This window comes from Acinonyx jubatus, chromosome B2 (assembly GCF_027475565.1).
Source record: "Acinonyx jubatus isolate Ajub_Pintada_27869175 chromosome B2, VMU_Ajub_asm_v1.0, whole genome shotgun sequence".
NCBI classification, from domain to species: Eukaryota; Metazoa; Chordata; class Mammalia; order Carnivora; family Felidae; genus Acinonyx; species Acinonyx jubatus.
In genome coordinates, this window is record NC_069385.1 from 120,266,436 (window position 1) to 120,334,474 (window position 68,039).

The 68,039-nt window shown below is 49.5% G+C and overlaps 5 protein-coding genes across 15 annotated transcripts in view; 4 read left to right on the forward strand and 1 right to left on the reverse strand.

The window, feature by feature from the left end:
• The first annotated feature begins 16,993 nt into the window (after positions 1-16,993).
• Positions 16,994-22,560, forward strand: POU5F1 (POU class 5 homeobox 1). The gene is made up of 5 exons (XM_015062767.3): positions 16,994-17,473; positions 20,808-20,928; positions 21,248-21,378; positions 21,701-21,859; positions 22,044-22,560. The coding sequence occupies exons 1-5, from the start codon at positions 17,069-17,071 to the stop codon at positions 22,308-22,310; spliced, it is 1,083 nt and encodes a 360-aa protein (XP_014918253.2). The 5' UTR covers positions 16,994-17,068; the 3' UTR covers positions 22,311-22,560.
• A 1,127-nt stretch (positions 22,561-23,687) lies between these two features.
• On the reverse strand, positions 23,688-27,796 carry TCF19 (transcription factor 19). The gene is made up of 4 exons (XM_015062754.3): positions 27,444-27,796; positions 26,402-27,026; positions 24,737-25,295; positions 23,688-24,469 (listed from the first exon to the last, which is right to left on the reverse strand). Exons 2-4 carry the CDS (start codon positions 26,637-26,639, stop codon positions 24,229-24,231), a joined length of 1,038 nt encoding a protein of 345 aa, XP_014918240.1. The 5' UTR covers positions 26,640-27,026; positions 27,444-27,796; the 3' UTR covers positions 23,688-24,228.
• Positions 27,797-27,892: 96 nt separating this feature from the next.
• CCHCR1 (coiled-coil alpha-helical rod protein 1) lies at positions 27,893-46,592 on the forward strand. 11 transcript variants are annotated; one of them, XM_027052809.2, is made up of 19 exons: positions 27,893-28,019; positions 29,013-29,144; positions 29,227-29,437; positions 31,377-31,680; positions 34,102-34,265; positions 34,367-34,502; positions 34,718-34,828; positions 35,023-35,172; positions 35,757-35,867; positions 35,957-36,063; positions 38,838-38,950; positions 39,123-39,168; positions 39,309-39,445; positions 39,568-39,756; positions 39,857-39,958; positions 41,676-41,827; positions 41,941-42,112; positions 42,358-42,503; positions 46,455-46,592. In XM_027052809.2, exons 2-18 carry the CDS (start codon positions 29,129-29,131, stop codon positions 42,468-42,470), a joined length of 2,334 nt encoding a protein of 777 aa, XP_026908610.2. In that variant the 5' UTR covers positions 27,893-28,019; positions 29,013-29,128; the 3' UTR covers positions 42,471-42,503; positions 46,455-46,592. The 11 variants fall into 11 exon arrangements, 7 of the variants coding, with proteins under 7 accessions (XP_026908610.2, XP_026908611.2, XP_026908612.2 ...); XM_027052810.2 differs by having other exon boundaries at positions 27,936-28,019; positions 29,078-29,144; XM_027052811.2 differs by lacking the exon at positions 27,893-28,019 and adding an exon at positions 28,104-28,122 and having other exon boundaries at positions 29,078-29,144.
• Positions 45,076-47,186, forward strand: PSORS1C2 (psoriasis susceptibility 1 candidate 2). Its single transcript, XM_015062755.3, has 2 exons — positions 45,076-45,262; positions 46,455-47,186. Exons 1-2 carry the CDS (start codon positions 45,208-45,210, stop codon positions 46,808-46,810), a joined length of 411 nt encoding a protein of 136 aa, XP_014918241.1. The 5' UTR covers positions 45,076-45,207; the 3' UTR covers positions 46,811-47,186.
• Positions 47,187-61,302: 14,116 nt separating this feature from the next.
• Positions 61,303-68,039, forward strand: part of CDSN (corneodesmosin) — a 6,740-nt gene continuing 3 nt past the window's right edge. The window contains exons 1-2 of the mRNA XM_015062766.3: positions 61,303-61,460; positions 63,624-68,039. The exon at positions 63,624-68,039 is cut by the window's right edge and continues 3 nt beyond it. Coding sequence (XP_014918252.3) covers positions 61,376-61,460; positions 63,624-65,110 — 1,572 coding nt within the window. The 5' untranslated portion in view covers positions 61,303-61,375 and the 3' untranslated portion in view covers positions 65,111-68,039. The remainder of the gene's footprint in view (positions 61,461-63,623) is intronic.

A 68,039-nucleotide genomic window follows, 5' to 3' on the forward strand; every position in this document is an offset into this window, starting at 1 on the left:
TTTTTTTTTTAACATTTATTTATTTTTGAGACAGAGAGAGACAGAGCATGAACGGGGGAGGATCAGAGAGAGAGGGAGACACAGAATCCGAAACAGGCTCCAGGCTCCAAGCAGTCAGCACAGAGCCGGAGGTGGGCTCGAACTCACATACCGCGAGATCCTGACCTCAGCCGAAGTCGGACGCCTAACCGACTGAGCCACTCAGGCGCCCATGTCTTTTTATTTTTTAATGGTAATCTATTGTATAGATACACAATGCTTCTTTTTTTAATGTTTATTTATTTTGAGAGAAAGAGAGAGCTAGAAGGGCACTTGAGGTAGGAGAGGGGGAGGGACTGAGGTGGGGAGAGAGAGAGAGAGAGAGAGAGAGAGAGAGAGAGAGAGAGAGACTCTTAAGCAGGCTCCACACTGAGCCCCAGGCAAAGCTTGATCCCATGACCCTGAGATACTAACCTGGGCAGAAATCAAGAGTCAGACAGTTAACCGATCCAGGTGCCCCTGGATACACAATGCTTCTTAACCAGTCCTTACTGGTAGATATTTAGATTGTTTATAAGGTTATATATATATAATGTGTGTTTAATTTTGAAATTTTGAGAGAGAGAGAGACAGAGAGAGAGAGACAGAATGAGCAGGAAAGGGACAGAGAGAGAAAGAGACACAGAACCAAAAGCAGGCTCCAGGCTCTGAGCTGTCAGCACAGAGCCCAACATGGGGCTTGAACCCATGAACCACAAACTGTGAAATCATGACCTGAGCCAAAGCCTGATGCTCAACTGAATGAGCCACCCAGGAGGCCCAGATTTTATATTTTTTAAGTTTATTTCTTTATTTATTTTTAAGAGAGAAAGAGAGAGAGAGAGAGAGAGAGAGAGTGTGTGTGTGTGTGTGTGTGTGTGAATGGGAGAGGAACAGAGAGAGAGGGATTGAGAGAATCACAAGAAGGCTCTGCACTGTCAGCACAGAGCCCAACTCTGGGCTCAATCCCATGAACTGCAAGATCATGACGTAGGCTGAAACCAAGTTGGACATTTAACCAACTGAGCCACCCAGGTGCCCCTAGTTTTTTTTTGTTTTGTTTTTAAAACCTATGCTGCAATATATAATTTTGAATACAGTCATCTTGCAGGTATGCGAGTTTATTTTTGGACACATTCCTAGAAGTGGGACTGCTGGGTGTATACATTTTTTAATTTGGACTGAAATTACCATATTGCCATTCATAAAAATGTGACCAGTTTGCAATTCCGTCTTCAATATATTTGAGTACCTGTTTTGGTATGCTATTTTTTTAAACTATGAAAATATATAGACATATTTTGGAGCCATTTCTATATAGATGGTATTTGAAATCCTGGAACTGGATGAAACTGGAGTGATTAAGAAGACAGTAAAAGCCGACAGAGCAAGCAGCCCAGATACAGTTCTTAAACACTCCAGTATTTAAAGCAAAGGGAGTCAGCAAAGGAGACTGAGAAGGAGCAATCAGGAAGAAAACTAGAACTGTATAATGTCCCAGAAGCTTAAGGAGAGGCAGGGGGAGTATAAAATAATACAATCATTTCAGATAACAGTTTGGCCTCATGTGGTAGAGATGTGCAGTAATTCCACTCCTATACACATATCCTAGGGGAATTCACACAAAGGACCACAGAAAGATGCCCCAGAGCATTCATGATAGAAAGAAACTAAAGGTCAATGAAGAGAAGGGATAGATTATAGCATATTCACACCATGGATCCCACCTAGCAATGAAAATAAATGAACGCTTTTGTATAAACATGGATTTATAACAAATATAATGTTAACTGAAAAAGCAAGCTACAGAATGATACATTCAGAGAGAAAAAATTTATACAAAGTCTCAAAGCATACCAAATAGGGATTCTTTTAAAAAGTCCTGATAAAAGGGTGTCTGGCTAGCTCAGTGGGTAGAGCATGCAACTCTTGATCTCAGAGTTTTAAGTTTGAGCCCCACACTGGGCATAGTTTACTTTAAAAAAATGAAATAAAATAAAATTATTAGTAAAAACACCAAGTTCAATACACACACCCCACAGTTAGTCCTTGCCTCGGCATGTTAACAGAACCCCATGCATATCAGAACCATACAAAATGAGGACTGTCTGCATATATTTCTATTATTTACTATGTATATTGCATATAACAAATAATAAAAAATGTTAAAAATTGACAAACAATTTTATAGAGTGGTGACTCTATTATTTTCTTATAATAATAAAATAATAAAATTTGCGAAGTAATTCCAAAAGAATTGAGCAAAATAAATAAAAGGAAAGAGTTGTCAAGTGTGGCGAAAGCCCCTGAGAGTACAGATGATGACATACATAGTCATCTCCATTCAAACTGGGTATGTATGTTCGTGACCTTGACTGCAGCAGATTTCCTGGAGAAATGTGAGCAAAAGCCAGAATGAAGTGTATAGAACCAAGAAGGAAGGATGAGGAAGTGTGGATTACAGGGGCAAACAGGGCCTTAGGTGTCAACCTCTGGGCGTGCAGAAGGGTGTGGAGGACGGGGATGCAGGGTTGGATTCTGAACGTGCTTCTTTGGGTCCGAAGCTTAGAAGAAAAGAAGTGAACATTTATTTCCTTCTTTCCATAGTCTTCAGAGAGACCTTCAGAAATCATTTATACACGCTGAAAGTTTGCAAACTGTTTCTCCAACAGTTCCTGGGTCCCTCAAAGAAATTAAGTACTTTGGTGGACTTCTGAATACAAAGACAAGGATGTGAAGTTCCTGGGGCTAAACTTCACCATCTGGGCCGTGATTCTCAACAATGTATGAAAAATTAGTAGATTTTGCTTTCCAAAGATTTTTTTTTTTTTTAGTTCTTTGTTAGAATGTTTGCAATGAGGGGCGCCTGGGTGGCGCAGTCGGTTAAGCGTCCGACTTCAGCCAGGTCACGATCTCGTGGTCCGTGAGTTCGAGCCCCGCGTCGGGCTCTGGGCTGATGGCTCAGAGCCTGGAGCCTGTTTCCGATTCTGTGTCTCCCTCTCTCTCTGCCCGTCCCCCGTTCATGCTCTGTCTCTCTGTCCCAAAAATAAATAAACATTGAAAAAAAAATAAATTAAAAAAAAAAAAAGAATGTTTGCAATGAATGTGTGTGTGACAAAGGATTTGGATGTGGATAAGGAACTCCAATAATTTGACAGTGGGGGGAAAAAGCAACAACAACAAACAGGAATAAGACTTAAATAGGCATTTTATTTATTTTTTTAAGTTTATTCACTTTTGAGAGACAGAGCATGAGCATGAGCAGGGCAGAGAGAGAGAGAGAGAGAGAGAGAGAGAGAGAGAGAGAGAGAGAGACAGAATCCAAAGCAGGCTCCAGGCTCTGAGCTGTCGGCACAGAGCCTGACACAGGGCTCCAACTCACAAACCATGAGATCATGACCTGAGCTGAAGTCGGATGCTTAACCAACTGAGCCACCCAGGCGCCCCTAAATAGGCATTTTACAAAGAAAGATACATCAATGGTCAATGGTCAATACATATATGAAAAAAGGTTTCAACATCAATAGTCATCAGGGGAAAATGCAAAGTAAAACCACAATGAGAAACCAGTATGCACCCATTAGAATGGCTAAAAATAAAAATATTAATAAACTATGTGTGGCTCAGTGAGCATCCACTCTTGATTTTGGCTCAGATCAGGATCCCAGGGTGATGGAACCAAGCTCCTAGACGGGCTCCTTGCTGAGCATAGAACCTGCTTAAGGCTCGCTCTCTCTCTCCCCCCCTCCCCCCACTACCTCTTCCTCACTCTCTCTCCCTCTCTCTAAAATGTAAATAAATAATGGGGCGCCTGGGTGGCTCAGTCAGTTGAGCGTCTGACTTTGGCTCACGTCATGATCTCAAGGTCTGTGAGTTTGAGCCCCGTGTCGGGCTCTGTGCTGACAGCTCAGAGCCTGGAGCCTGCTTAGGATTCTGTGTCTCCCTCTCTCTCAGCCCCTCCCCCGTTCATGCTCTGTTTCTCTCTGTCTCAAAAATAAACATTAAAAAAAATTTTTTTTAAATGAAGAACTACTGATAACACGCAACAGCATGGACAGATCACACAGATACTATGCCAAACGCAATAAGCCAGACACATAGAAGGCTATGCTCTATGAGTGCATTTGTATTATGTTTTTAAACAGGCAAAACTACTGTATGGGAATAGTGGTCAGATCAGTGGATGCTTGGTGGGAGAAGGGAGGCTGACTGAAAGGGGGCTGTTATTGAAAAGGTGATTAACCTATATATGTAAAGAGATGTCTGTAAGTTTATGACTATCATGGGTAGTATTATCCTATCTTTGTAAGAGCACAAAGTAAAAGCCTCAAGTATGTGGATATCTGTTTGTATGGCCAGGAGAGAAACTTGTGGACAGGTATATATATAGCTGTTAATGTGGTTACTTCCTGGTAGTGGAAACAGTGCATTTGTTAACTTTTCTTTCATAAAGTTTTGGATTGTTCACGTATAACGGCCAGCATGCACTACTTTTGTAATTTAAACTTTATATTCTATATATCAAAAGCTTCTTGGTCGTGGTTGTGCAACAACGTGAATATATGTAATGCCACCTTAAGTGTACTTCATGTATACTTAAGGATAGTTAAAATGGGAGGACTCCTGGCTGACTCAGAGCATGTGGCTCTTGATCTTGGGATCATGAGTTCAAGCCTCACCTTGGGTGTAAAGATTAAATAAATACATAAACTTTTTAAAAAGTGCTTGGGGTTCCTGGATGGCTCAGTCCGCTGAGCCTCCTACTCTTGATTTCAGCTCAGGTCATGATCTCAGGATTGGTGAGTTCAGGCTTGGTGTCAGGCTCCTCCGCGTTGACAGTGTGGAGCCTGCTCAGGATTCTCTTTCCCTCTCTCTCTCTATTTCAAAAATAATAAATAAACTTTTTTTTACAAAAATGCTTAAAACGGTGATTTTTATGTTATGTGTATTTTACCACAATTTAAAAACAAAACAAAAACCTTAAGCTGCATCTGCAAATGATCCTGTGACTAAGAATGGAAGTTGGGACTGGTCGAGACTGGGAAATCAGAAATGAAAGTGAATTTTTAAAAACATGATATTTAATTGGTGAAGAGGAGTCTAAACATTAAAAAAAAAAAAGCCAAAAACTCATAATCCCCCAGTGACGGGGGAGACTAAATCCAGAATTCCAAAATCGAGGTGAACCGGCGGCGGGATTTTGTGCTTCGCAGGTGGGGAGCACAAAATCCCACCTCTAACTAGATTTAGTCCAATGGGATACAAGGAAAGGGGAAAGTCCCGCCTCTCAAGCAGCTACAGCCCAATGGGAGCCTTCTGGATCCGTTGGGATCCTGACGGGGCAGGTAAAGTGCGCTGGCCCTGAGCTCTGGCTGCGCGGGTCGCGGTCGCCAGAGACTTGGAGAGATACGCGCCCCTGGGCCCGGTGGCGCGCCGCCCTTCGGCCTGCTACTGTGTTTGCTCGGGGTGGCTCGTTCCGGAAGCCAGGCCAGTGAGAGCGGAGGTCGAGGGAGTGGGGCCCCTGCTCGGCCTTCCAAGCCTAATGACCGCCCGTCCCTCTAACGCCCAGCCCAGCAGCCAGAGACTGCGAAACTGAGAAACAGGCCGAGTGTTTCACTCCCACAGCCGGGGGCCTGACAGTGCCTCACTGGGGCGCTGAGTTGTGAGGAGGAGTTGTGGGGGGCTCAGTTCACCCCATCCACACCCTTCCCCAAACTGTGACCTTTATGGGGCCCTTTGTGACTACCTTCTGGAGCCCAGCCAGAGAAGGCTGGGGAGATGGAGGTTGCCAAGTCTGAGAGAGGATAGGGGGTAGGATTTCCTCTGAAATTAGTTGCTTCTCATAAATAGATTACCCCGAATCCTCTCCCCCACATCTGAACCTTAAATTTAACCCCTACACTTAGTCCTACAGCATGAAGAGAAAAAATGGATTTTATATCAAACTGATTTTTGCACCCCCCACTTGCTGATTACTTCCTGCTTGGGAAGAGAGTTGCAAAGGGAAATAAGGTCTGGTCTTAAAATGTGTCAGTCTGCTGAAAACTACTGAGCAGATTAGTGCAAGGAAATATTAGACATAAATGCTATCACAGCAGAATGTGTAGGGTCTTGAGGCTTCCCAAAAGAGGATTGAATTCTACCTGTGGAGGTGCAGAAAGCATTGAGAGGAGATGGCTGACATTGCGGAGATAAGACAAAATAGAGAGGGGAAAGAGCACTCCAGGCAACTCCACAGCCAGAGTGGGGTTCTAGGAACCACAGGTAGATCTGAAAACCAGATGGGGGGGTGGGGTGGGGATGGGAATGGAGGGTGTGGGGGGAGGGTACAGGCCCAATCAGAGCACATGGATTGTTAAAGCACTCACCCTTGCTATTGCTGTCTGGGTACTTAATAAACTTGAATCTCAGCCATATCCCTTTAGGTCTTATTTTCCTGGGTTACAGATGAGAGACACAAGCTTAGAAGTTATGTTATTTCGTAAATTCACACTGTTGGTATGTTTGTGAGGAATGTCAGTCCACGTCTTTCTGATTACAGATCCTAGGCAATTCCCACTTCCCCACAGGAGCCAGGGCAAGAAATTGACTGTGTTTTTGAAGAGGGGAGGTTAGGGGCGCCTGGGTGGCGCAGTCGGTTAAGCGTCCAACTTCAGCCAGGTCACGATCTCGCGGTCCGTGAGTTCGAGCCCCGCATCAGGCTCTGGGCTGATGGCTCAGAGCCTGGAGCCTGTTTCTGATTCTGTGTCTCTCTCTCTCTGCCCCTCCCCTGTTCATGCTCTGTCTCTCTCTGTCCCAAAAATAAATAAACGTAAACGTTGGAAAAAAAAAAATCATTTGAAGAGGGGAGGTTGGAAGCGGGAAGAGGGTAGAAACTGAAGGATCTCAGGGAAGGCAGTAAAATGATTAGATTTATATTGAAAAAGCAGCTGCTAGAGGAGAAATGGTAGCAACTGCAAGAGAAGTCCAGAGATGAATGAGTTTCTCCAGGCAATACTCAAAAAATGCCCAGAGGGTAGGGCTTGAGGAAGTGATTCAGAAAACCTGATGTCACTGCTCAGGCACTGTAGCCAGTCATGGAGACTTGAGGAGAGGAGTCAACTCCCAAGCAGGAAAGTGAGGAGAGAAAGAGAAATCCAGCCAGGGTCACAGGCTGATGAGAGAGCATCTGAGATAAGGGCTGCAAAGAGTTGGTGAATTTAGCAATTAGGAAGTGGCTGGTGACATCAGCTGTACCATGCTGAGGTGGAGGCAAAAGCAAGATATAATGAGATATGTATTTACTAAGTGGAGAAAAGTTTAGAGTAGAATCATATTTTTGTTTGCTTGTTTGTTTAAAAATATAGTAGGTTACTATATTCATGAACAGTAACCTGGAAGAACATTCACCAAGGTGACAACAGTGGTTATCTTGGGAGGAAGGGTGTTGGAGGGCCTATTACTTTCTTCATGATATAGTTGATGTTACTTTTTGATCAGGAAAAAATAACCAATTAAAACATTTTGTGTATTAAAAGTGAGTGGGGGCTAAAGAAGTAGAGAAGGACAATTCTGGAAGCTTGTTGGAAAAAGAAAGTGAGTCAAAAGGCAGATGTTTCTGAAAAGGAGGCAATGATAACAGCAGCTACATTTGATTAAGAATGTTTTAAGGAGGGGCACCTGGGTGGCTCAGCTGGTTGAGCCTCTGACTCTTAATTTAGGCTCAGGTTATGATCTCATGATTTGTGAGTTCAGTCCCACATCAGGCTCACTGCTATCAGTCAGCCTGTCAGCGCAGAGCCTGCTTCAGATCCTCTGTTCCCCTCTCTCTGTCCCTCCCCTACTTGTGCTCTCCCCCAACCAAAAAAAAAAAAAATTAGAAAAAAAAATGTTTTAAGGAACACCTGGGTGGCTCAGTGGGTTGGGCATCCGACTCTTGATCTCAGGGTTGCTAGAGAGTTTCGGCCCGTATTGGGCCCCACACTGTGCTGTAAGCTGTATGTATTTTTTAAAAAATGTATTAAAATACCCTACTAGGTGCTTTTTGGGGGGTAGAAGAATTATCTAGAATCCTCTAAGGCATTCTTTCCTCATTTTTATACATGAAGAAAGTAAGGCTTGGTGAGTTAAAACCTTGTCCAAGATAGTACATCTCATAAGAATTATCAATGAGGTGCTTGTTAAAAATAGATTCTTGGACTTCCTCCAAACCTCCTGAGACAGACTCTGGAGAGGAAAAGCCTGGAAAACAGATAGCCCAAGTGATTCTTAGGTTCTAGCAACCAAGGGCTGTAGCAGCATAGGAGATGGTTTGAGGCCAGAGTAAGGGTTTAATGTGGCTGGTGGGTGGAGCAGAAGGGAGAAATGAATCTTCCCTTGACAATAGACAGTCCCAGGAAGACTCTGGGACATGGAACAGCAGCAGGAGTACAGAGATGCTCAAATATTCCTCTTCCAAGTTGGTCAAATGAAGGCAGGGAGTAGTGGGAGATGAAGGTAGAGAAGTCAGTCTTTGAGGGGCCCTGTTTAGCCTGCTAAGGAACTTGGAAGTCATCCTGAGGACAAAAAGGAATCCTTGAAGGAGCAGAAGAGTGGTATGCAGTAAGATATGTGTTTCCAGATAGATCACTGATTGTATCAGGAGGGCAGATTTTAAATGGTTAAGACTGGAGAGAGAGAGAGAGAGAAGCCTAGAGAAGGGAGACCAACTGGAAAGACTCTGGCTATAAGCCAAACAAGCCATACTATGGGTTGGTCAGTTTGATGGGAATAGAGAAGAATGTCCAGATTCAAGAAATAGGAAGTGAAAAATGGGCAAGGTTTGGTAATTGTTTGAAAGTAGGAGGTGTTGAGGGAGGCAGCAATCTAGGATAAGTACCCACGTAAAATACACTTGCTGATTGTTTGGGAATACCCAGTTCTGCTATAGAAGACAAGAAAACAAATAGGATGAATAGAACTTATAAGAAGTGTTGCATGTGGGTAAGTAAGTTAGTAATCTGTGAGACACGTTAGATGTTGACAAGTAAGTAGAATGTATTTCTCTGAATTGAGATAGAAAGGGAGGGAAGACCCAAACAGGCAATCATGGTATTCATGATACTCTAAATATATGATGCATCTGAAGCACTTGATATTCAGGAGGATTCAGTTTGACAGGACAGATGCACATCGAATAACCTAGAATTCAGGCTGTACGATCCTTCCACCCAACTTGTACCCAATCCTAAATGTATTAACCTACCCCATCACTTTCCCCTTACTCCTTGCTGTGTGTTTTACATTTATCCAATAAACCATGTGAGTCAAGCATTTCAGTTTGGTCTGTGAGCCTTTTTATTCTGTGACCTCTGGGATAGCCTCTTAGTACTGCACCAGCCAGCTACCATGGCATCAAAGTAATTTCCCACACTACAACCCAGCTCTGACTTGAGTAAGTGGGTAGATTAGATGGTGATGCCACCTACCAGAAATATAGGATGAGGGTCAGGCTGTTTTATGCTGGAGGCTAAGAATATGCTCAGTTTGAATGTGTTGAGTTTGAGGCAATGTAGGACATTAAGCCAAGATGGCCAACAGGTGGTTGGATATAATGATGTGGAGTACAAGGATTTAGATATTGGTAGTCATTACTATTTAAAGCAATGAGCTTGGATGAGATCCTGTGGAGAAACAGTTTTCCTTCCCACTCTTCACTCCCCATTCCCTTTACCCCCTCTTCCGATGCCCTAAAAATAGTCATACAGCCTCACAGTAACCTTGTGGGGCCATCTCATGCTGATGTCTGTTGAGAGATAAACCCTTTCCACCATTTCTTTTCCCTCAGTGATGTATTCTGTGCAATAGAACTTCATAGCTCTTTCCCAGCTCAGCACTGGGTAGTTCACATAGGAATTCTCAAGTTACTTGGATGACCAGTCTTTCTTACGGTGCTGCAAGGAGGGCAGGTGGGCAGAACCCCAGGCATCTGGGTCCCAGGCCAGGGTCCAGGGGCTTGGGAGAAGCTGATTCTCACCAGAGCTCATCATTCTAAGCACCTTGTCAGCACCTTGTCATCATTCTAAGGAGCATGATGAAGCAGAACAACTAGAGCCCAGGTGATTGATTGGGGCAGGGGTGAGGTGGTGAAGAGGTGTGAGGAGGGTGGGGTGGTGGTGGTGTGGCTGTGATGGAAGACTCAATACAGTTCTAAAGATATGGAGCTATGCATTCATTATTGTTCAACTTTATTTATTTATTTATTTATTTATTTATTTATTTAAAGTTTATGTATTTATTTTGAGAGAAAGAGTGAGCATGAACAGGGGAGGGGCAGAGAGAGGGAGAGAGACAGCAAGAGAGAGAGAGAATCCAAAGCAGGCTCTGTACTGTCAGGGCTCCCTGCTGCTCCCTGTCCCACTAGTGTGTGTGACTATAGCCCAATGCAGGGCTCAAACTCACAAACCACGAGACCATGACCTGAGCCAAGACCAAGAGTTGGATGCTTAACTGACTGAGCTATCCGGGTGCCCCCTATTTTTTTAAATTTTTAATATTTTAATTTTTTATTTATTTTGAGAGACAGAACATGAGCAGGAGAAAGGCAGAGAGAATGAGGGAGAGACAGAATTCCAAGTTGACTCTGCACTGCCAGCACAGAGCCTGACATGGGGCTTGAACCATCAGCCATGAGATCATGACCTGAGCCGAGATCAAGAGTCTGACACTCAACCCACTGAGCCACCCAGGCACCCCTGTTCAACTATTTGTTAAGTTTGGGCACTGAATAAATATGCTGAGCACCCTAGACACAGCACCTTTTCTGAGTTTCTGATATTATCTCCTCCTTCTTCTGAGGGATTTTATCCCTGACTCCAAACCCGACTATGTACCCAGTGGTGCCAGAAAGACTGGATATTAGGCATTGAGTATTGGCAAAAGTAGGACATGAGTATAACATCCCTGCCCTTGCTCCAAATCCAGAATCTGGGAAATAACTGGCCTTTTTCTGACAGAGTCACCTCCCTACCCTCACCAGCAGTTCATAGGAACCCTGGAGACTGGTCAGAGTCTGAAGTGAAGTATACTTCTAACTTATGTATTTTTTTTCTTTTCTTTTCTTTTCCTTTTCTTTCTTTCTTTTTTTTTTTTTTTTTTTATCTAGTGAATATCTGAGGGTCTACAAGTGCTGTTCATTTTGCATTACCAATAATAAACATTACGGTACTTGAATTCTTACTGATGGGTTTTACATGAACACTGGCATGGGTTCTCTCATTGGATCCTTACTTGTTAAGGTAAAGACTATTATTATCTCTAATTCCCAGATGAGGAAAGTGCTGCTTAGAGTGGCTCATTTATACTTGCCATGGGCATCATAAGGAGCAGTAGCATTTAGATCTGAGATTTAAGCAAGATGCTGTGTTGGGCCCAGTGCAAAGTTTTCTGCCTTCAGGGAGCCTCAGTGTGGTGAGGTGTATAATGAATGAGGACTCCATGTAGTCAGTACCATTACTGTGGCATGAGCAATGCATGCTGGGAACACAGGAGGAAGCCACTTGCTGCAAAAGACAGAGGGTGGGATGCAGCATGACTTTGCTGGGATTCATGAGAGAGAAGATATGTCTCTGGGAGTGAGTGAAGGTTAATCAGCTGGAGAAGGGAATTTCAGGCATTTTGGGAAGTGGTGGGATTGGAGGTGGAGAAAGCCACTGTTTGGCTCTCCTGTAACTTTGGAGTTCGGAGCTTTGGTATTTGAGTCACACATCCTGCAGACAATGGTAGTCTGTGAGTTAGGGAACCAGAGCATCTGGGAACACTGGCCAGGACTTCCTTCTCAGCACACTGGAATCTTTCCACTCCAGCAAAAGCAAGTCTAGAAAAAGCAGAAGTACAGATGGGGAGAAAGGAAAAGAGCAATCCTTCCTTTTTTTTTTTTTTTCCAATGCTTATTTATTTTGAGAGACAGAGAGACACAGAAAGACAGAGGGAATTCCAAGCAGGCTTTGTGCTATTGGTCTGATGTGGGGCTCGAACTCATGAATTGTGTGATTGTGACCTGAGCCAAAATCAAGAGTCGAACGCTCAACCAGGCACCCGAAGAGAAATCCTTCCTGACCCAGAGCTGCATCTACTCACTCCAGAAATACCTGGCAGCTGGGGTGAGGCCCTGGCCTAGGATAGGAGTGATAGGTGTGCACTGATCAGTGTGTTAGGGGATGGGGGGTGCTGAGGGCACTGTGGGGAAGGGTGGGAAAGCAGGCCTTTCAGATAACCATTACTTCCATCACATTACCTGTGTGTCTTTTGAGCATAGTTCTATTGCTGATCATTCTGCTTGCCTTCTCTCATATGTACTTGGTGAACCCTTTCTCCACTTGGCCTTCAAGTTCTGAAGGACAGGGCATGACCTGGCATCGAGGATGCGTAGTACTTTGGCAAGACCAGAGGTGGCAAGTTCCCTGGTCCAGGTCTTTTGGTCTCCTTTGCCACTGCTGCTCCCTGTTCCACTAGTGTGTGTGACTATCTGTAAAGCCCCTGGAAAGGAGCTCATTGCACATGTGGGGCCCTTGGCTCCTGTCCTCTAGCAGTACTCCAACTAACCTAGTCAAGGGACAGGCTGCCTCTGAACCCTGAATCTCTGGGACCTCAAGCCACCTGTTCCCAGGGGATGGGACTGCTTGGAGCCAGAAGTCTACTGAGATGCCCTTTGACATCAGAGGCTCTTCTGACAGAGGCTCTTCTGTCTTGGGGATCACCAAGCCAATGCTAGGTCTCTGCAGGAGACCCAGAGAGCAGGCCCAGGGAAAGGTGGAGGAGGGTTCAGCTGGTCTGTCAGTGGCCCACATGCCTTCACCTTTCAGAGCCTGCTTGTTCTAAGCTCCCGTCCCCAACACACACACAGTCTGGATCTTCTGTGGGCTCCTGCCTTCTATGGTGATCATTGTGGGCGCTGCAGTGCACCTTTCTCTGGAGAAGTGGAAGAAGGGTAGCAGGTATGCTCAGAGTATTAGAGCCGGGAGTGACCATAAGGATGTTTTGACATCCCTCTCACTGGGAGGCTGAGGCAGGGATTTAAAGAGAGCAACTGAAGGTATATGAAAAGAGAAGGGAGTAGGTTAGGATTTTTGTTTCCTTTCTAGCTTTGGGCTTGGGTGTCTCCTTCCTAGTATACACACGAGCGTGCGCGTGCGTGCACACACACACACACACACACACACAGCTCTGTTTTCCATGAGAAGTTTTGCCTCCTGAAGCATGTTTCTTGTAACCTCCCAAGCACTGAAAACCAAGTCCAAATTGGCCTGTCAAAATCCTCCTACATAACTTGATCAGACTTGATGGGAATACCTGCCAGATCTCCCAGGAAGGCTGCTTGGAGGTGGGAGATGGGGTGCAGAAAGGCCAGTTGCCAGCTGGCAACTCACTGAGTTCCTCCTCTCCTACTCCTCCAACCCCAATTTCTCTTCACAAGTGCACAGAGACAAATCTATATTCCCATGGCAAAGAAGTGATAAAGATGGATAGGAGGGTGTATGGGAGTGGGGCAGCAATTTTATGTTCTGGCTGGAAGGACACGTAGAGTTCATTTAATCCAATTCCTCTTTATTAGGTGAGGAAACTGAGGCATGGATGGAGGAGGTGCCACTGGCTGGGAAGTCAGAGCCAGGGCCAAGAACCCCGCTCTACAGACATGTAGTTTACTCCTGACTACTTCTCCCAGGCTCCCACCCCTCCCACTTTTCCCACAGACTACAACCAGCAAACAGGCTCCTCTATTTGAGGTAAGTGTTGGACTGGGGAAAAGAAGACATCAGTTTGCACACCTGGGGAGAGATTGGAGGATCACTGTGAGAAGGGCAGGTGGTGGTTTACAGCCAGGAGTGGAATATGTATACATTGAGATTAGGGAGATAATCTCTCAGAGTGGGCAAAGCCTGAACCCTTCTCTCCCCAGGCCTCCTTGCTTTCTTCTGCCTACAGATTGACAGAACCCTGATATCAAAATAAGTGGTTTGCCATGCTGGTGTAGAGCAAGTCTCCATTGGTCTCCATCTGAGCCTTTCAGCTGTTTTTCCCAAACAGCACCCCCATGCCCCAGCAAGGGGATGGTTAGGCTGACACCTCTTTGCAGCTACACAGCCAGCCACGCCTGAGGAGTGCTGGACCTCAACTGCCCTTCCTGAGTCTCCAGGTGGTGCCCTGAAACCAGATACTTGTCTTTTTCTCTGTGCAGACATTTTCTCTTCTTGACATTGCACTATAATAAAGGTGTATGTGGAGAGTTTGTGAGCCTAGTCCTGAACTGATTTTTGGGACTTGAAGTATTTTAGTGACTCTCTAATATCCAGGAAAGTCAAGCCTGGTCTGATGACTCAACCTCGCTTCCTGTCTCCTCTAGGTCAACAACCCTGGGCTGCCCTACAGACGCTGGCTGGCAGAAGGGCAGCCCCCTACCCTTCAGGATGAACAGGAGGGTGGAGAAGGGGAGGGCAACATGTCTCAGCCTGGGTCAGCCCTGAGAACCCCAGGAGGGGCTGGCTAGGACTCCAGACAAACTTAACTTGCCATTAAGGTTCTGACTCAGACTCCAGGCAAGCACAGGGCTGACCTGCAGCAGAGGTACCACACAGGCCAACAGGGATCCCAGCACCCGCTCCTCTTCTGGTTCTCTCTCTGGAATGAGTCTCTTGCCCAGGCCAGAGACACCACCTAGAGCAGCTACAATTTGTAATCTAAAAAACAAGAGGGTGGTGTTGAGTGGGAAAATTGGGAAGTGTTTGAGGAGTCGCTGCGAAGATGGGCAGCAGGGACTCTCTGAACTCGCATGGGGAGGGAGGTTTCTAGAGAGTGGTGAGCTGAGAAGCACTGGTGTTGGGGATTTCAGCCAAGTCTCAGGACTGCCCCTCCCCCTCCTCAAGGAGGCTGTCTTCTTGGCAGACAGCAGATAGATGCATGACAAAGGTGCTGTGATGGCTCTGTCCTGGGGGTGGGGGAGATGGCTGGGGAGGGGCCCCCTTCTGTTCTAAAGCACGTCTCTCCACCCCCATCAGGCCTCTTAATCTATCTGCCTTTTGGGTAGTTAGTGGCTTAGAGGTGAATACAGTTCCGGCTCCACTGCCCTGCTGCCCTGTAGACCTGCTAACAGACCTATGGGAAGTGTTGAAATGCATGCACACAGTTAGTTGTACAAAATGTACATATAGATGGGCACATGAACAGGGTTGTGTTATATAGACTCAGTGGGGAAAAAAAGAAAACAGGCACAAAAAACTCACTGATACCAAGGTAAAGACAGCTGGCTACAGGTAGAAGGGCCCCCACTAGGACACCCAGCCCCTCAGAAGGCAGACACTGAGCCACTGACCCCAGCAAACAACCACAGACAGGGGCGAGCTGAAGAGATGCCTTAAAGTTGGCAGGGGTCAGTGTCAGTGTCCCTAGGCTCAGGATTCCGACCTTACAAGCTGCGGATAACTCTGATCCAGTCCCCCAATTTACCCGAGTGCCTCCACTTAGGGCAAGTTTGAGGATCCTTGAGGGTTATTCTTTTGCAAACAGAATCAAGCACTAGGCCAGCAGTGTGAGCCCTGAGGACAGTCAGGGAAGTCCAGAAAAATAGACCCTGGGGGGAGAGCTTAGGGCTGGCTTCCTGTACCCCCTCCCCAAATCGCTTTCCACCTCTTCAGCATCTTTCCACCAGCCCCACTAAACAAAGCGGATCCCTTGGCCTGGGGGTCTGGGGGAGGGGTAGATGACAAGGCTGGACGCCTGAGTCCTCCAGAGGAAGGGGAGCAGGATACCTAGGTCCCAGCGGGGGGTCCTGTCTGAGGCTCAGGCTTTGAGGGGATTGCAGGGGGATGGTGTTGCTGGAGTTCTTTTTAGCTGCTCTGAGGGGGATTCTGTGTGGGGGATTGGGGCTGGGGGTTGGGGAGCAGGAAGCTGTCCCCAGGGGAGCCATCCAGGCCCATTCAAGGGTTGAGCACTTGTTTAGGGTTAGAGCTGCCCCCTCTGGGGACTGGGATTGTCCAGCCAAGGCCATTGTCCTGCCCCCTTCCCCCAGTCCCTTCCAAGCTTCTTTGAACCTGAAGTCGGATATTTTTTTCTCCCCAGCTCTCTCCTTTGGCTTTCCCCACCCAAGGCCTGGGGCTGGAGGCCTGGGCTGGGGAGGGGGAGGAGGAAGAACAGCCAACAATGGGGCCAGATATTCGGGTCTCTGATGGGGGGGGGTGCCAAGGAGGCTGATGTGGGGCCCCACAGTGGGGGGCCTCTGGGGTGTATGTGTCTGATCCCTCCGTCTGGACAAAGGTTAGAGAACGTGGGCCCAGTCAGTCCAGAGTCCGGCCCTTAGAAAGGGAAGTAGGGGGTCAATCCCTGGGTCTAGTAGGTAAGGGGGCTCTGGAAGGGAGGCCTTGTCTGTCAGTCTGCCGTTGGAGATGGGGTGAAATTCAGCAGGCTTGGCAGATAGGTACAGGGCATCTGTGGCTTTGGAGTGACTGAACCTGGCCAGTAATCCGGATGGGGATGTCAATTCCCCCTGGGGGAATTGGGCAAGAGGGAGGACTGCAGGGGGTGGCTATTAAGGAATGGAGGGGTAGTTACGGCAGTCCTAGGCACATACACACTCAAAAATGTTTGAGGAGCTGAGAGGATGGCTGTGCACCAGGGAGGAGATGGCGTCAGTGTCTCTGAAGAGGGGTCAAGCACCTGGGCTCCTGAAGAACCGAGAGGAAGTATCCAAGTCACCCAGACAGTTCTGAGGTGTGCAGAGCCCCAGAGGGGGCAGGCAGCCTGTTGCGGGTTGGAAGTGAAGGTCCGAATGAGGGGCCTGCATCAAGGGTCTGGGGCCTTGAGAGGCGCCTAGCTGGAGCTCCCTGGCTTTCCTACCCCCGCCACAGACCACCGCCACCATCAGGCAAACACCCTTCGCCTCAGTTTCTCCCACCCCCACCGCCCTCACCTCCACCCATCCAGGGGGCGGGGCCAGAGGTCAAGGCTAGTGGGTGGGATTGGGGAGGGAGAGAGGTGTTGAGCAGTGCCTCGGAGAGCCCTCATTTTTCCAGGCCCCCGGCTTGGGGCGCCTCCGTTCCCCATGGCGGGACACCTGGCTTCCGACTTGGCCTTCTCGCCCCCGCCAGGCGGTGGAGGCGATGCGCCGGGAGGGCCGGAGCCCGGCTGGGTTGACCCTCGGACCTGGCTGAGCTTCCAAGGCCCTCCCGGCGGGTCAGGAATCGGGCCCGGGGTTGGGCCGGGCGCTGAGGTGTGGGGGATTCCCCCGTGCCCCCCGCCGTATGAGTTCTGCGGGGGGATGACGTACTGTGGGCCTCAGGTTGGAGTGGGGCTGGTGCCCCAAGGCGGCCTGGAGACCTCTCAGCCAGAGGGCGAAAGGGGAGCCGGGGTGGAGAGCAACTCCGAGGGGGCCTCCCCTGAGCCCTGCGCTGCCCCACCTGGGGCTGTGAAGCCGGACAAGGAGAAGCTGGAGCAAAACACCGAGGAGGCGAGTGAGCTGAAACAGGGCCAGAGGGGGTGGCTGGGCTGGCAGGGGGCGGCCAAGGAGGGGGTGGTGGCTGCCTAGGCCTGGAACCCAAGAGGGCAGCAGGCAGAGGCAATGCCCCAGGCAAAGAGGGCTGTGTGGCCTGAGAGCAAGGGCACGGTGGGAACCAGAAGCCAGAATTCAGAGAGAAGGGGCAGGTGAGGGCAGGGCAGCCCCAGGGAGTCGGAAGCTGCCCCAGGCTGGCCTTGCTTCCCGCTTCCCGCCCGGCCCTTGTCAAAGTAGCACCTTTCCACATCCTAGGCCTGGCCTGACCAGGGTCCGATCACTCATTTATTACCAGCCCAGCACTAGGCCCAGCTTGGGGTTTGAGTCCCTTCTCCCACCCTTAGCCCTTCTTGAAAATTTGATCCTTACGAGACTCAGGATCTTGGCCTTAGGGTTAAGTGTGGCCTGAGGGCAAAAACAGTGCTTATCCAGGGTTATTGTTCCTGAAAGTCTAGGGTGTGACTGATTTCTGATAGAAGCTCCTGTTTGTGCTGTGTGTGTGGACGTGTGGGGTTGGGTTTACCTCCCGTCAAGTTTAGGGCTTGTCTTCCCTTGACCTCTGCCTCGGGGCCAGTGAGTCACCATTATGCAAAGTGCACACCCTGGCACCCCCTTGATGGAAGAGGTCCTCCAGGCCATCGCCCAAATGTAGGGTCTGCTGAGGGATTGAAAGACTTCTGGGTCCAGCCCTGCTAAGGACTAGTAAGGATGTATCTTCCAGTCCTCCCAAGAGACAAGTGTAAGCAATTAGAGATCAAGTACTAAGCCTTTAGACCTCACCAAAGGAGGTGTGAGCGGGTCAGCCGACCGAGTGGCCCTAGACTTTGTAGGAGGTGACTGCTGAGCCTTGAATAATAATGGCTGCCAATTGTGGTCCATTTCCTAAGTGCCTGGCTCTGTGCTCAGTTTCTACATCATTATCTCATTAAACCACCACAAAATCTCCCAGGGAGGTATTATTAGCCTATTTCACGGGTCTTAACTACTAAATGATGAAGCTAAGGTCTGAACTGGGGTTACTTTATTTCAATCCTCAAAGTAGGATTTGGAAAAGCCATTATGGGAAGCTGAGAACATTTATAGGTCTGAAGCAGGGACTGAGCAGAAGTTGGGAATGGAAGTTAGCCTATTTGAATATGATGTGATCAGCCTTGGAATGCTTCCCTCAAAGTTTCTAGGACTGCACAAAGGTTTAGCTGCTCTTCTGGCCCTCTTGGCCACTTGCCTTCATTGGAGTGCCCCAGGGCTCAGTCCATCACCCTCTGCTCTATCTACCTTTCCTTCCTCTCATCCACTCTCAAGCTCAAATGCCTGTGGAGAGGACTACCACATTTTATGTCTCCTGCTGGGATGGCTCCATGAAATGCTTCACCCCATCCATCACCCAGTAGCTCAAGGCCCCAACCGGTCATCCTCATTCCTTTCACATTCTACATCCCATCTTTTCGAAGCACAGCTATCTTCACCTTGGAAATAACACCCTGAAGCAATCACTATCCCCTGGTCCCAGCCACCACCATCTATGTGGGGGTTACTGCAGTTGTTACAAGTCATACCCTCATTTCCTCCTTAGTATGTTGTCAACATGTCAACTGAAGTGAGCATCTTATCTGTTTTATTTCCTTTAAGTTTTATTTATATATTTTGAGAGAGAGACTATGACCACAGGGGTGGGGCAGGGGTGGTGGTTCAGAGAGAATCCCAAGCAGGCTCCGTGCTGTCAGCGAAGATCTCATGAATCCTGGGATCACAAACTGAGTCAAAACCAAGAGTCAGATGCTTAATTGACTGAGCCACCCGGGTGCCTCTGGAGTAAAAATTTTTTTGTTTATTTTTTTAAATATTTCTTTGAGAGAAAGAGAGAGTGTGCGTGCATGACCAGGGGAGGAGCAGGGAGAAAGGAAGAGAGAATCCCAAGCAGGCTCCACACTGTCCATGCAGAGCCCGATGAGGTGCTCAGTCCACCAACTGTGAGATCATGACCTGAGCCAAACTAAAGAATCTGACGCTAAACAGATTGAGCCACCCAGGCACTCCTGAAGTGAACATTTTATTTTTTTTTTCATTTTTTTTAATGTTTATTTATTTTTGAGACAGAGACAGAGCATGAATGGGGGAGGGTCAGAGAGAGAGGGAGACACAGAATCTGAAGCAGGCTCCAGGCTCTGAGCTGTGAGTACAGAGCCCAACGCGGGGCTCGAACTCACGGACCGTGAGATCATGACCTGAGCCGAAGTCAGACGCTCAACCGACTGAGCCACCCAGGCGCCCCTGAAGTGAACATTTTAAAATCAGATATTTTACTCTACAAATCCATTCAGCAGCTCTCCGTTTCACTCGCTGACTGCAGCATCCACAAGATCTGCCTTGCTCATCCCTTTCACTTTGTGAACTCCTCCCCTCTTCTCTTTCTTGCATCTTTCACCCTGCTCCAGCCACACAGGCCTTGCCACTGCAGGGCCTTTCCACTGGGATCTTTCCCTTTGCTCAAGCATCAGTTTCTCTTATTTAAAATTGTCACCATCCTCATAGTCTCCCACCCTGCTGTACTCTAATCCTTCACCCTGCTGCATTTTTTCCATGGTGCTTCTACCATAGTAACATGCTGGATACTTATTTGTGTATCCATGTTACAATGGAAGCCCCCTGAGGCTTTTTGTCTAGTTTGGGTAGCCTTTGGTTAATAGAAAGTGTGCAGTAAATCTATTGAATTAATCAATGAGAATCCCTGTATGTCACAAAAAGATACAGTAAAAATAAGGAATAATCAGATTTTTAAAAATGAGCACCAAGTCTACCCATCACTTAATTCATACCTTTTTTGACACCTTTTCTGTAGTGTGTGTGTGTAGGTGCATGGCATGTCATACTCTGGGAGGAGGCTGGGGGAGAGCATATTGAGAATTAGAGACATGTGCCCTTTACTTTTCCAGTCTCAACTGCCTCAAACTGGCATAATAATTGGGTCAAAAAGCTTTTGTGGGAATGAAATGAGCTAAGAGGCAGCAGCTCCCTTCATATAACCTGACAGGTATTCATTCTCATGGAGGCCAGGGCCTGCCTTTCCATCTATGCAGGAATGGTGCTCTGCATCTACCCGATGTGTTACCTTCTGGGGTGAATGATGTTCGTAGATAGGCTACTTCTAGATATTTGGTGGGCAGTCTGGATGCAGATACTCCCACAGACCATTCCTTGGGGCTATAGCCAGGTTCTTGGGGCCCAGGTGGGAAGGGGGATCGACAACTGGTGTGTTTATGTTCTTACATGTCCTCTTCCTTTATGAATGCAGTCCCAGGACATCAAAGCTCTGCAGAAAGACCTGGAACAATTTGCCAAACTCCTGAAGCAGAAGAGGATCACCCTGGGATATACTCAGGCCGATGTGGGGCTCACCCTGGGGGTTCTCTTTGGTGGGTCTCCCTCAGCCTGTCCTGACACAGAACACAGGGACCACATCTCCCCTGGAAGAACATGCCTGAACTTGGGGCTTTTCTTCCTACCAGGGAAGCAAAGGAAGGGTATTTCAGGAGCGGACTCTATCCCCACACATGAAGAGGGTAGAGAGGAAGGGGGAAAAAGTACCTGGACCTTGAATTTCCTCTGGGAAGAAGTGTGACCCTGGTGTGGGATCTCGGGAAGGCAGGAAAAGGTGGGGAGGCCCTGGGTCTTGGGGTCACACAGGTACTGCCTTCTGCCTCACCTTGCTTCTCTTTCCACTGGCTTCCCCAGGGAAGGTGTTCAGCCAAACAACCATCTGCCGTTTTGAGGCTTTGCAGCTCAGTTTCAAGAACATGTGTAAGCTGCGACCCCTGCTGCAGAAGTGGGTGGAGGAAGCTGACAACAACGAAAATCTGCAGGAGGTGAGGGGGGCAGGGATGCTCAGGGGTCTGCTGAGCCTTATCCTGGTTTTCAATGCTTCCATCCATGGCTTCCAGCTCTCCTTCCTGGGGCAATGGTCCTCAGTGGGATGGAGTGGAATTCCTCAGTTCTGGAAGGAGGTCCAGAGTCATCCGTCTAAACCCACCCTTCCAGGATTCTCTCCATACCATCTGCTACAGGTGACCCGTCCAGGCACTGCCCCCTTAGCAATTTGCTCTTGAGTCACTGACTTCCTCGTGCTCTGCAGGCTCAAAGTCTGCCATTCCATCTTCCTCCTTTGTCACTCTCTCTCCACCTCACCAGATATGCAAAGCAGAGACACTTGTGCAGGCCCGAAAGAGAAAGCGAACAAGTATCGAGAACCGAGTGAGAGGCAACCTGGAGAACATGTTCCTGCAGTGCCCGAAACCCACCCTGCAGCAGATCAGCCACATTGCCCAGCAGCTTGGGCTGGAGAAGGATGTGAGTGCCCAGTCCTTATGTGCTCCATCTCCTCCCCAGTCACCACCTCCCTTTCCCTGGCTCTGGTTCTTGTCTTCAAACCACTCTAGATCTGTTGGCTTTGCGCCAAATGACTAAGCAAAGCTAGCCCCACCTCCTGGAGTTCATGATTGATTGTCACTCTACCTTGTATCTTTCATCCCAGGTGGTCCGAGTGTGGTTCTGCAATCGTCGCCAGAAGGGCAAACGATCAAGCAGTGACTATTCGCAACGAGAGGATTTTGAGGCTGCTGGGTCCCCTTTCTCAGGGGCACCAGTATCCTTTCCTCTGGCACCAGGGCCCCATTTTGGTACCCCAGGCTATGGAAGCCCTCACTTCACTACACTGTACTCCTCAGTCCCTTTCCCTGAGGGTGAAGCCTTTCCCTCTGTGTCTGTTACCACTCTGGGCTCTCCCATGCATTCAAACTGAGGTGCCAACCTTTCCCAGGAATGGGGTCCAGAGGAAGGGGGAGAGCTAGGGAAAGAGAACCTGGGGTTTGTACCAGGGCTTTGGGATTAAGTTCTTCATTTCACTAAGAAAGGATTTGGGAACACAAAGGGTGTGGGGGCAGGGAGTTTGGGGGGGGTACTGGTTGGAGGGAAGGTGAAGTTCAAGGATGCTCTTGTTTTTAATCCCCACATCACTCATCACTTTCTTAAATAAAGAAGCCTGGGACACAGTAGGTGGATACTTTTGTCTTTGGTTTGTCCTCCTTTGATTAGAAGAGGAGCTGGGGATACCCAATAGTTAGGTATTAGCTCTCCGACCCCAATGACCCTGAAACCAAGGTTCCATTTAAACTGCTCAGTCACACAATATCCGTGGGAAAGCCAGTACTGGAATCCATTTATTTGTAGAAAGTCCCTATAGGTATGAACTAGTTCTTCAGAGCCTGTGACTTGGAGTCCTGGGGAAATTTGAGTGGAATACCTTATTTTTATAGCCCATTCCCTATTAGGAGCTGACTTTTTTTTTTTTTTTTTTCGCTTTTTTGCTTTCCCCACTTTCTACTCTGGAAGTATCCTTAGTGGCGTTACACCAAGGAATTATCTTTAAATATTTTCTTTCTGTATATTGCCCCAGGTAGAAACTCACTCATGTGCTTTGTTGATACCAAAGTCCATTTGGTTTCCACTTAAGATTTTGGCCTACTTTGTCCATGAGTGACTCCCCAAATCCCCATGTTTTTGTCCTGGCTCTGCCATTACTTAATTGGGGTAATTGGGGCCCTTGCTTGGAGCGGTTTCCTTCATGTTAAAACAAAAAAAAAATTAAAAAAAAAATAAACCTTGGGTTGGTAAATCTAAGGGATAGAAAGGAATGGACATAAAAGATTGCAATAGGTCAAGATGGGACTTTCCTAATAAGAGCTACAGAAACCCCATTTTGACAGTATCTTGGCTTGGTGTAAGGCTCGTGAAAGGGAATCTGTTTATTATACTATACGTGGGTTAAGCTGATCTACACTGGATCAGGTCAGCATACACTCAAGGTGTACCAGGTTTTCTCTTTTCCATGGTCATACTTGTGAAACTTGTAAAGGTTCTGCCATCATGAACTTGACCAAACCATCCACCTTATTTTAATGGCAGTGGATCTGTTTTCCTTTAATCTAAAAACCTTAATTACCTTTTTTCTAGTCTCCCACCTCTAGCCCATTCCATATCAAGTGAGCAGGTTCATATTTCTCTGCTTTATCTACTCATCTCTCTTCTAAGAGCCTGAATTAGTTTTTCAGACCATATCATTCTCAAGAACTGGAAAGCAAGGAGTATCAGACCTGCAAAAAGAATAGGTGTCTAAGAGTGAATGAAGCTAATTCTTTATTTGGAAATAGAAGCAAAGCTCTGAAAAGCCAGGTAATGATCATGGTCAGTGGCAATGGTTTACCCACAATGTAAAAGTTTTGGGGCTGTGCCCTAGGTTTTCCCAGAATGCCTTATAATGCCATCCCAAAATATTAAGCATTCACTCATTCCAAGTCTGAGGCTTTTATCTGCTCAGGCATGGCATCTGCAATTGATGGGTACTCTGACCACAGACATTCTAGTGCCTATGACAACAAGAACCTATAGCTTGTAACGGAATTTCCAGCTTGCTGGCAACTTCCCGGAGGCAACAAAGATCTTTGGCAGGAAACCATCTCTTCTGTCCCCTTGGCCATGAGGGCCGGCTTCAGGCCTTGACTCCATATCCATAGCAATGGGCACTTCCCCTATAGCTATTCCCTCCTGGGGAGGCAAGGAAAGAAGGGGACATTTTTTTAAGACCCATTGGTGCCCCACTGTGTCCACCCAAGGCCTGGAGGTACCAGCTCTCTGTCCTCTTGGTGCCTTGTTGGTGGGCCTTAGGTCTGGATGCCTACACGGCACTCTGGGCACCGGAAGTCAGCCTCCCTAGCAGCCTGGATGCTGCAGCCAACACAGGCCACATGGAACCAGACATCACAACCATCACACTGAACCCAGGCAACTGTTTCTTCTTCAGGCAGGCAGCAACAAGGGGCTGCACAGGGCTCTCCACCCCCAACTGCTGGGGGAGCCCTGGGCATGTCCACTGGGTGCTTCCGAGGACGTCCACGTCGATTTCTGAACAAAGTGACACAAAAGCCAGGGTCACTGGAAACCTGTAGAAGCCTAGAACTTGCGCCTGGATGATCACAATGAATTTACACTAACAGTGAACTTGAATAGTAGAGCTGACTCAGGTCCTGCTGTTCAACATCTGTCTCATCTCTGTTCACCTCCCATCCCCATCCCCAATCCTATGCCCAGAGCAGAGGGCCACCTCCCAGCCTGGGGGTCTAAAAAGGAACTAAAGGGAGTTTACAAATTGAGAAAGATCTCTCCACTTACCCACCAGGTGTCCGTGGGGGTGTCTCGACACAGAGCTTCTTCCTGGGCTCTATAAAGACCGATGGGGAGCCCTCGGGCATCTCTCCCTCATCATCCAACTCTGCCAACACTCGATGAGCCGATTTCCTCCGATTTCTTGGGGGTGGGGCAGAAGGGGTGGCCCCCACCTCTCTAGGGGGAGTGGGAACAGGCACGTTCTGTTGCCCACCCCCAGTCCGGGAGAAGGTGAGGGGCTGGGGCCTGAGCTTGCTAAGGCTGCCGATGGAATTGAGTATCAGTGTGGCTTTTGGGGCAGGGGAAAGGGTGCTGAGAGGGCGCTGTGGGGCCCCCTGTGGGGGCAGCATAGGCCGGAAACAAGCTCTGGTTCCCTCTTCGCCACTAGACCGCGGGATGGTAATGGCTGCAAAATCTTGAGGTTTGACTCGGACTTGCTGAAACATGAAGTAGAACTCCGAAGGGCTGGTTCCTGGGGACCCTTCAGGGCCAAAGGTCACAAGGTCCCCATCACTCAACTCCAGTCTGTGACCCCTTGGGAGTCGGATATTATTGACCAAAGTCCCTGTTGATGGAGGGCACCAGACAGATACAGAGAATGACAAAAACAGAAATGACCAGAGTCAGGACTGGAGAAATCTGGCCTCCTTTGGTTTTTTGGGGAACATGAGGGAGAACATGACATCTGTCATCAAATTCTCACATTTGAAGTCCCTCAGCAGGTGACATCAGATATTAAGCTCCTTGTGAGTGGAGGACAAGATTATTTTACTTATGCCCTCTCGCAGAGCACATGGAGGAAATGGAACTCCTTCCTTCACTCTGCTGAGGTCCCACTGGAGTCCCATTCTCAGACATACTGTCACCCCAGCTCCAACACAAAAATAGTTATTGGCATACCTCAGACTATCTGGGTTGAGATCTTGGCTCCACCCTTCCCAGCTATGTTACCTGGACAAGTTAACCTCTTTATGCCTCATTTTCCTTGTCTGTAAAATGGGGATGATATTAGTGCTCACCTATATTTAATGCACCTGAATAGTACCTGGCTCATACAGTAAGCACTAAGTAAATGTTGGCTACTACAGTTATCTAATCTCCGCAACACTCCTACAACAGACCTTACTTACAAAGCCTTACATTTTACCTACGAGGAAACTGAGACCCAGAGAGGTAAAGTGACAGGCCTGAGTTTTCACCAGGGGACAGTGGCAAAACCCAGGCCTCTTGAGGCTGACTGCATACAATTGCCTGCAAGTCAGGGAGTAAGACATATGCTTTGCTCACTAAAACATAATTCAACATATCATAACTGCCTTAAGACAAGAACAAGGTGTCTCAGCCAATTTAGAAACTGAGTCAAGTCTGAGCTTGGCCCCCAATGGTCCCAGAACATTCCCACTGTGATACTTCCCTAATGATGGCCCAGGCCCTGGATCTATCCAGCCCCTGTTTGGATGGTTCCAGCTAGGCAGGGACCATCGAGGGCCAACACTGCAGAGAGATTCTGACATTGCACACCTTTAGTGGGAAGACACAGGTCTGGACTACAACTGTCCATCCAACCTGATAGGGAGTTTGGGAGGCAGGCAGGGTCACTGTGGAGCCCCTTAATCATTCCAGCCCAGAACTGCAACTGCCCAGGAGCAAGACTGCCCGCTCACTGCTCACCTTGGCTGCTGTGGTCTTCCAGGCTGACCTTCCAATCATCACCCCGGCGCTCTGCATGCAGCTCCGCATGGACTCCAGAGATGAGGCCAGGCTCCTGCTGGGGCTGCAGGGCCACATCACACAGATCGGCCCTACAACCCAAGCGATAGGTGCAGCCAGCCCCGCTAGGGGGGTGGAAGGTGTAGAGATCACCACCCCTGCCGCCCCCTATGCGCAGCAGCTGGAAGCAGGGCAGCATGGGCGGTGCCCCCACCTGCACCACCTCTTCCACTTCAGGAGTCCATCACCTTTCCCACTCCTGAGCCATGCACGGTGGCCTAAGTTCTGGGCTGATGGCTTACTTTCTGTTTGATGCAAATTTGAGCTGTGCTTTGTGCAACTCTGAGCACAGGCCTGAGTTTTCACCAGGGGTCTGTGGCAAAACTCAGAAGAGAACCCAGACCGGCATAGTGCAAATTCAGAGTGCAAGAAGCCTAGGCATGCGATGCAAACAAAATTGTCTGGCAAGCAGTTTTGCAACTGAAAATTTCAGGGAAGGTCCCAGTGCAACGCAAAAACGAACACGTCCTATGGCACTTTAGTTGAACCGGATCTTCAGGCCACAGAATATTCGGGGAGACTCAATCTGTGCAAGGCAACAATACATTAGGCAACTTCCAGAAAAATGCAAACTGTAGATGTGTGTATAGGGATTCCTGCTTCTGTACAATACTAACTTGTCACCTCAGTGTTCTTTGGAGAAAGGAAGCTTTTTCTTGTCAGACTTATCCAAAGAGAGTAACCCTTCTGTTCGCCCGCACCTCGCTCTTCAGGCCAATCCTCGCTCTACCTGGTTATCTTGAACCCCAGTGGGAAGTGAGTCCACTGTCGTCCCCCAAAAGGCAGTGAAAAGGGTCCCTACGTTCTCTAACAAAGCAGATCTAAACCCTGGAGGCTTCCCAGCTTCTCCGGCTGGGATAAAAACAGGGGAAAGAGCTCCCCGAGATCATGCAAGGCAAATCCAGCCTTTTCCCTCCCCTGCCCAGCCCAGTTTCCGATCTACCGCGGTGCAGTCTCCAAGTAGTCTCCTCTCCAGGCAGTGCCAGACTGTGCGGCGACCCCGAACCCCTCCGGCTCGGGCCCGGAGCTGGCGCTACCGCCGCTGTTTGACAGCGAGGAAGCCGGGGTCGAGAGGGGCGCGGTCTTCGCGCGCGGGCAGCACCCGCCTAGCCTTCGGAATTCCCGGGTCTGAACTTCGCGCCGAGCGAACCCGCCCCCCGTGCCACTCCTGATTGGCCAGCTCATTTGTCCTCTTCCCCTCCATTGGGCGGCGTGCTGGGAGTGTCCCTGATCTCCCGCCTTCCGCTTTTTCTGATTAGTTCACAAATTTTCCCGGGTTCCCGGAGTTGGGAGGAGCCGTCAGGGCGCGGAGACATCCCCCAACGCTTTAATTGTGTCCGGCTTTAGACAGTACTGCGCCTGCGCGCATCTCTTTCTCTCCTCCTTCCTGGGTGAAACCGGATTTTAGAGCGGCCCGCCAAGCATCCCGCTTTGCGCAGGCGCAGTCAGAGGCGGAGGCCGCGCCCAGGAGCGAGGTGCAGGGGGTGTGGCTAAAGGGCAGAGGAGGCTCTTGCGCTGGGTAAGGGACGTTCGGAAGTGTCAGTTGGGGGCGGGAGGGGGGTCGAGAGGGGGTACGGGGGTGGGTTCAGGGGTCTACAGGGGACGAGGGGTACAGGGACCAGGTAAAGGAACAGATGAGGTGGCCCGAATGGCCTTAGAGTTCAGGGTCCAGGAGGGTAGACTCGGGTATCTGTAGGAGAGGCGGGGGGGGGGGGGGGGGCGGGGGGAGATGGGGTGGAGCGAGAACTGAGAACCTGCTAGAGTGCAGGGAAGCAATTGGGAGATGAGGGGGGAGTAAGGGATCAGAATAATTCCTTCAGGAAAAAATCCGATTAGGCTGTAGCGAGGGTGATAGGAATCCCAGATTGGGAGAAAATAGGTGAATTCTGGTGGGAGGGTGGAGAGACCTTGAAGAGACCTCTCTTGTGCTCTAGGACTTTGGAAAGAGGAGGGTAGGCGGCAGGAATGGCTGCAAAGGGCATAGTAGAGAGAAACTAAGGAACGTTGATAGAAGGGTTTGGGTGAGATGTCAGGAAGCTGGTTTTTCTGCCAAGGGATCTAGGCTGTCTGGATTCCCAGGGGACCTGGAGAGTGTCCTGCCCTACACGTGGTCACATTCATCTGGGGCCAGGCCTTGGGCCAGTGCTGTAATAGGGAAGGACCGGGCGTCATGGCTTGGTGGTGTCTGGATGGGCTTCCTGAAGGCCTTGCTGAGCCATGGAGAGAACTCTGGAGATTGGGCTCACAGCCCCAGCACTGCATACCTCCTTCCTCACCTCCGACCAGGAACAGCAGAGACTGTAGGAACTTAAGGAGGAGGGTAAAGGCTCTGCCCAGAATTCTAAGAGTATGAGTAAAGACTAAGAGCTCTTTCTCAACCTGTCTCAGTTAATTCCCTCTACCTGATGGTTATTGCCATAGTTCTATCAGGAGCCAGGTTGGGTCAAGCAAGTGATCTTTGGGTATTTCCTACTTGGGAAGTTACTAAAGGATTATGATTTTGTTATTGTAGGGCTTTCTCTTTGGAAGGTGGCCTGAAAATTGATCTGGGGTGTCCTTGTTTCTACTGTTGTCCAGGAAAACATAGATGACTGGACACAGAATCTAGAGACTTCAAGTGATGTGGAGATGTTTCGACCTTCAGGTCAGTGGGACCAGGCAAGGGGACTGATGATTGTCTCTCCCTCGGAAACTGACCATTTTTGTCATTGTATGTGATTCCTCAGGTTCCACTGGGCTGATTCCCCCATCCCACTTCCAAGCTCGTCCCCTTCCAACTCTATCAAGAATGGCTCCCACCTGGGTCTCAGACATTCCCCTGGCCCAACCCCCAGCCCATCAAGATGTCTCAGAGAGGCGGCCAGACCAGAGACCTCAAATGATAATGTGGGAACAGGATGTTTCTGGCAATGTGCAGGAGCCAGGGCGGAGAGGCAGGTAGGGATTCATTGTTGCTCTTTCCTTGGGTTTTCTTGCCAGTGAGCCGCCTTTTTTTTTTTTTTTTTTAATGTTTTGAGAGAGAGAGAGAGAGAGAGAGAGAGCACAAGCGGGGGAGGGGCAGAGAGAGAGGGAGACAGAATCCGAAGCAGGCTCCAGGCTCTGAGAGGTCAGCACAGAGCCCAACGTGGGGCTCCAGCTCATGAACCTGAGCCAAAGTTGGATGTTCAACCACCTAAGCCACCCAGGCGCCCCTCTGCTGACTCTTCTTCACTGAAATAGATTCCTTACCCTGTTGCAGCCCTTAGTTCCATAATTTGTGCATTTTTGTATAAGCAGTTACTGGAGCTTATAATGCATAAATAACAACGCAATGTGCTGGATGGGGATAGCAAAAATGAATGAGATACTGATATCAATGAACTAAAAATCCTAAGGGAAGAGGTAGATTGACCAACAACCGACGGTAGGTAATGAGCATAATATGAGGCAAGACAAAGAAGTGCAAAGTAGGAGTATAGATAGACTGTACTATGGTAGTATGCATTTATTCTGATGGAGTGCTTGCCATTAGAGCCGGACATGCTATTTGTCGATGTTATGTCTGTAAAAATTCTGATTCTTGTTCTTGATGTTTCATGTGTGTCTTTTCCCAAATGTACTGGAATGTCATTCTGCCATTTTGCTCTGGAGTGGGATTGCAGGTGGGTCCACCTTGGACCCTGTCCAAGAGGAAGGAGCATGATGACAAAAGAGGAACACTGGAGTGGGGGTCAGGAGACAGAGACTGCTGCTAGTTTGGCTACCAACTAGGGTCCTTTGGCCAGTCACTTAATGTCTCTAGGCTATAGATCCCTGCCAGTTTGTTTGTTTGTTTATTTGTTTTTAATGTTTATTGATTTTTGAGAGAGAGAGAGGAATGTGTGTGCAAGCTAGAGAGGGGCAGAGAGAGAGGGAGACAGAAAATCCAAAGCAGACTCTGCGTTGTCAGTGCAAAGCCCAACATGGGGCTTGAATCCACAAACCATGAGATCATGACCTGAGCTGCAGTCGGACACTCAACCGACTGAAGCACTCAGGTGCCCCGATCCCCATCATTTTGAAAGTAAAATCCTGTGGTTCTGGGCCTCAGTGAAGGAGTTGCATCAAGAGCCATGTTAACATAAGCTGGTTTAAACTTTACAAGATACCAGTAGACTATGTAATTTATCGATGTGCTATCAACTCCTCATATGGTATATCTAACGCTCAATAAATGCTTTAAAAATTTTTTTTTCAACGTTTATTTATTTTTGGGACAGGGAGAGACAGAGCATGAATGGGGGAGGGTCAGAGAGAGAGGGAGACAGAGAATCGGAAACAGGCTCCAGGCTCTGAGCCATCAGCCCAGAGCCTGACGCGGGGCTCGAACTCACCGACCGCGAGATCGTGACCTGGCTGAAGTCGGACGCTTAACCGACTGCGCCACCCAGGCGCCCCTCAATAAATGCTTTTAACTAATGCCTGGTCTCACTCTATTGATACTGGAAGCCATGACCTCTCTTCCTCTGAAACTTCCTCAAACTTTTCCTTGCCCTTAAATCAGAATTCAGAAATCTCTGGGTGTCTTCCAGCCTCTCCATTTCAAAATGTGTGGCCTGATGATGTGTGCATTTGATGTTTAATGCATCTGCCTGTACATAGCTCTCTCAACAGAGGTCATATTCCATGATCTCAGCTAGCCTTTAGGTCCTGTGAGCCCTGATAGTGGACCTAATCTGCTTAGTAGGGGCATGATAAATGACAACAGTGATGGAAGTGCAGATATCCCCATGGCCCAACTTCATCCCCCTCATCTCCACACACAGGGCAGAGGGACCCTCTTCTGTCTCCGTTTGTCCCCTTGGCCACCCTCCCAGCACCAGAGACAGGTCTCACTTGTGCTAACCTGTCTTTGAAGGTCTGTGGAGCTAGAGGGGTCACAGGCCTTGAGCCAGCAGGCTGAGCTGATCTCTCGGCAGCTGCGAGAGCTGCGGCGACTTGAGGAGGAGGTCCGGGTCCTGCGGGAGACTTCGTTGCAGCAGAAGATGAGGCTGGAGGCCCAGGCCATGGAGCTGGAGGCTCTGGCTCGGGCGGAGAAGGCTGGCCGAGCTGAGGCTGAGGGCCTGCGTGCTGCCTTGGCTGGGGCTGAGGTTGTCCGGAAGAACCTGGAAGAGGGGAGCCAGCGGGACCTGGAGGAGGTTAAGAGGCTGCACCAAGAGCAGGTGAATGTGGGGATGAGAAGAGTTCAGCTTCACAATGGTGAATGGGGCAAAAGCTTCCCAGCAAACAGCAGTTTTCGCAGATCAGGCCCTGTGAGCAGTGGAGTGATGAGATGTTCGGTGAGGGCGAGAGAGCAGATGATCTGGAAAGAGGGATTTGGCTGTTTTGGTCTTTATCCAGATTTCACTTTTCCCCCCAAGACTCAGGTGACCTCCACCACCTGAAGCCCTCCTTCCCCTTCCACTAGGAGGTAGTTTGTCTTTCTACTTCATTCCAGGTAACCACTTCGTGTGGGAGCATTGTGGGGGTGGTGAGGAGGGTGGGAGAGGGGTCTTAAGGTGGACTGGGGAGGGGAGATGATTCAGTCAGCAAGCCTTGCTCAGTGTTTACTCTTTGCCATCTCTGAGATAGGAGCTGGGACTCTGGGGAGGGCAAATTAGCCTGAGTCCTTGTGGGTGAGGCTGACAGCCTAGTGGGGGACATGCACATTCAACACCTAATTCAATCTTAATTCATTCTTTGCAACTGGGAGAAATGCCATGCAGGAGAAGGACAAGGGAGCCCTAATATAGTCTGGGGGGTTAGGGAAGACCACCCTAACCAGTAGACATGCTAAGAAATGAAACCATGGGTGAATCTCATTTTTTTTAAAACATAATTTATTGTCATCCATTTTTTTTTTAAGATTTTATTTTTTTAAATACTCTCTACACCCATCATGGGGCTTGAATTTATAACCCCAAGACTAAGAGTCACATGGTCTACCTACTAAGCCACCCAGGCGCCCCTGGGTGAATTCCTTCATAACCTCAGATTGGGGAAGGCTTTTCTACCTATGAATCCAAATCCAGAGCCATTAAAAGACTGATACATTGGCTTTGTAATATTAAATTTAGAAATGACAAAATTAAAGATTATATACAGTTCATATCACAGGAAAAGGCTAATGTCCCTCATATGCCTAGAAATTGACAAGGGAAGGGTAGCAATCTAGCCAGAAAATGGACAAAGGAGATAGTTCAAAGAAAAATATAAATGGCTTTTAGATTTATGAAGAATGCTTCATGATAGGAAATTGTCATTTGTGCTAAATAGGAGTTGGCTGGTTGGCTGGCACATGGGGAGGTGATGGGGGCTGGGCAACATTGGTAGCATGGGGGATATGAGGAGGCCAGAGGGGCTTGAGTGCTGGAGATAAGAGAGGCCCTGGATGGTGTGTGGACAGTGAGGCCTCGGGGCCTGTTCAGAACTTTGTACTTTACCTTGAGAGCAATGCGCAACTGTTGAAAAGTTTTCAATAGGGAAATGACATGATCAGATTTGTATTTTATGTCTAAAAAGACCAGTTTTATGGGGCACCTGGCTGGCTCATTTGGTAGAGCATGCGACTCTTGATCTTGGGGTTGTGACTTTAAACCCTAGGTCCAGTGTAGAGTGTACTTAAAAATAAATAAAATAAGAAGACCAGCTTTGTGATTTAAGTCCAAAATGATCACTTCGTGGTATGGACATAGGGCTGGAGGGGGCAGAGTCCTCCCTTCCTAGAGCTGCCTTTCCAACAGGGTGTGGCAGAGAGCTGTGTGGAAGCAAGATCATTCCAGATGATGAATAGGTGGTAGGATGGAGCGGGTGGTAGGGGGCCTAGGGAGGCCTTCTGAGCAGGTGACATCGCCCGAGGTCTGAAGAGTTGGGGGAAGCCCAGCCTCAGGCAGACTCCACTGTGGGAAAGAGCTGGTTTGTTAGTGCGGAAGGGAGGGCATTGTGGCTGGAGCAGAGTGGGCAGTGGAGAGCGGTAGAAGCTGAGCTCAGAGAAGTGGGCAGAGGCCATGATAGGTCAGGCTTCACAGGCTGAGGGCAGAAGATGGGTTTTGTTGTCTGTGCCATGATAAGCTGCTGAAGGCTTTTTTGTTTTTTATGTTTATTTTTGAGAGAGAGAGACAGACAGAGCATGAGTAGGGGAGAGGCAGAGAAAAGGAGACAAAATCTGAAGCAGGCTCCAGGCTCTCAGCACCAAGCTGGACATAGGGCTCGAACCCAGGAACCATGAGATAATGACTTGAACTTAAGTCAGCTGCTTAACTGACTGAGCTACCCAGGCATTCCAAGCCACCAAAAGCTTTCAAAGACTGGTCAGGAGTGTGTTGCTGTTGTACAAGCCAGAGATGAGGGTGGCTTGCTAAGGTTAGTGGCGGTGGAGACAGAAGTGAAGCGGGGAGACTGGCAGGAACTGCTGATGGATTGGAAGGTAGATGGACGACAATGAGGACTGTCTCCATTTTGCCATATGCAGTTGGGTGATTTGCTGGGTTGTTGTCTAAGGTCACAGAAGGTAGGGGTGAAGGGACAGGGCCTGAGCAGGAGCGGATTTGCCAAGTCCAGATGTAGTGAGCTGGCTCCTGCTGTGCCCCCTCTTCTCTCCACAGCTCTCCTCTTTGACGCAGGCTCATCAGGAGGCTCTTTCTAGTTTGACCAACAAAGCTGAGGGCTTGGAGAAATCTCTGAATAGTCTGGAAACCAGGAGGGCAGGGGAGGCCAAGGAGCTGGCTGTGGCCCAGAAGGAGGCTGAGCTACTGCAGAAGCAGCTGAGGTAAAGGTGGGGTGGACTTAAGGGGGACCTGGTGGTTGGTGGGTGTGGTGGGTCTCCAGGGTGCCTCACCGATTGCTGCCTTATTCCGACCCCAACCCTAGCAAGACCCAAGAAGATTTGGAAGCACAGGTGACCTTGGTTGAGAATTTAAGGAGATATGTGGGGGAGCAAGTCCCTCCTGAGGTTCAAAGCCAGACCTGGGAATCAGAGCGACAGGAGCTTCTAGAAACTGTGCAAGTGAGTGAATACAGGGTGCCTCTGTGTGGGGACTGGACGTGGGGTGGGAGGGCTCAGGGATCAGATCCTGGGACGGGAGTGGCCCCCTGAAGAAGAGCACAGTGCCCAGGAGCGAAGGCAGTGCTGTCGAGGGGCAGCGTGCTGCCTGCTGCATGAGGGCCTGTGTGGAGGTTCTACAGAGGCGGTGGCTCTCGCCCTCCCTCTCCCATATGCAGCACTTGCAGGAGGACCGGGATGGCCTGCACACCACAATGGAGCTGCTGCAGGTGCGTGTGCAAAGCCTCATGCACATCCTTACCATGCAGGAGGAGGAGCTGGCCAGGAAGGTAGGCCCCTGGTGGCTCTCTGTGTGTGGGAGGCGTTCGCATGCTGCCAGAACCTCCTGGGATCTTCTTTTCTGTGAACACTTCTTGCTGTGACTCTTGCTGCTTGGTCGGGCCAGACAAAACAAAACGACACCCCACCCCCTTCCTCTGCCCCCGCCAGGAACCCACACTTCCACCCTTCCTCCACCCTGCAGGTTCAACCTTCAGATTCCCTGGAGCCTGAATTCACTAGGAAGTGCCAGTCCCTGCTGAAGCGCTGGCGCGACAAAGTGTTTGCCCTCATGGTACAGCTGAAGGCCCAGGAGCTGGAGCACAGAGGATGTGTGGAGCAGCTGAAGGGACAGGTTGCTTGACTCTCGCTCTCTTTCTCTCTATATCCCCCCCCCGCCCCCACCCCTGGCTCCTTACATGAGGGATGCTACTTGTCCAGCAAAGATTTATTGAGTGGCTACCATGTGCTGGGAACATAGCCCTGAACAGAGACAAGTACTACTGTCAGAGAGCTTGCATTCTGGAGCAGGGACCCACAACAGGCAAGCACACAATTAGATGATGTCAAGGAATTATGTGTGCTTTAAAGAAAAATGTAAAAGATAAGTGACGGAAAGAGACCATGGCGTCAGCCGGCTTTAGGTAGGATGGTCAGGAATGGCTTTTCGGAGGAGGTGACGATGCCCAAGGATGGCGGCATGGGCAGTGGCAGTGAGTCTTTGTGGGTATGTCACAGGTGGTTCCTCAAGGGGTGGGGGGGCACATGGAACATGCTTCTGAAAGGAAACCTGGACTCAGACTCCATTCTCAGGAACCCAGGCTCATCTCCCTTCATGATGTTCTCCCGGAGACTTTGGCACCAGCCCCTTCATTCCCAGTGCCCCCCTCCAGCTTTCCGCTCCAGCTGTGCCCTGTCCCGCATCCTCTCCTCCCACAGGTGGCAGAGCTCCAGGAAAGAGTTGTGGCCCAGAGCCAGGAGCAGGCCATCCTGCAGCGCTCCCTGGAGGACAAGGCCGCAGAGGTGGAGGTGGAGCGGATGGGCGCCAAGGTCTGTGTCTGAGACAGGCGGAGCTGAGGGAAGTCAGGGATGTCCCCGGAGTTGGGAGGGGACCCCTCTTTTTACTGTATCCTTCCCAGGCCCTGCAGATAGAGCTGAACCGAGCCCAGGAGGCCCAGCGCCGGAGGCAGCAGCACACGGCCACAGCTGAGGAGCAGCTGAAGCTTGTGGCCAATTCTGTCAGCAGGTATCTGGGGTGGAGGGTGGGTGGAGTAGCATTTCTGCTTCCCCAGCTTCCGGGGCACCTTGGAGGTTAAGAGTTTCAGGCAAGAGGGGCTGGAGAGCTGGCCATTGGAGGATGCAGGGCTAGAGGTGTGTAGCCCTGGAAAAGTCCCTGTGCTGGTTTTCCCCTGGGGCAGCCTGCTCCACATTCATCAAGGGTCACTTGTTATGACTCCCGTGCACGTTTGGCTGGAGGCGAGGCCGTGCTTCCTCCTGTAGTTCAGTTCCCCTGGGAGGATCTCCACCTTCAGAGTTGTTCAAGGATGGGGAGTGTGGATACTCCATCTTTCTTTCTTTAAAATTTTATGCCCTGTTTAGTTCGAACCACATTTTATTTTATTTTATTTTATTTTATTTATTTATTTTTTAATTTTTAACATTTATTTATTTTTGAGAGAGAGAGAGAGAGAGAGAGGAGCAGAGAGAGAGAGGGAGGGAGACACAGAATTCGAAGCAGGCTCCAGGCTCTCAGTTGCGGATGCGGGGCTTGAACCCACAAACTGTGGGATCATGACCTGAGTGGAAGTCAGGCACTTAACTGACTGAGACACCCAGGTGCCCCTCTATTTATTTTAAAGCTGCACACCTACTGGCTTATTTGATATTCCATCTGAAATGTATGCCAGTTTCCTTTTCAATCAATTGCAAGTCTGTGTCTCTCATACCAACTTCCTAGGATTTTGCTTCTTGACTCTTGTTTTATAACCTTTAGAAAGACCTCTAAAGGAGAAACATACTTTCTTTGTGTGGGTAACAGCCCCTCCTCAGCTTTGGACTTTGGGATACTGAGGTGGCCCTCACAGTGCTCCTGGCACAGTGCCTGGCTTGTCATCTACACTCTGTAAATGTTTACCATTACCATGAGGCTGTTCTGAATGGATCACGTAAGAATATTGGTGTAGCAAAATTGTGGTGCCGGATAGGTCCTTGCCCAACATCACCTTCTATTGGATTTGTACCTGGAGGACTAATTTCACTTAAAAATTATGAAAAACTTCCACTTTGCACGGGATTGGAGAGACTAGTTATAACGAACCACCCCAGATTCAACTCCCTGCATGGGCCTCCTGTCCCCAGGAGAGCGGGAAGGTATGCTGTACACAGGGTTTTACTTTGGCATCAGGACATCACTGAAATGGTTGTTGCTAATGATTGGTTGCCAAAAAGTCCACGAGGCGTAAAACAACCCTGCTCAGATTATTGCCAGGTTTGTTAGATAGTCTCTAGATGGCCTGGAGACCTTGTCAGAAAATGGCTTTAAGGGGCACGTGGATGGCTCAGTTGGTTAAGCATCTGACTCTTGGTTTCTGCTCAGGTCATGATCTCACGGTTGAGTTCGAGCCTCGCATCAAGCTCTCCACTGACAGTGCGGAGCCTCCTTGGGATTCTCTTTCCCTCTCTCTCTCTGCCCCCACTCCCCCCAATAAAGTAAATAAAAACTTGAAAAAAATGGCTTTAATAAGAGCCACAGGAGGTGTTGGAAGCATCTGCTCACACCATTTTTTAGATAACTGATCTCTGCTGTGCTGCTAGGGATATAACTGTCAGCCTTTGTCATTCATTTATTTTCCAATTGGTACAGACTTGGACTCTCCTGGGGTATTCCACCCCTGCCCTGAGATGCAGGTCCTCCTCCCAGCGGGGGCTGTGTAGGCTTCTCAGCTTTCATGCACCATGCTGGTCCTGCTTTGGGCACAGCCAGCTGATAAAGCACGGGTATCTGGCCTTCACTGGTATCAAGGAATTGTTGGAGAGAATAGCTTTGATCTCTAATGCATACCAGTGATCAAAAACTAGGTTATGAGAAATAAACCTTGCAGGTTGCTTGAAAAGATACACAGTCAGGTAATGCTTTCTTGGGGTGAGGGCCCCTTAGAAAACTGATGGAAGTTATGTACTCTGTTTCTTAGGAAAAGTGCACCTAAATGCTGTATACCCAGATGTGGCATACAATACCAGATTACCAAAGCCAGGAGACATGTTCAGGCGCCTGCAGGCAAAAAAGTCCAAATCAGCTAGAGATGAGCCAGCTTTATGGCACTCGTTGTAGCCTGTGTGAATCATTTGTACTGAACTCTACTGTGTATATGGGCTCTGGGTCCAGATGAGGTATGTGACCCCATGAAGCTCATTCTTGCTCATTACTGCAAGGCTCTTGTTAAAGACATTGATTGTGAGGACCCAAATGAGAGCCTTACTGTAGGTTTGGGGACCAAGCATAGCTGTGCTGTCCTTATGAGAAAGGGGATCATTTTTTTTTAATGTTTATTTATTTATTTTGAGAGAGAGAGTGTTGAGCAGTGGAGAGGGGCAGAGAGAGGGAGAGAGAGAGAGGATCCCAAGCAGGGCTCCGCATTGTCAGCGCAGAGCCCCATGAGAGGCTCGAACTCACGAACCGCAAAATCATGACCTGAGCCGAGATCAAGAGTCAGACACTTAACCAACTGAGCCACCCAGGCGCGCACCCCTCAACTGGATCATTTTTATCTAACACACACCAAAGGACTTAGGCTCTCGGGTTTTCTTCCTTATTTGGCTGAGGAGCTCAGGCGTGACTGGCGGGACAAAGAGTTGGTGCTCCAGCCCTGGCTTCAGCTTCTCTTTTTCCTGCTATGTTCTGCCCTTCCCTGCTCCCCACATGTTAAGCAGTAGAGGATAGAAGTTGTCCCTACAGGTCACATCAAGTCCTTTTGGGAATGAGGTGGGGTTGAAGTGTCGCTAACCTCATGTCTTCCTCAGCTTCCAGACCTGGCTCCAGAGCACCGTGGCTGACATGGAACGGGCCACCACACGGCTTCCCAGCCTCAGCAGCCGAGTCAGCTATGCCGTCCGCAGAGTCCACACCATTCGGGGTAGGTAGGGCAACTGCCAGACCCACTGTAGCCGTCTTCCCCCATCTTTTTCATCCCACACCCGTCCCCCTGCCTACATGCCACCAGTCCCTGAATCTCTTCCCCTTACTCCCCTCTTCCCTTTTCTCCTCCTCGAACTCCTCTCTGTTGTTCTCTGCCTTTTCTCCTCCAGGCCTGATGGCTCGAAAACTGGCCCTTGTTCAGCTGCGCCAGGAGAGGTGAAGTTTAGGGCACTTTGAGGTGGATGGGAAGGAGTTAAGGTGTTGTTTGCGGGGACCCCAAACAATGAGGACTGAGGAGGGATGGGGGCTTAGGGATCAGGCTGGGTGATTTCCCCTCTTTCTCTTCCCTGCCCCAGCTGCCCCCAACCCCCACTGGCCACAGATGTGAGCCTTGAGTTGGAGCAGCTGCGGGAAGAACGGAACCGCCTGGACACAGAACTGCAGCTGAGTGCCCATATCATCCAGCGGGAGGTGGGCCAGGCCCGGGAGCAAGGTACTCTTGGTCCTGGAGTCCCTGGGCTGAAGCACAGGTCTGAATTGGGTGCCTTGTGGGTGGAGAGGAGGGAAGAGCTGGGGCCTGGCAAGGGGAGGCCTGTGAGTGCCGCCTCTTCCCAGGGGAGGCGGAGCGGCAGCAGCTGAGCAAGGTCGCCCAGCAGCTGGAGCAGGAGCTGCAGCGGACCCAGGAGTCCCTGGCTAGTGTGGGGCTGCAGCTGGAAGCAGCTCGCCAGGGCCAGCAGGAGAGCACACAGGAGGCTGCCAGTCTCCGACAGGAACTGACCCAGCAGCAGGAGATCTATGGGCAAGGTGTGCCAGAGGGGAAATGGGTTTACCCTGGAGGACTGGGGGGAGCAGAGAACCAAGGCTACCCCTGTCACACCCCATTTGCACTTCCCCACCCCCCCAGCTCTGCAAGAGAAGGTGGCTGAAGTGGAAACTAGGCTTCGGGAGCAGCTCTTAGAAACAGAGAGGAGATTGAATGAGGCTCGGAGGGAGCATGGCAAGGCAGGTGAGATTTGCTGGGATGCACATGGGCTTCTGGGGAGATTCAGGAAGTGTTGGACATAGGTTTTTTAAAAGCTGTTTTGGTAGTATGCAAATAATGAAGTTATCAAGAAATGGCACAAATTCTCAGGTGGTGAGCACACTCAGGTAGCCAGTGCCCATATCAAGCACTGGCATGTGACCAGCCCCGAGCCTCCTAAGCCCCTCCCAGCCACTCTCCTTCACAAAGGCAACACCCATCCCAACCTCATACCAACAGTTACCCCCAATTTTTTTTTTCCCATAACACAATATGCATTTATTCTTTCACAGCCCTGGAAGCGAGAAGCTAGAATTCTGAACTCAAGATGCACACAGGGTTGGTGCACACAGAGCCTAGAGGCTCTGAGGGACAATCTGTTTTATGATCCTCTCCTGCCTTGTGGCAGTTGCTGGCAGTCTTTGGTGTGTAGGCACATCATTCCATTCTCTGTCTCCATCTTTACATGGTGTTCTTTCCTGTGTGTGTCTACCCCCAATATTTTTTTTTCAAGTGTTTTATTTATTTTTTTTGCAAAATTATTTTGTTTTTTTATGTTTATTTATTTTTCAGAGAGACATAGCTCGAGTGGAGGAGGGATGGGGGTGGGGTGTGGAGAGAAAGAGAGAGAATCCCCAGCAAGCTCCAAGCTGGCAGTGCAGAGCCTAAGACAGGGCTCAAACTCAATGAAACTGTGAGATCATGATCTGAGCCAAAACTAAGAATTGGACGCTTAACTGACTAAGCCACCCAGGAGCCCCTCAAAGATTTTCTTTTTAAGTACTCCGCACCTAACATGGGGCTTGAACTCAAAAACCCAAGATCAAGAGTCATGCTCTACCTACTAAGCCAGCCAGGAGCCTCCCCCCAACTTTTTATTAGGAAAAAGTTCAAATACCTACACAAGTTATGAGTCACGTAATGCCCACTTGTATACCTCTAACTAGATGTTAACAGTTAATTAATCTTTTTCAATTAAAAAAATGTTTATTTTGAGAGACAGCAGGGGAGGAACTGAGAGAGAGGGAGAGAGAGAATCCCAAGAAGGTTCCATGCTCATCAAGGAGCCAAACGTGTGGCTTCATCTCACTGCTATAAGATCACAACTTGAGCCGATATCAAGAGTTGGATGCTTAGCTAACTGAGCCACCTAGGTACCCCAAGATTTTATTTTTTAGGTAACCTCTACACCCAATGTGGGGCTTGAACCGATCATCAAGAGTCACACGTTCTGCCACCTGAGCCAGCCAGGTGCCCAGCAGTTCCTAATCATTTGCTACATTTGCTCTATCCATATATACACATACACTGATACATGCGTTTTTTTGGGGAATCATTTAAAATAAGTTACAAACATTATGACCATTCAGCTGCATCTCCTACAAGGAGGAAAATTTCCTACATAACCTCAATATGATTGTCACATTAAGAACATTAATTGCATAAAATCTAATATCCAGTTCATATTCAGATTTCCCCTAAGTTCAGGGATGGGGAAGGTACTTTGGGTTCACAGGACCATAGGGTCGTGGAGCATTAGCCACCAGACAGAAGAGACAGTCCTAGAGCATAAATGGCTTCCCTGAGCCATAGAGCTGGGGGCCCGGTGTTCCTGCCCATCATTCCAGTACTGTTCTCATGGTGCCTCTTTGCCTCTGGGCTGCCCCACACCTGTGCCCTCTGTGCCCTGGCTTCCACATAGTGGTCTCCCTGCGCCAGATGCAGCGCAAAGCCACCCGGGAAAAGGAACGGAACCAGGAGCTCAGGCGCCTGCAAGATGAGGCCCGGAAGGAGGAGGGGCTGCGGCTGACCCAACGCCTGCAGGAGTTAGAAAGGGACAAGAACCTTATGCTGGTAGGGGATGGCAGAGACCAGGGCCCTTCTTGAGCTGGTGGGGGAGCAGAGGTGTAGAAGAAGGAGGCTTGGCTCTGCCTGGGCTCGGTGGCGTTTAACCCTCTCCTTCCCAGGCCACCTTGCAGCAGGAGGGTCTCCTCTCCCGTTACAAGCAGCAGCGACTGTTGGCAGTTCTTCCTTCCCTGCTGGATAAGGGGAAATCTGTGGAGTCCGGCCCCAGGGCCCCAGGGTCTTCAGCACGTGTGCCTCCAGCAGTAGCACCCACCAGCAGAGAGTCCATAAAAGGTAATGGTCGATGTAGGAAGGGACACATGAGGGGGACTTTAGCAATCTTTCCTCCAGGCATTCTTAATGCATGAGCATTGTTCTCCATGACCCTTGGAGGCCCAACAACCTCTCTTATCCATGCCTGTCTTGGGCCAGAGAACCCTCTCCCTCATAACTCTCCCATCTGATGCCCTGTTCTCTGCGCGGTAGTTGCAACAGCCTTCTCTTGGTGGGCTCCTAGCCCTTGGGGTCTTCTTTCCCAGGATCGCTCTCTGTCCTGCTTGATGATCTGCAGGGCCTGAGTGAGGCCATCTCCAAAGAGGAAGCTGTTTCTCAAGGAGACAACCAGAACTATCCTCCTCCAGTCTGCCTCTGAGCAGCGGGCACTCTGAGCAGCTGGGGGCTCAAGGTGGGCGGGGAGGATCTTGGAGAAGTGGGGTGGGGTAGGGAGGTCAGCCAGCTACCCTCATGGACACGAGCTACCAAGATGTCTGTGAATTCTTCTGTGGCACAATAAAGATGAATACAGTAGGAGCCATGTTGTCTCTGGGAATGGAAGGGAATTCTCCCAGCAGCCATCGCTTTCCGGAAAATGTGAGGAGTCCCACACAGCTATTTCTCTAGGTGGTGCCTTTTTCAAAACCCCTTTTCCTGGGCTGCTTGGGAAGTTTTTTGAGAAGCTCCAGGTTTTCTTTATTCTCAACTTTTTTTTTTTTATTTTTTAATGTTTATTTATTTTTGAGAGAGGGAGACAGAATGCAAGTGGGGGAGGGGCAGAGAGAGAGAGAGGGAGACACAGAATCGGAAGCAGGCTCCAGGCTCAGAGCTGTCAGCACAGACCCTGATGTGGGGCTCGAACTCACGGACCGTGAAATCATGACCTGAGCCTAAGTCAGACACTTAACTGACTGAGCCACCCAGGCGCCCCTCAACTTTTGTTTTAAAATTCTTTACCTCTTGGGGTGCCTGGGTGGCTCAGTCAGTTTAGCGTCTGACACTTGGTTTCGGCTCAGGTCATGATCTCACAGTTTCTGAGTTCAAGCCCCACTTCAGCCTCTCTACTGTCAGCACAGAGCCTGCTTCAGATCCTCTGGCCCTCTCTTCCTCTGCCCCTCCCCCACTTGCACTCTCTAGAAAAAGAAAAAAGAAACCCAACTCTTTACCTCTGGAAGATAATCACTGTCAGGAATGAGGAATATAAGACATCACTCATTTGACAGGAATCTCAGAGCTAAGGCGGTGTCCTTGTTCAGAGGCATTCAGAGGCTGCAGTGGTGGCTTGACGGGTGGGTCCCTGCTCCCACAGCACTGACATCAGGGCAGGGGGGACAGATGATGGACAAGTACCTAAGTGGGCAAAGCAGCATTGCCATGAAGAGAAGACACATACAGTGATGTGATAGAACCTGATTGGGGAGAGACGGTTAGATGAGGGGACAAGGACAAGAAAGGCCTTGAGGGGGAGATGTGTGGAGACCTTTGCTGCGGAAAGCAAGCAGAGGAGCCACACCGGCAGCACTCCAGAAGAGTCCTGCGGAGGACAGACAAGCACAGAGGCCGAGTGGGAAGGGAGGACCTGGTAGAGGGGATTTTATCTAAGTCAGTAGGAAGCCCTTGGAGTAATTTAAAGCTGGGAAGCAGCCACACAATTAGGCTGATTTTTTTGTTGTTGTTGTTGATGTTTAATTTTGAGAAAGAGCATGAACGGGGTGGAGGGACAGAGAGAGAGGAGGACAGAGGATCCAAAGCGGGGTCCTTGCTGACAGCAGCAAGCCTGATGTGGGACTTGAACTCACGAACCAGGAGATCATGACCTGAGCCAAAGTCAGACATTCAACCCAGGAGTCCCTAGGGTGACATTTTTAAGAGTTAGTTTGGCTGGCTGTGGAGGACGGGGTTTGGGTGCGGGGAGGGATGAAGAGTGGGGGCTAGGAGGGTACTGGGAGCTGGGGAGAGATGGGCTCCAGAATGGGGAGGTGGGTTGGGCTTGGCTTGGGGAGTGTGGGGGGGAAGGAGCAGAATGAAGGGTTCAAAGTGACACCACTTTTCCTCACTAGGAGGCAGCAGATGAGGTGGGGAATAACCTGGGGAGGAAGGGTGTTCTGTTTGGAAGGCTTTCTGAGAAGCTCACTAGACCTTCAGACCAGAGGAGGCTTTCCTGAGGAAGAGGTTCTAAGGGGGTCTCTGAGAAACTTCGACAAGACTTGGACCAAGGCTTAAAGGTCCCAGGCAGTGGGGGGCCACAGAGAGCTGGCACCAAGGACCAGGGAAGCAGTCACAGGGGCCGGTGAGCAGGGTTCCAGAGAGAGGAGGAAGAGGCTGAGATGACTGGGGAAGCAGAGGCAGGTCCCTCCTAAGCCTCTGGGCTGTGACTGATGGAGCCTGCTCTGGGGTGGGGAGAAGGAGTCAGAATGTCCTCATACTTCTCACCTGTCATCACCCCAGTTGGCTTCTGGATGAAATTCTTCAGATGTCACTGCTTGGGAGGCCCCCTGGGTGTCTGATGAAGGCACATGCTGGAAAGCAGTCTAGAGGGGAGTGGAAGTTCCAAGGGTAAAACTGAGTCCCAAGGGGGAGGCTCGGGGTGCTGGCTGAGACCATCCCAGCTGTATCCTGTGTGTTTAAACAGGAGCAACTCTCCCTGCTCCTCCCCGAGCGTCCTGCCTCCCAGCCCCTGTAATTATACTGCTTCCCCACGCAAGGCTTGCTCCCATTCCTTGGCTTCCAATGGCTCCAAGGGATGAAAGGTAGAAGTCCCTGTGATTACAGAGTTGAGAGCTGGGTATTGATTGCTTCAGGGTGTGTAGGGAGGAGGATGTGAAAACAAGGGTGGGGTGACCAAGGTCTAGATCATTGATAGAGCTGGGGTGGCTGGGTCCCAAAATGAGGGGGGGGGGACTAAAATGAGGGACGCCACCGTCAGAGGTTACACATCAGCCATGGCCTTCCAAACGGGTTTGACCAGTTAGGTTCTGATGGGATTCCTTCTGTCACTGGGCTGGCCCCTCCCCAGAGATTGGACACCTCCTCTCCTGCCTTCCCTATAAAGTCTCTTGGGGTTCCCAGGCACCTAGACTCAGCCCACCCCCAACTTTGGGGGCCAGGAGATAGCCATGATGTTCAACTGGAAGCTACTGGGGATCCTGGTCCTTTACCTGTATGCCGTAGGTAAGCCAGGAGTGCAACGTGGGTTGTTGGAAGATGGTCAAGTGAGGTGAGGGTGAATTAGATGCATAGGGATAGAGGAGATTCTGGGTATTCACGTGAGGAGAAGAGTTAAGAGGTTGAAGGTGATTTAGCTCAATGTTTTTACTGGTTCAGGTGTAGGTCCATGTGGCAATTTCAATCAGAATCCGGTTGTATAGGCAAGTATTCTTCACAGCTGAGGACTGTGTGAAAGAGGGTGGGTGTCACTGCAGAGGCTGGGATCTGGGTGCCACATGGGCCCAAGGTGTAAATGGCTTTGGAGGTACAGACCAGCACAGAGACCGTGCTATTGGGGGTCCCAGCCAGGGTGGATGGAGCTTATATCAGGTCCTGTCAGTTTAAAGTTGGTCAAGTTAGGGGTGCTTGAGTGGCTTAGTCAGCTGGGTGTCCGACTCTTGATTTCAGCTCAGGTCATGATCTTATGGTTCATGAGATTGAACCCTGCACTGGGCTCAGCACTGAGTGTAGAGCTTACTTAAGATTTTCTCTCTCTCAAAAAATAAAGTTGGTCAAGTTAATGATACCAGATAGGGTTCTTATGTCATTTTAAGATCAAAGATACACTGTAAATTGTAAAGTTTCTTTGAGAGTTACTTTTTAAAAATTTATTTTCTTTTTCTTTTTTAATTTTTAAAAAAATGTTTATTTTTGAGAGAGCACAAGCCGGGGCAGAGAGGAGCTGAAGCAGGCTCCGTGCTGACAGCAGAGAGCCCGATTTGGGCCTTGAACTTGCAAGTCATGAGATCATGACCTGAGCCAAAGTTGGATGCTCAACTGACTAAACCACCCAGGTGCCCTCCCCCCTTTTTAAAGTTTATTTATTTTGAGAGAGAGAGAGAGAGAGAGAGCAGGGAGGGGCAGAGAGAGGGAGAGAAAGAGAGAATCCCAAGTAGGCTCTGCACTGTCAGTGGAGAGCCTGATGCAGGGCTCAAAGGCACCAACCCTGAGATCATGATTGGAACCGAAATCAAGAGTCGGATGTTCAACCGACTGAGCCACCTAGGCACCCGAGTAAGTTAACTTTTGAGATGTGTTTGTGGTGTCAGCTCAGGGTGTGGTCTATCTCAGAGATGCTATGCCTTCTGAGTCTCTAGCTGGGGGAGGAGGGATCTGGCCCTCATCACCTTTTACCTTTCTCCTTCCACCTCCACAGGCATCTCAGGCAACGGAGACCACCCCTCTCACCCACCCACAGAGGCTGGAGAAGAGGATGGGTCCCCAACATTGCCTCAGGGCCCCCCAATCCCTGGTGACCCTTGGCCAGGGGCACCCCCTCTCTTTGAGGACCCTCCACCTCCTGGCCCCAGTCGTCCCTGGAGAGACCTGCCTGAATCTGGAGTCTGGCCTCCTGAGCCCCCAAGAACCGATCCCCCTCAACCTCCCCGGCCTGATGATCCCTGGCCAGCAGGACCCCAGCCTCCAGAACACCCCTGGCCACCTGCTCCTGAAGTGGACCATGGATCTCAAGAGGAGCCAGATCTTGACCCACCCCGGGAAGAATACAGATAGAGGGATTCCCCAGAGGCATCTCAGTGCCCTCCAAGCCCATCTGAACCCTTCTGATTCCCCTTCAGTTCTCCCCAATTTATCCTCCATTTCTTTCCTCATTCTTTCAATTAATTCTGAATTCTCAGTATTTCCTGTCCACTTCTGAGTTCCGCCCACATTTCCCCACCAGTTTTCTCTGACAACTGAAGCATACACCCCTACCTCATGTCCAGTCCTCCCCCAGTACTTGCTTCCCAACTTCCTCTTTCCCACTCCTGCCCCACACTGTGTTTTCTGCTGCCGCCTGGTGGCCTACAGCTGCAAACTATCAGGAGACCAAAACGGCGCTTCCATGAAATGGAAAAATAAAAAAACCCCATGTTTTCTTAATTTTGAATCTAGGCTGCTTCTTTGCCAATGATTAGGTCTTTGAATATTGAGATGCCTTCCTCAGAGCACAAACGTACAGAGATCTGGAAGTAATATGAGTTCCTGGCTTGCCCATAATTATGCATAAGGATGTGGAACTCAGCAGAAGGAAGTTGGAAATGTAACTATCAGAATTACAAGGGCATTCAGACCCACATTTCTCCCATTCTGGAACCCCTATTTTGGAGAATGAGAAACCAAGTTATGTCTCTTTTTAATAGCTCATGGCTTGCACACCCCTGGCTGAACATGAAAACTTTCCCAGGGGTATGTGGGCAGGACTAAGTTCTAAGGGGATCAATTTCCAGAAGTATATGTACCCCTTCCAAAAATGAATCTGCCTGATGACTGTACCATATTTTCGTTTTCCACTGGTGTCCGATAACAAACCACCCTTCTCCCTCTGGACAGAGAAAAGCCAAGCTCTCTTGCTCACCTTGAACTGGAGGAGAGTGCTCTTCCTAGAGCTAGCAAACAAAAATCAGTGGGGAATAGAAACTTAGCAAACAAAAATCAGTGGGGAATAGAAACCAGCCCTTTCCATCTCATTAAGAGATGCATCTTTTTTTAAATTTTTTTTAACATTTATTCATTTTTGAGACAGAGAGAGACAGAGCATGAACGGGGGAAGGTCAGAGAGAGAGGGAGACCAGAATCCGAAACAGGCTCCAGGCTCTGAGCTGTCAGCACAGAGCCCGATGCGGGGCTCGAACTCACAGACTGCGAGATCATGACCTGAGCCGAAGTCGGACGTCCAACCGACTGAGCCACCCAGGCGCCCCAAGAGATGCATCTTAAATAAAAGCTTATTCTGTTTAATCATCGTCAATATTTGTAGTTTTGACCAACTGTGTCTTGTAATAATTGTAGTTATAAACCCACTGCAGCATAACTGTTCGTAACACAGTCTTATGGTCACAGAAAATAAATTTCAATTTATATACATATTTTTGTTACAGAGATATATGAAAAGACTTCCCCCCAAATACAATAAAATACAAAAAAAGCAATACAATGAAAATATATTTCATTAGGATAAAACTAGGAAGAGTGGAATGGAAAAAACTAAACAAAAATAAGTTTAAATTTGCTGACTGGTTAAAAGGCTTGCTCACTTATTAAAAGGGTGTTGTAGATATGAAAATGTTACAGCATTTCATCTGAATACATTTTTTTTTAATGTTTTTATTTATTTTTGAGACAGAAACAGAGCATGAGTTGGGGAGGGGCAGAGAGAGAGGGAGACACAGAATCTGAAGCAGGCTCCAGGCTCTGAGCTGTCAGCGCAGAGCCTGACTCGGGGCTCAAACTCACAGACTGTGAGATCATGACCTGAGCTGAAGTTGGACGCTTAACCGACTGAGCCACCCAGGCGCCCCCATCTGAATATAGTTTGAAAGAGTGATGTGATTTTTAACAGGTAAGTATATACAATTCCCTGGAAAGTATACCCTTTACAATATTCAAACTTATGATTAAAAATGTTAACTGTTCACTTAAAAACGTGTAAAGCATGCATAATTTTTAAAAACTTCGTTAAGGGAGTGTTTACGCTGGAAAGTTAAAAAGGCAGGAGCCAAGGGATCTCAATTGCCTAATGTCAATCAAGTGGCTTACCAGGGTTGGGCGCTGAAGAGGGGCTAAAAGAAATTGTGCATGACCTTAAAATTCACACTTGAGATCAAATTTGTTTACACGGCACCCCCCCCCCCCGCCCCCCATCAAAACCGGTATGTGACCAGTTTGGGAAAAAAACCAAAAAACCCACCTAATTTTAGTTTAGAAAGAATCCTAGAACACGTAATAATTGTAGGGGTGAGCCTAGAATGTAATAGTTTCCAGTGTGGACTAGGTTCACGAGATTCAGTCATTATCTTATACCTTAATATGTCCATCAATGCCAGGTGCCATGGGGGAATATAGAAAATAAAAACAAACAGTTTCCACTCTCCGGAAGCTTAAAATTAAGCCGGGAAAGAAAGGATTTGTATGAAAAGTTAAATAACAATGTCACAGACAGGATGCGAGTAACTAAATAATTATATGAGTAAGCACCAAATAGCCTCGCCAATAAACGCCGTGAGTCCAGAAGGGAGTCACGGGGAGCTGGAATCGTCAGAGGAGGCTTCCTGGAAGAAGGCACGCGCGCGCGGGGGAAGGGCAGGTCGCCGGGCTGCGGGCCGGGCTGGGGAGAATGTGGGTAGGGGCGGCTCCAGCGAAGGTGCAGGCGCAAACTTACCCGACGCCCAAGCCCTGCAGGACCCACCCCTGCTCACCGGTGCTCTGCCCGTCCCCGCCTCCTGCTTTTTTGGTGCCGCTCCCAGTGTCTGGAAAGGGCTTCCTGTCTCCAGCCGGTGGTATTTCTCTTCAATGACGCCGCGCCCCACTCACCTGCGCCCCCTTCCCTGCGCTACCACGGTCTGCGGCGCAACAGTGCGTGGAACAAAACTCAGAGGGCAAGGATTTATTTCCGCTTGCCCTCCGCTCCTAGGCCTCGAGCTTCTTGGGGGCAGAGACGGCCCTGCACATTTCTGTGGGATCGCTTTACCATTTTGGTGCCTGTGCCTCCCAGTGTGCTGTCACTCTCAGCAGCCTCGCCTAGGGCTCCCACCGCTGGGACACTGGCGTGCTGGAAGAACCTGTGTTTCTCCCTCGCATCCTCGCTGCCCCCACCTCTCTCCCAACCTTTGAAGGATGACCGATAAATGTGGGGGTATCGACACGCCAGCCCTTTGAGCCCGGTTGCCTTTCATGACACGTTGCTTGGGCTCCTTCGCACTAACCCACTCCTCCTCCCTCCTCCTCCACCCTCACCTTAAAAAAAAAAAAAAAAAGTCCTCTTGAATCTTTGTCTCAGGATCTACTTCTGGGCATCCCAGCCTGGGTCGCAAAGTATGGTTTGCTGCAAACCACTGCGACTACTTATGACTTCATGTGCTGTATGAGCACTGTTGCCAAATGCTCTGCAGATTAAGCTCTCACCTAATTTGCACAGTAACCTCATCCTTACCACCATTTTGGATCCAGAGAGGTACTGTGACTCATACAAGAAAAGACAAATGGCAAAACTGGGATTTGAACTCAGGTCTATCTACTAAGCCAATGTCTCCGATTTTTTTCTTTTTTTTAGGTTTTTATCATTTATTTATTTATTTTGCGAATGCGAGAGAGCGAGGAAGGGGCAGAGAGAAAGGGAGAGAGAGAATCCCAAGCAGGCTCCACACTGTCAGCGCAGAGTCCAATGTGGGGGAAGGCTCAAACCCATAAACTGAGATCATGACCCGAGCCAAGATCAAGAGTCTGGTGCCCAACCGACTGAGCCACCCAGGTGCCCCTCCAAAGTCTCTGATTTTAACCACTATATTTCCCCATCCCTTTATTTATTATCTGTGTAGCCCTGACACTGAATATAGTGCCTAGGTCTTCATGGACAATTAATAGGTTATATTAGGGTTCCCCAGAGAAACAGAACCAATAGAGTATATATGGAGGTTTATTATAGGAATTGGCTCAAGATTGTGGAGGCTGAGAATTCCCACAGTCTGCCATCTACAAGTGGGAAAACCAGGAAAGCCAGTGGAGTAATTCCAAAGGCCTGAGAACCAGGAGTGCTGATGATGTCCAAGGACAGGAGAAGGTGGAGATGCCAGCTCAAACAAGGAGCAAATTCACCCCTCTTCCTGTTTCTTACGTTCAGGCCTCACAGAATGGATGATGCCCACCCACACTGGCGGCAGCAAGGTTCTTCCCTTAGTTCAACATTCCCATGCTAATCTCTTCCAAGAAACACCCTCACAGATGCACCCAGGAACAATGTTTTACCAGCTATCTGGGCATCCCCTAGCCCAGTCAAGCTGACACATAAAATTAACCATTGCATACATGTTTCATGAATGGCCGAATTCATTAATAAATGGCAAGTTTGGGCAACAGGGAGTAGACTGAAATGGTTAGAGTGAAGGGCTTAGCACCTGGAAAAGAGGGGGTTATTGCTGGACAGGTAGGTGGGGGGGAAATAGGGAAGCCAGGCTTGGGAGTTTATATCTGAAAGTGTTTCTCCTCTGGGGCACCTGGGTGGTTCAGTTGGTTAAGCGTCTGACTCTTTATTTTGATTCAGGTCATGATGTCACAGTTCATGGGTTCCAGCCCCACGTAGGGCTTTGTACTGACAGCGTGAAGCCTGCTTAGGATTGATTCTCTCTCTCCCTCTCTCTCTCTGCACACACACACACACACACACACACTCTCTCTCTCTCAAAATAAATAAATAAATAAATAAATAAATAAATAAATAATGAATCATGTTTGAAGTGTTTTTCCTCCGATAGAATTGTGTCCAGTGGTGGGGAGGCTCACATGCATGACTGGGTGTTCTGTGGCAGGGTTATATGGGATGGAAGGGAAGCAGTCTAGAACCCTCAAACTGACCAGTAGCAATCCCCCAAGCCAGATGAAGTTCGTTGGGAAAAGAAAGAGAAAATAATTTAAAAAAATTTTTTTAACTTAATTTATTTATTTTGAGAGAGAGAGAGAGAGCACACAAGCAGGGAAGGAACAGAGAGAGAGAGGGAGAGAGAGAATCCCAAGTAGGCTCTGCACTGTCAGTGCGGAGCTCGAACTCATGAACTGTGAGAACCTGAGCCAAAATCCAGAGTTAGTTGCTCAACCAAATGAGCCATCCAGGAGCCCCAAGAAAATAATTCTTAAAGGAGAGAGAAAGTGAGGGAAAAGTCCTTGGTGTAGCCCAGGCAGTTGTCTAGGACTCTACATCATGCTGTCTTATTTAATTTCCACATTATTATGGTTTTCATGTCTTCCTCCCCTTGTAAAGTATGAGTTTCTTGAAGGCAGAGACCATGCCTTGTCTGTGTTTGTATGCCTTCTTTCCTAGTACATGACCCAGAAGGTATTCAATAAGGCAAATTATTAGCCCTGCTTCACAGATGAGCAAACTACTCTGAGAGAGGTAACTCATCTAAGACATCACCCAAGTGCCAAAGTCAAGATGATGTAGGACTGCTTGCTCCAAACCAGTTCTTCCCCGTTTGACACAATAGGTGGGTGAGTGGGAGGGAAAAGGGGGAGGCATGAGGTAATTGGAGATTTTAATACCTATTAATAGGCAGCAGGTATTGACACCCAAACTTGGTGTGTTTATCAGTTGGAAAGGAGACTGAGTGGGACTGGAGGGTATGGAGCATTAACACAGGGGAACCCATTGTGCCAGCTTATCCATTCACTGCTTCTTCCCATCTACTTTGGCTGACCTCAGCTAGGAGTGAATGCAGTGGGGACAGTATTGCATCTTATGTCAACAAGGAGTCATAGAATCAAATAATACAATAGGATCATGGATTTAGAGAACAATAGCTCAGTACCTTGGACTGGTAGGCAGTCCATAAATGCTTGGTCAATGAAAGAAAAGAATCTAGAACTTGTATCATGGTATACTCTAATTATAGAAGCTGAGTTAACTTGGGAAGGCATCAGGCACAGCCCTCAGCCTTTGGGCAGGCCAGTGATGTCTTTGGACTAGACAGAAGAGATGGTTGTCTGCTCTTCTTTGAAGATCTCTGGGCAGGGAAACTCCAAACCACTCATTTGTTCATCCATTTGCCCAAATGACAATCGTTTATTGAGCATCCACTGCGTGGGGTGCTAGGCCATGGTAACAATCCCAGGAAGCAGTTTCAGTCCTCCCTGCCCTTAAGGAGCTCTGTCCGGGGAAGAAACAAACATGTCAATCATGGCAATAAAATGTAATAAAAGTTAAACCACAGAGGGGCATTCCCCTGAAGAGGGGAATTCCTAACTCCTCTGCTAATTTCTTGTTTCAAATACATTTGAAAACTTGCTTTGGTATAAATTTAAGCTCTCTTACTGTATATTTTCTCCCTCTAATCTTCAATTAAGTGCCCCACTGGGTGCCCAGCGCTAGCTCAAAAAACTTGTTGAATTTTTTTTTAATGTTTATTTTTGAGAGACAGAGAGCACGAGCGGGAGAACAGGTGAGAAAGAGAGAGCCACAGAATCCAAGGCAGGATCCAGGCTCAAGGTGGTCAGCATAGAGCCGGATGCGGGGCTCAACTCACGCGCGAGGAGATCATGACCTGAGCTAAAGTCGGACGCTTAACCGACTGAGCCACCCAGGCGCCCCAAACTTGTTGAATTTAACCAAATCCACCTTCCAAGCTATTCACCTACCCCCCGCCCCCCCCCCCCCCCCATATCCTCAAATATCCTTAGCCTTCCTTTTGGCAGCTTAATCTCAACTCCTGTGATGGGGAAGACAGGATAGCATAGTGGTGACAGCATCAGACTGTGATCCAGATATTTGTCCCTACACTGTTATCTATTCTCTGTATGACCTTGGGATGTGACTTTAGGCAATTTCTTAATTTCTAAATTTCCACCCAGTGCAGACAGCCTAATTCCTGTGTGTGGGTATTCTATGCTCCTCCACCAGAGGGCGGCCTAGAGGCTCCTCCAAGGTGTTTCCCTCCAGAGTCGTCCTTGCTCTTTGCCTCTAACATCATCCACTCTTCAGGCCTCAGTCAGGCCCCACTAGTGCCCTCTTGGTCACCAAGGTGACCCCTCTAAGGTGATTCAGGCACTTGAGATGAGATGAGGCAGCTCTGGGGCCCTCAGGAAAATTCAGGCATAGGCTGCTTGGGCAAGTGGCCAAGCATATTCATTATTATTTATTCTCTCTCTCATTATGTGCTGAGTTCCTTCCATAAGCCAGGCAGTGCTCTAGGGCTGTGAATACAGTGGTGAGTCAAATAGAGGAGGGCCCTGTCCTCATGGGGCTTACCTTCTAGTGGGGGGAGTGAGCAATACCCAAGATGTATACAGGACATGTCTAATAAGGTATCACGTGTGATAAGTGTTCTAAAGAAAATTAAGGCAGAGGAAGGAAATGGAGAGTGGTGGTCCATATGTGGACTTAGGATATGATTTTAAATAGAAAAGTCAGAAAGGGCCTCTGAGGAAACAGCAGGTGACAAGAAGTGAATAAAATAAGGGAGTGAGTCAGGCCATGGGAATACCCAGGAAGAAGAGGAAAAACCAGCTTAGTGCTGTGTGCCGAATATAGCATCAGGACTGCAGGTCAAGTCCCCAGCTACTAGGGGTAGGCATCGCCTTAACTCCCTGAACTTGTGTCTGTGGCCCCAAAGGACAAATGATCATTTCTGTCTCCTAGAGTCACTGGGAGAATCAAGGTCAATCCAGCACGTGTAGATGACTGTGGTGATCTGTTACACACTGCTGAAGAGTCAGTGTTCTTCCCTGGTTCTAGCCTGGGGTCCAGGAGAACGCAGCTGGACTAGGAATGCCAGCCTCTGCCATAGAATTCTGTCTTTTCAGGTCACCTCTGTGTGTACATGATGCATCAGGTGCCAGGGACATACTGGGGACAGGAGAAGCTTCCTGCCTGAGAGGAGCTCCCAGCCAGAGGGATTTAGGCCAGAGAAGATGGGCCCACCTGATACACCCTCAGCAGCTCTGAGAGCCACACCTGGCCTGGAAGTCCCTCCTGGCACGAGTCCTTCCAGCTGCTCCCGAAAGCTTCTTCAGATTGCACCCTGGCCCTCCTCTCACCCGCCCTCCCTGGCTCTGTCCTCTGGACTGGGAAGGGAGCCGGGTCTCTAATTCTGGGTGACCAATGACAATAAAAAGCATTAATAGCCACAGTGGAAAGAATGACTGTTTTAAAGGTGAGCATAACGAGCAAACAATGAGAACTGGTGTCCCTAGCAGTCACTCCACAGAACAGAGAAGAGGACAAATATTATTGTTACTCTGAGAGCTAATCACAGCCTCTGTAGTCACCTCCTCACAAGACAAGAGGGGTGGTGGCTAAATCAGATGTGACCTAAACCTAGCGATGAGGTGTTGGGCCTGGGGAGCATGACCCGCACTCAGCTGACTTCCTATGGCTTGCAGGCAGTGGGGAAGGGCAAGAAGGGGGAGCAGAGAGCGTGGTGGGCAGAGCTCCCACCTGCTGAATTCTTCCTCTTCAGGACTCACTGCCTGAGGATGTCCCTGGCTCTGGCTCCAGTCCTCATTCCCATGTCCCAGCTGTGGTGCCCTGGGTCCCTTGGAAGGTACCAGAAGGGCTGCTAAGATGGTGAGGACAGATGGGAAGAGCACAAGTGGAGGAATTTGGAGGCTCTCCAAATTCCAGGAGGTCTGTCCTAGAGAAGAGATGGGTGGACTGGGAGCTGACGGAGAAGGAGGGAAGGCAGAGCTGGGTATAGACCACACCACTGGATATGTTTTGAGGGGGCAGAATATATCTTGATGGGGTATAGACTGCTCCTCAGAGCAGTGATCTTAGCTAAGGGCTGGGTGGGATTCCCAACAAGAATCACCTAAGGGATTTTTATTTTTTATTTTTTTTTTAATTTTTTTAACGTTTATTTATTTTTGAGACAGAGAGAGACACAGCATGAACGGGGGAGGGGCAGAGAGAGAGGGAAACACAGAATCGGAAGCAGGCTCCAGGCTCTGAGCCATCAGCCCAGAGCCCGATGCGGGGCTCGAACTCGTGGACCGCGAGATCGTGACCTGAGCTGAAGTCGGACGCTTAACCGACTGAGCCACCCGGGCGCCCCACCTAAGGGATTTTTAAAGTACACAGCCCTGTCTTACTCCACTCCTGGCTTCAGATTAATGCCTTGTGCAGGGGGAAATCCCAAGACTTCCTCAGCGTGGCCACGTGAGCTCTGCTGTTTGTTAATGGAAGTGTGCTGCATCCCTCAGAGAAAAGAGATCATTCAGTGGAGAGAAGAGTGGCTCCGGGGAGACAGTCATCCATGAGGAATGAGGGTGGGACAGATAGGCCCACAAGAGAACACAGGTAAGTAGTTCTGTGTCAGAGCCAAGTCCATGTGTCTCCTGCTCCTTGCCTGGCTAGACCGAGTGCTCCTGGAGGCAAGGCATTAGCCACTGTTGTTTATCACCTGGCACCTATACTGGGCTTTGCACGATGCGGTTGGGAGGGGTGGAGGGCACTGAAGCCAGATTGGAAGATGTATTTCAGAGTAAGGTAGAAAGGGAAGAATCACCACATGCTTACCACAGGTAAGTGCTTGAAATTCAGCGAGCAGGCATATGCTCTGCCCATTTGTCCTGGAGACCACAGTCCAGGGCCAATGGTTTCTGTTGCATTTTGAGGCTGTGTGGGGCTGCATAGGTAATGTGCCACAGACTCTATCTGAGGGCAAAGGAGTCAGACCACATGGAATGTGGATTCTGTGCTTGACCATCTACCACAGGGAAGAAAGTACAGAGGCAGGCAGAGAACAGAGACTACAACTGAATGAAGTTTAGGCAGTCATGGGCACACTGGGGCTGAAGAGGGCACAGACCAGGTCGGATCTCCCATGTACAAATTCATCCTTTCCTTCCTGGACCGATGACCTACGTCACAAGAGAGACCAGGGGGAGAGTATGAATGGCCCAGGGCACCCATCCCCACATCCCACTACAGGGAAACAACTCAGGGAGACCCTACTGGGAGTGGGCAGGGAGTGTCAGCTTGCCATCTGTTGAGGGGGGGCATGACTGCTGGAGAGAGGAGCCCACCACAGGCAGAGCAAGGGCAACAGAGGAAGAGAGAGGAGGAGAAGAAAGTGCCTATGGCTGGAGCAGAGCACAGAGGCTCAGAGAGGGAAGGAGCCCTCAGGGCCTGAGGTGCAGTGTGGCCTCTTCCCCTTTCCCCCCAACAAAACAAGCTCATCTTTTGGGCTTCTTCCCTTCCTGTGTTTTCACTCCCTTGTTCTTTCTCTCAAGCAGTAGCCCTAGGTCTGCCAAACACCCCTGCATGGAACGCTCGTTCTAGAACTTCAGTCTCATCTTTGAGAGCCATGGTAAAAAGGAGAGGAGAAAAGATTGAGTGGGAGGGACAGCATGTGCTATTGACTTTCTCACTTAGGACCTCTTAACTTTTGAGACTTTGATATCACACAAGGAATGTTGCACATACCCATACAGGGCTTAAGGAACCTCTGAAGTCTGTCCATGGACCACTGCCATTAATTTGTGGCCTGGTGTCAGTTGAGTAATGGTACTCACATGGGCTCTGGAGTCCAATAGGCAGGTTTGCATCCTTTCCAAACTCTTTTTCTAGTTACCAGCTGGTTTGAACAACTAATTAATTAATTAATTTTTATTTTTTAAGTTTGTTTATTCTGAGAGAGACAGAGAGAGGGCATGAGCAGGGGAGGGGCAAAGAGAAAGGGAGAGAGAGAATCCCAAGCAGGCTCCATGCTGTCAGCACAGAGCCCGATGAGGGGCTTGAATTCACCAACCATGAGATTGTGACCTGAGATGAAATCAAGAGTTGGACACTTAACTGACTGAGCCACTCAGGCGCCCCTTGAGCAACTAGTTTAAATTCAGTTTCCCCATCTGTGAGATGGGGGAGAAAGAACTCTTACTCTGCAGGGCTAGTGTAAGGATTAAGCACCAGCACACTCGTGGGGGACCTGGGACAGAGGAAATGGTTCTTCTCTACTCCCCAAGCCTCCTTTCTGACTATGCTGTCCCCCCACTCAGAACCTTCAGTTCCCTGCATCCTCCTGCACATACCACATTCCTACCTTAGCCTGATGTTATAGATTGTCTCTGATGCTGGTCCAAACAGCCGTTCTGTTTTCTCCATCTCTTTCTTCCTCTGTTTATACTTCCCAACCTACTTATTTGTTCTAAATATACTCTTAGCACCACCAGGGCCCCGAGTCTGAGCTGCCTGCTCCCTTCCCTGCTTATCTTCCCCAAAGCCCAGGGAATATCCTGCTGCCTCCTCAAAGCCAAGTGCCTGTCCCTTTTCTCCATGTCAGCATTCTTTCTAGGCTGTCTGTCCCCAGCTGGACTTCAGCTCCTCAAGGACAACGGCAATTCATCTTCCTCCTTGTGCAACTTCCAAAGCACAGTGTAGGATGAGCATGCTGAACCAGTGCCCAGTGCAGAATGCCCAGTGCCCAGTGCAGAATGCAGCAGCAAAGAGTAGCCCAGGGCAGCTTAGAGTGGACACAACTTGCCTTCTTCATAAATGTGGGGCAAGAACTCCCAATCTCTTGTCCTTGGAAGGCACATGCTTTAAGTTTTATTTTCTCTGGTGTGTGTGGGGTTGCCCTGGACCACCAGTGCTGTCTCACCCAGTCCACCTGTTGGGCAGGACACTTGCTGCTGGGGAACACAGCAGACCCACCTGCACCTCCGTGGGCATTGTCTAATTGGTGAGTGTCCCTCAAGGTGGCCCTGGGCTGGGCAGGCACTCAGCCAGTGTCCCTTCCCTGCCCTCCTCAGGCCCATTAGCTTCAGATTTTCACTGTCTGAGCTAAGAGAAGGGTTAGTAATGAGTCCCAGGGACATAGCATAGTAAAACAGCAGAGCAGATAGGATTCCAGTAAGAAAAGAGAGAGTGGAGAGGAGCTGGGAGGGCCCACAAGTGGGCAGATGTGGTGATGGGATTGGGTGGAAAGGGGTGGATACAGCAGACAGGAGGACAATGAGAGGTGGGCTCTGAGGCTGAACACCAGGCTGTGTGGGTGGCTGGAGACCCAGACAGAGGCAGAGAGAGAGAGAGAGAGAGAGAGAGAAAGAGAGAGAGACTGTGCCTCCTCCAGCCCTGGCTCTCCTGGCCGAGGCTGACAGCATCCAGGAGGAATGAGAGGAAGAAAACAGGACAGACGTTGCCACCTCTGTTTGTTCTGAAAAAGAATATCCCACAGGCCTTGTAGTTCCTCCCCTCCTCCTCACCCACAAGGCTCCACACACCTCTTCTTTCGGGCACTCCCTCCCTGCTCCCGGCACCCCTCCCTCCTTCCCCTCCTCCTCAGGGAGATGGGCTCCAGTGGGGCCAGGAGTCCAGGGAGGGAACAGATGTGGCCGGGACAGACACACGCAGGTCACTGCTCTGTAGGGGCAGAGGGGCAAGGAGGCTGTAGGTCTCCTAAGGTCAGCCAGACTGGAGACTCCAAAGGGAGAGCCTGGGACTGTGCATCCTACTTGCTGTGTCCCAGTGTGGGACACAGACAGGACATTGCCAGGCTTCACGTGATAAGCCTGCACCAGGGGGGCTGCGCCCTTAGTCCCCTTTAATCTGTCTGATAATTTCCCATTTGATCCTCACAAACCTGCAAGGTAGGATGACTTAAAATATCCCCATTTGACAGAGGAGGATGTTGAAGTTCAGAAAGGTTTGGACAGTTGCCTAAAGCCAGAAGTTAGCTGGGACTTGAACTCAGGTCATCCAGAGTCTAAAGCCAGTGTTTTTTTTTTTCCTCCCATTGCGTCAGCCCTCTTCAGGGGACACTGTACCATTATCTCCTCTTGCTGCGGTAGCTCCAGGCCCCTCTTCCTTCCCACTCCTATCTTGAATGCTGGCAAGGTCAAGGACTAGACTAGATGGTAGCCACTAGCTGCACATGGCTATTTGCATTTAAATTAAAAATAAGTAAAATTAAAAATTCAGTTCCTTAGGTTGGTTATACTAGCCCCATTTTAATTTTTTTTAACATTTTATTCATTTTTGAGAGACAGAGAGAGACAGAGTGTGAGTCGGGGAGAGGCAGACACAGAATCTGAAGCAGGGTCCAGGCTCTGAACTATCAGCACAGAGCCCAACGTGGGGCTTGAACTCACAAACCATGAGATCATGACCTGAACTGAAGTTGGACGCTCAACCCACTGAACCACCCAGGCTCCCTATACTAACCCCATTTTAAATGCTTCATAGCCACATGTAGCTATTGGCTACCGTACTTGGCAGGTACAGAACATTCCCATCACCAAAGAAAGTCCTATGGATAGCACTGGGCTGGAATTAAAGGTGGGGCAGGAAAGAAGGAATGGGAGAGGGCAGCCAAGGGCTTGGACATAGACTGCTTTTGTGAGGAGACTGGGGAAGTATGAAGATGAGAGTCTGGGTGAGGGGAGCAGGGTGGGGGAGGAGGAGAGGCAGCTTGACCTGACTCCCAGGCCTCTCCCTCCGATACTGATACTCTGGGCAATACTAGTGAGCAATTAATTGGCTGGGGTGGGGCCAGGACCAAAGCAGGAGGGAGGGGAATGTGATGGAGGATGACCTGCCCCCCTTCTTGCTGAACTCAAGGCTCTGATCTGCCAGTCCTGCCTTTCATCCTTCAGGGATCCTGACATCTGCCTAGCCCTCCCTTATCCACCTCAGACAGGAGCTGGCTGTTTTCTGTTCACTCATCCAGGCCAGGGAGCCAGCTGATGGTCTGCAGGGCCACCACCTTCCCAATTAGTCTCACTAGCCTGTGGCTCACCCACTGAAGTCAGGGTCAGCAGCTGTCGGGGAGAGGCCATGAGTGGCCTGTGAGTAACTTCAGACCTAGCTATGACAGTGGTTCCCAGCCCAGGCCTCTCCTCAGGCTGAGGCCCTTGCAACCAGCACCCTTCGTACTATCCCAGGAGCACCCCCAGAAGGGAGAGATCAGAGAGCTGGTGCTTGGAGTGCAGATTCCTAGTTAAGAGGGAAAAGGCTCAATTCATTGATGGAACACGTAATAGGTGTGGCAGGCATGGAACTTGGACAATGACAACAAGGTGGGAAGGAGGGGGGTACTGGGGATGCAGTGTGGGAAGTGGAGGAGGAGTGATGGATCCCAAGGAAAGGGACAGATTCAGAGGCTGTGGATGGGAAACCAGGTGGGGTTAACCATTGGTGGGGTGTGGGACCAGAGCAGGCACTCTGTTGTGGACAGGAAAGTAGAAAGGTCCATGTCTGTGCATGGAAGGAGTGGGACAGGCCAACACCAGGGCAGGCAGGAGAGCGAAGGAGCCAGGTGACTGGGTCCTGTGGTGAGAGTGGCCACCTGAGTGGGTAGAGCCCCCAGTTCCAGGTTAGGCAATGAAGAACATGGGTAGGCTGGTCAGGCGGCAGGAATCGTTAAGGGCTCCGTGGCCACAGGTACCCCACACTGAAGCCACCTCTGCTGCTGAGTAGGCAGATGCCCCAACTGATTACTTCAGCTCCTCCCAACCACACCAAGTTGCCCCGGGCACCTGCCCCTCCACTTCCCCACCCCTACCCACAGTGACTCCTGCCCAGAGAATGTCCAGCCCTGGCATAAAGGCCCTGGGCTGTCCACGAGTTGCTGTCAGAAGGCTGCACAGTCCAAGATGGGCTCCTCGCGGGCACCCCAGATGGGGCGTGTGGGAGGGCAAGGAATGATGGCATTGCTGCTGGCTGGTCTCCTCCTGCCAGGTAGGAGGCTGGGGACCCTGGGAGTGAAGGAAAGCAGGGAGAGGTAGCAGAGGAAGGATGCAGACACCAGGTCAGAGGAGACTGGAGGGATCCAGTGGTGGGAGGTGGGAGGAAGCACCATCCAGGGAGAAACCGGGAGAAGACCTGGCAAGGGGGAAGGGCAGGGACTCTGGAATCTGATGCTTCAGTCTGGGGAATGCTCCTCACTGCCTTGTCACTCCAGGTAAGTTACGTAAATTTTCTGAGCCACAGTTTCTGAGACTCTAAAACAGGGTTAATGATAACACTTAGCTCTAGTTTCTCTGAGTCTCAAATTAAATAATGTATGTATGTAAGTGCTTTGGAAATTCTAGAGGGTTGGGTTGTATAAATGTTGGTCATTGTTGTTATTACTATTATCAATTATTAGAATACTAGAAGATGAAGACTGTATATTTAATAGTAATAATTGTTACCATTTATAGAATGCTTTTCATGTGCCAGACACTATTCCAACACTTTACATTAGCACTTTTATAAAAAAGCTTATTTATTTATTTTGAGAGAGACAGAGAGAGACAGAAAGTGAACGGGGGAGGGGCAGAGAGAGAGAGGAAGTGAGAGCATCCCAAGCAGGCTCTTTGCTGACAGCATGGGGCTTGGACTCACTAACCGTGAGATTGTGGCCTGAGCCAATATCAAGAGTTGGACACTTAACAGAATGAGCCACCCAGGCACCCCTACATTAGCACTTTTGATCGGAAGAACTGTATGAGAGATTTGTTATTCCCATTGTACCCCTGAAGACACTGAGGCTAGGCCAATTTAGGAGACTGGCTCAAGATCACAAATTAGAAAGCAGTAAAGCCAGGCTCCATCCAAACCGGGGTTTTGCTGTTGACCACCAGGTATTTGCAGTGACGCTGCCCATGGCCCCGTGGGTGGAAAGCAGACCATGTGGCTTGGCGGAGCAGAGAAGGAGAGCAGGAATTCTCCATGATTAGTGCAGCTGAATGAGGGAGGCTGCAGGCAGAGTTGGGATTTGGTGTGGAGGGGGACACAGAGAACTTCTCTTTGAGGAGAGAATGGGGACATCACAGACTGAGGAGAAACTGGTTGTTGGTGGACAGATTTGACCTCTCCAGATGTATAAACTAAAGCTCAGAGAGGTTTAGTCACTCGCTAGTATGAAACTCTGCCCACACTGCTTGGGACCTTTAGGAGCTGAGTGGAGGAAGACTGGGGGTAAGGTGAGCCTGGGGTTAGAAACAAAGGGTTGGTTAAAGAAAGAAGTGGTTTCACATCTGTCAGGGATGTAAAGACAGGAGACTGGGGGGCAGGCAGGCATGGTGTGATAGCTGGGTGGGGAGAGAAGGAAGCTGATAATGGTCATGAGCCTGGGAGGAGGGTTCCATCTTTGTGTCCCTGGGCTGTGCCAGGACAGCAAGGGTGGCTCAGGGTGCGGTGTCCTGTCATGCTGTACCAGCAGGTTCTGAAGCAACAGTGAGTGCCCCCACACTCTGGCCCCCACCCAGATTTCCTGGCGTGGGCAATGCTGAGATGGGAACAGAACTCCAACCCTTTATCCAAGCCTGGACCCTCCCAAGGAGGCTGGTGACTGAATCTTAGTCCTCAAGTGCCTTAGCCCTTACCTTAGTCCCTCTGCCACTGGCTTCCTCTTTTCTCAGTCTCGTTTGTTACTTTTCCTTTCCTTCCCAGTCCGTTGTTGTTTGTCTTGTCTTCTCTTTCCATTTGGTCCCTCGATCTTACCTGGGATTCTTTCCCTCAGGACTTATGCCCCATCTTGAGGAGTCTCTGTCACTCCCATGCTTTGTCTCTCTGGGGTCCTTCCTTTTGGACCCATTAGCTCCTGTTACTTCTCTGTTTCTCTTATCTTTCTTTAATACCTCCTGCTTTGGAGTCTCATTTTCTTTTTCTCTGGTAGATGTTTGGCTTCTGTCTCTGCCCCCTCCCAGAACACTGAAACTGCCCTACCTTTACAGACAACAGCCAGTTCTCCCTTCCTTTTCCACCCCAAGCTCTCCCTGGGCTCCTCTCAGAGAAGCCAGAGAAGATGGCAGATGGGCTTGAAAGAAGTCAGAAGCAGATGACTCAGATGGGCTTGAAAGCTGAGGGGGCAAGCCAAGCCACTCTGGCCCTTACTAACCACTACTTCCTCCTCAGGGACCTTGGCTAAGAGCATCGGGACCTTCTCAGACCCCTGCAAGGACGTGCGTATCACCTCCCCCAATGACCCCTGTCTCATTGGGAAGAGTGGTTCCAGTAGCTTCAGTGGCCACAGTGGCTCCAGCAGCTCCAGCAGTTCCATTTCCGGTTCCAGTGGCAGCTCTGGTGGTGGCCCCAGTGGTTCTGGTGTCTCCAGTGGTGGCTCCAGCGGATCCAGTGTCGCCCAGGGTGGTTCTTCAGGATCTTCGTTATTTAAACCAGGAACAGGGTATTCCCAGATCAGCTACTCCTCAGGATCCAGCTCCTCCCAGTCGGGAAGCAGCTCCTCCCAATCAGGAAGCAGCAGCAGCTCCTCCCAGTCGGGAAGCGGCAGTTCCCAGCCAGGGTCTGGCTCAGCTCTACCAATCAGTGGTGATTCTTCCCGCTTACTAATAAGCTCTTCCCAGTCTGGAGAAGGCTCAAGCTCATCTGTTTCCCAAACTTCCTGGATATCCAGCAGCGGTGGCCAAAGAGTCAACTCTAACTTACGCCCTTGTAGTTCAGATGTCTCCGACTCTCCCTGCAGTGGGGGGCCCATCGTCTCACACTCAGGCTCCTACATCTCCAGCTCCCACTCCGTGTCAGGGGGTCAAAGGCCAGTGGTGGTGGTGGTGGAGCAGCATGGCTCTGGTGGCCCTGGATTGGCTCAAGGTTCCCCCTGTAGCAGTGGTGGCCTTCCAGGCAAGCCCTGCCCCCCTATCACCTCTGTAGACAAATCCTATGGCAGCTATGAGGTGGTGGGTGGCTCCTCTGACAGTTATCTGGTCCCAGGCATGACGTACAGTGGGGGCAAAATCTACCCTGTGGGCTACTTCACCAAAGATAATCCTATCAAAGGCTCTCCAGGGGTCCCCTCCTTTGCAGCTGGGCCCCCCATCTCTGAGGGCAAATACTTCTCCAGCAATCCCATCATCCCCAGCCACAGCTCTTCTAGTTCCAACATCTACCCATCAGGAGCTTCCTCGGCTATTGTGTTCCAGCCAGTGGGCTCTGGTGGGGTTCAGCCTTGTGGTGTTGGCTCTAAGGGGCCCTGCTCCCTCTCCAGTTCTGGAGTCCACAGCAGCTCTAGCGTTTCCAGCAGTTCATCCTTCCATCCCTGTGGCGGTGTTTCACAGGGGCCCTGCTCCTCACCAGGCACTGGCTCCTTTAGTGGCAGCTCCAGCTCCCAATCCAGTGGCAAAATCATCCTTCAGCCCTGTGGCAGCAAGTCCAGCTCTTCTGGTCACCCTTGCATTTCTGTCTCCTCCTCAACATTGAGTGGGGGTCCCGATGGTTCTCCCCAACCTGATCCTTCAGCTGGTGCCAAGCCCTGTGGCTCCGGCAGCTCTGGAAAGATCCCCTGCCGATCCATCCGGGATATCCTGGCCCAAGTGAAGCCTCTGGGACCCCAGCTAGCTGACCCTGAAGTTTTCTTACCCCAAGGAGAGGTACTTGACAGTCCATAAGTCGTCCTTTGCATATGTGCATGTGTGGGCATACACGTATACACACACACACCATCTCTCAGTTGGGAGAAGTCCAGGGGCCCAGGCATTGGGTTAGCTCAGTTTCCCTCCTCCTTCCCAAGAGAGCTGTTCTATTTCCTCCATTGCTCCATTATGATAGAGGCCCCTTATCACCTCTTTTTTCTTCATCTTCCCAAATTGTAGACTCCAAATCCATTTCCTCATTCTCTCCTACTGTTTAGATTCCCCTTGTACTGTAGTGCCCTCCCTGCCAGATAACCACTCCCTAAAATTTCCTCTGTCATTTCTTTCAGATAATACAATCCATTAGCTAATCCTACCATTCAGATTTTTGCCTGGGAAACCCCTGAAATGTCTCAGAGTAACTCTGGTTCCTGAATAAGTCATGCCCACTCTCCTTATTTGCCAAATAAAGCATAGTAAGTACAAACTGTTACCTGAAAGCAACGACCACTTTTCACTGACCTCCCTTTGCCATCTGGTCAACCAACATGCCATGTCATGGGGTTCTCACATTCCCAATTCCACTGTCACCCTCCGCTATAGAGCTCATCACATCTTCTGTGAGTTCCCAATGCTCCTTGACTCTCTAGATCTCCGTCTTAGACCCCTTTCTTGCCTGCAATTTCCCTCAATGCTCAGATGCTTCCCTGTGTGAGGGAGACACCAGGACATGCTTGGAGACTGAAGTAGGCTTCCTGCTCTCTCTGGACCCTGGACAGATGGCTCAATAAACTGTGTGAACTAGATGCAGACTTTTGCCTTCTTGGAGTCCTTTAGGCCCTCATAGGGCCTGAGGAATGCACTCCTATGCTTCTAGAGATCCTCGTGTCCCCCATTTTCACTCATAAGTTGGACCAGTATTTCCCTTATACTTTATAGCTCCTCCCACAAAGGAGGAAAACAATAAATATTTGTTGAACTGAAAGCAGAGGGTGGTCTCCAAAGTCCTTCCTTCCTTTTCTTTCCTCTCTCACTGCTCCAGGAAATCCATTCTCTTTCCACTCCCCATTCACCCTGGGGTCTTCCCCTCTCCCTATATGGGGCCCTAATTATTCTCCATCCCCCCTCCATGTAGACTCCTTCTTTCCACCATTATTTTGCCTCACTTACTAGATGCCGTCCTCTCTGGGAGTCTGAGCATTGGTTTCCGGGTTTCTGGGGGCACTTGGGACCTTGGGAAGGCTGGAATACAACAACAAGACCAGATTCCTGGTGACTGAGTGTGAGCCCAGGTGGGCGTTATTCTGGGAGCTGGAGGTGGAGAGAGTAAAAGACAGAGAGGAGGGGAGCATGACAGGGAGCACAGCCAAGCATGATGACTCACTAGCCTACATAAAAATGCCCCAGCCCATGGTAGAACAGAGTCAAGTGTCCTCTCCACCTCCACACTCTTGCTGCCTCTGCTGCAGTTCTAGAGTAAGACCTATGGGAGGTGAGAAGGCAGAGAACTATAGTGGAAAATGGGAGTGGCCTCTTTGGGAGAAGAGAGAGAAAGCAGAGGGTGGTGAGGGCCAGACAACTGTGTTTTGGAGACTGGGTCAGCAGGTGAGGGTTGGGGGGGGAAGAGGGAGGAGGCTGAGGCCAAGGAAGTTCTTATAACCCAAGGAGGGGAGAGTAGGCTATGCTTGTCCCTTTAGGAAGGGCCTCACCACAAAGCACAAGCCACCTCTTGGAACCTCTACTTGACTACAAAGGAATTTTTCCCAACCCTAGGATCTAATTCATTCCCTCCTATTGGATAGTGTTAGCTGGTCCCAAATTTAGGACTATTATTGAAATTCCAAGTCCCAATCAGCAGAAATGTGTTGCGTTGATTAGAAATGACCTGGGGCAGCTGAGCCACCTGCAGGGTTGGCTGAAGACAGAGAAGGGCTGCAGAATAGTCCTATTTCTTTCATCACTGGTGAGTCACACTTGGCCTGGCATCTAGCCCTGGACTGCAGCCAGTGCAAGGCATCAAGGCCCTTAGAGGCTCCATGCACCACAATTGAAGGATGGGTACAGACTCTGATGTGAGGATTCCTCTAGTCTCTGGTGTGGTCAAGGTCAAGGGCTTTTGCAAATCTGCTGGATGTCACTCAAAAAGGACACTGCCCCCCACTGGCCAGTTCTGAGGAGGAGCTCCCATTCATCAGGGGCTGGGGATGAGGATGGAAAAGGAAAATCTAACAGCTTATTTTAGACTTCATGTAACCAGGGAAGTCTAGTCTAGGTGCTCCTGGAAGCAACAGAGAAAATGAAGTCATTTAAACACTTTTTATTATAAAATTTTCAACATATTTAAGAGTAGACAAAAGAATTAATGAAACCCTATGCTTGTACCACCCAGCTTCAGTTATCAATTCATGGCCATTTGACAACATTTAAACATCCTCCTGTACTGTTAGTTGGGAATATCTACTCCCTTTCAGTATTTCTTATATTCTGTGGACCCATTTGACCATCTGTGGTAGGCAGAATGGTGTCCTTCCCAGCACCACCAAAGATACCCACATCATCTCCAGAACCTGTGAGTATATATGTTAGGTTACATAGTGAAGGGAAATTAAGGTTGCAGACATCATTAAGGTTTTTAGCTGACCTTAGAGAGATTATCCTGGATTATTTGGGTGGGTCAATGTGTAATCATAAGCGTCCTTAAATGTGGAAGGGGGAAGAAGAAAAGGTCAGAGTGATGCAATGTAAGAAGATCCTGTTGTTTTTGGCTTTGAACATGGAGGAAGGGGACCATAATCCAAGGAATGCAGGTGGCCTCTAGAAGCTGGAAAATGCAAAGAAATGGATTCTCCCCTAGAGCCTCTAGAAAGGAACACAGCCCTGGTGACTCCTTGATTTTAACCCAGTGTGAACTATGTCAGCCTTCTGATTTTCAAAATTGTAAGATAATAAATTTGTATTGTTGTAA

Coding starts and splice junctions, on each gene's coding strand:
- POU5F1 (XM_015062767.3), top strand. CDS start 17,069: ATGGCGGGACACCTGGCTTCCGACTTGGCCTTCTCGCCCCCGCCAGGC. Junction 17,474..20,807: donor TGGAGCAAAACACCGAGGAG/GCGAGTGAGCTG, acceptor TTATGAATGCAG/TCCCAGGACATCAAAGCTCT. Junction 21,860..22,043: donor AGCTTGGGCTGGAGAAGGAT/GTGAGTGCCCAG, acceptor CTTTCATCCCAG/GTGGTCCGAGTGTGGTTCTG.
- TCF19 (XM_015062754.3), bottom strand. CDS start 26,639: ATGCTGCCCTGCTTCCAGCTGCTGCGCATAGGGGGCGGCAGGGGTGGT. Junction 25,296..26,401: donor GGAAGACCACAGCAGCCAAG/GTGAGCAGTGAG, acceptor CTCCATCAACAG/GGACTTTGGTCAATAATATC. Junction 24,470..24,736: donor CCCCCACGGACACCTGGTGG/GTAAGTGGAGAG, acceptor CACTTTGTTCAG/AAATCGACGTGGACGTCCTC.
- CCHCR1 (XM_027052808.2), top strand. CDS start 28,671: ATGGCTTGGTGGTGTCTGGATGGGCTTCCTGAAGGCCTTGCTGAGCCA. Junction 28,821..29,077: donor GTAGGAACTTAAGGAGGAGG/GTAAAGGCTCTG, acceptor ACTGTTGTCCAG/GAAAACATAGATGACTGGAC. Junction 39,959..41,675: donor GAGGGAGCATGGCAAGGCAG/GTGAGATTTGCT, acceptor GCTTCCACATAG/TGGTCTCCCTGCGCCAGATG.
- PSORS1C2 (XM_015062755.3), top strand. CDS start 45,208: ATGATGTTCAACTGGAAGCTACTGGGGATCCTGGTCCTTTACCTGTAT. Junction 45,263..46,454: donor CCTTTACCTGTATGCCGTAG/GTAAGCCAGGAG, acceptor CCACCTCCACAG/GCATCTCAGGCAACGGAGAC.